This window comes from Eucalyptus grandis, chromosome 3 (genome assembly GCF_016545825.1).
Source record: "Eucalyptus grandis isolate ANBG69807.140 chromosome 3, ASM1654582v1, whole genome shotgun sequence".
In the NCBI taxonomy this organism is placed as follows: domain Eukaryota; kingdom Viridiplantae; phylum Streptophyta; class Magnoliopsida; order Myrtales; family Myrtaceae; genus Eucalyptus; species Eucalyptus grandis.
The window spans coordinates 30,646,423-30,718,511 of NC_052614.1; the positions used below are offsets into that span (position 1 = coordinate 30,646,423).

Consider the following 72,089-nt stretch of genomic DNA (forward strand, 5'->3'; position numbering starts at 1 on the left):
ATGTTTGGGATGTGCCAAACAATGTCTATTTCTATTCTTTTGTTTGCTGGAACAAAAAAAGAACAAAAATCCATTTGATAACGTTTTTGTGGAAGTATTATATGGCACATGGACCATTAAACTAGCTTGCCTACAACATAGGAGTTGGTGACATTTATGTTTGAACATGGGCCCCTACTTAATATATAGGCATGTTGACTTGATACTATTTGTCAAATATTAAGGTTGGCACACATGAAAAATTAGAGTTTGTATGATAACGTGCCAAACAATGTCAATTTCTATTATTTTGTTCTCCATAACATAAAAGGAACAAAAATCCATTTCATAATGTTTTTTGTTTCTGGGTGGGTGTCACACCTCGGATCCTCGAGCACGCGCACATCCCTCGGTGATTGGTAAAATTGCAATGTTCCGAGGACGCGTCACCAACCCAATCGATTATGTACATACGAAAGTGAATTACTAATCCCCTAACCACAACAAACATGGGATAGAAAAGCATGAAACAATTTCATAACAAAACACTTTTATAAACATCTCGGTTTATATACATAACTAGTCTAACTACCTAAAAATATTAGTCCTCAAAAAGGAAATGATCCTACGGTCCATTAGCCGAACATGTTCACCTATCATTTGAACTTCACAGGCTCTTAGGGCGATGGGTCCACCACATCACCATCAATATGGTCAATTGTACCCTCACCAAACGCGATGTCGATTATCGTAGCGAGGACCTCAAAACCCTAGAGGGGACCAACTCTGCTTCCATTGAGCCTGCAGCGAAACTACACCCTAAATCGATGAGGTACCCTCTTAGGTAGGCCCTCACCGACCTAGATGGTGATCACTACAAGCTCATAAACCTAGACCCCGTGGCCTCCGAGAATAGGAAAGTCAGTCACCTTCTCAATAACCCTCCGAGGCTGACTATAGCGAATTGGCAGGGCCGTCATCTAAGGACCTGTAAAGAATGAGCCCACGACAAAGTGAGACAATGTCTCGGCAAGTTCAACCCTGAAACTCTGACTAAGAAGGAAATACACCTAGAGGCAGTCTATGCACATAAGACAGAGAACTTACCTCACCTCAATTCCCTCATGCAATGTCAATACAATTCATATACTCAATCAATCAATCCAATCAATCCATACAATTTATCAATCAATCAATTCAATGCTATCGATACAATCAATACAATCAATCCATCAATCCATACGATTGATACAATCAATACAATCAATCCAGGGGTCTCGATTTTAAGATCAAATCATTATGACACATCTCATACCATACCACAAAATTTCGCCCCATAATATGTTCCTTCAATTTCAATCACACACTTTCCAATTCAATTATTGCTCGCAAAAGCATGATCTACCGACACACATTGGTTTTCTGGCATAGCTAGGGATTATTGCTCGCACAAGCTGATATAGATTGCTGCTTGCACAAGCTAATACCAATTATTACTCACGCAAGTTGACACGGATTATTGCTCACACAAGTTGATACACTGACAGACATCGGGGATGGGTTCGCTTAACCATCACATAATCAACCAATCCTGGCCAAGGACATTGTGCTTTGCACACCAATTCCTCAATTAAAATAATGAACTTGGCCTAATTTCTTCATATTAAAAATACCCAATAATAATAATCGTGTGTGGGTACACGGTCGATTTGAGTCAAAAAATACGATATCTTCCTTTTTAAAAATCTCACTATTTAATATAGCACATAAAGACATTTTTGGCGTTAAAAAACAACGCCCGGGATTTTCTTATTAAATATCAAAATTTTATAAGTTTGGAATAAATAACAAAATTCCAATCACCACTCAATTTGCACAAATTAACACTCAATTGTATAAACTAAGCACACAATTGCAATCAGCACAAAATTCCGATCACCAGCTATCCCGGTGTAATTTATGGAAAATAATAAATAATTAAATAAATTCCAAAAATAATTAAATAAATATCAATAAATCCAATAAATGCAAACTTAGGCCGAAAATGCTAATTTAACCACTTAAATGGGCCTAGGAAATTTCCGAACCTATCTAGATAAATAGCACTAGCTCTTTAGCCCCTAATTAATCTATTCTAACTACTTAACATGCACAATTGAACAATAAAATCACTAATCCAATCTAGCAATCTGGTGAGTTCACGATGACGGCGACGTAGAGGCGAGCGACAACCAAGCTTGCGGCGACACCAACGGAGGTCTAGGCGAGTTGGACGATCGCGTAGGCTCACGGGCGGTGCAACGGGCATGCGACAACGCTAGATGGTGGCTAGGGGCGGTCGATGGTGAAGGGGGGATTCTCTGGTTTCTCTTTGGTTTTCTACACTCAAATTTGGACAACAATGGAGAAAGATGAGCTGGATGAGGAAGAAGAAGCTAGCTGAAGAGAGAGGGGGACCACCAAGCCTAAATATCTCCTTTCTACTCAAGTTCAAGGCACGATTTTAGCGTGACCTAACATATCGGCTAGCTTTTGGGAACTTTTAGTGTAATTGAGCAGTGGTCAATTATTTTCAAACCATATTATACATCTTCAACACATTTGGGACTCTTGATTGCCATGAAAATCTTGAAGTTTCAAATACAGTTACAGGGTACCAAAATGACAGAAAAATTGATCTAATGCCGATTGATGAGAATTTTGTAATTAGGTGGAATCACCCACACTTAATCACATGGTTTTGTCGAATCGACCTATTTCCAGTCTCTAATGAATTTTTAACTATGCCGTAATGACCCTTGCAGATTAGCATGGTCGAGCAGTCGATTCCTAGTCGAATTCTCAAGTCTATTGCGTTAAAATCCTTTAACGGCTTCACCATATAGACTAGTTATCTCATGAGTGATTAGCTTAGATAATAGAACTATAGGCGCGTCAACAAAAAGCCTGAGTTATTCAATTGAAAACAGAACCTGAAAATCAGGATGTTATACTTGGAATATAGTAAAAATGTTGATTCTTTGTTCTTGAAAATCATTCAAAAATCAACCTTTTCTCATTTCTTTTTTTCCTCTTTTCTTTTCTTCTTTTCCTTTTCTTCTTTCTTTAGCCACTCGAGCCTCATGGTGGTTAGGTGAGCTCATTGGCCCTCATTTGCCTGGTTGCCAGCCATGGCTAAGGTCGGGGATTGGTTAGAGGAAGAAGAAGAAGAAAAGGAAAAAAGGAAAGAAAAAAAAAGATAAAACCATACAATTATTAAAAAATTAAAGAAATTATAAGTCACAAAAACATTTTAGGGTCATACCAAATGCATTTCTATTCCGAGAATAAAAATTTTGCATAGTTATCAAATATTTTGACTTCTAAGAAAGTCGTCCAGGGAACGGAATCATATAAAATCAATTCTAAGCATAAATTGTTCCCAGAAATAGAATGGTTACCAAATGCACTCTTAGTATAATGTTTGAGGTCGCAAGCAAGTATGTACCAAATGCATTGTTTAACTTATATTGCATTAATTATCAAATATACCAATGTCCTTGTTGTAATTTATTGATATGGAAGCTGACCAGATCCTAACAATTGAATTTAAGAGCAAGAGAAATCGCTAGAAAAATAAAATGAGAAACAACAAAAGGCATCAAAGACTTGTGTGGTTCGTTCCAAGTGTAGATATTTATCTCCATGCGGAAAGCCAATTGCAAATAACCCAATAATCAATCAAAGAATTACACAACTACAATCGCTCATACATTGGAATATTTCCCTTATTGTAAATAACCCAAAAATGGAAAGTAAAACTCTAAATTGGTACACTCATCAACTGTCATGTGTCATCCAACTCGGCAATTTGGCAACAAAATTTAACTAAAACTAATGAAGGGTAAATTTGCCACAAGTGTATTGAGTTAGGTTTAGTATAGGGTAAATTTATCATAAGTGTACTAATTTGGGATTTTTCATGGTATTAACTCTAGAATTAATGTTGGAGGAAAAACAATATCTAAACCTCATAAAAGTCCAACTTAGACTTTATCTATTCGTATGCTTTAGACCATCATTATGCAACGAATTCAAACTCAAGACATGATTTAATAATGCTGTAACTTTATTCAACATTTGTACTCAAGTTGTTGTCAAGTTATAGTGTTCGTTATCCATGCCAGCTCTCCTAACACCCTAATAGGCATTCACTCAATAGAAATGCCAATTAAACTCCAGCAAAATTTGAGCTTCTCCAAAGGAATGGGCTTTCTCGTCATGTTTCTTGAGTTCTTCGTTGTCACAATTTTCTTCACAACAACATTGCCCTTTATTATGCCATCTTAGACAAAATGGTACACAATATTGATATGTTTTGTTCGCTCATAATAAATCTTATTATAAGTTAGATATATCACACTTTAATTGCCATAATGTACAGTGATGCTTTTCTACTCAAATCCAAGGTCCACGAGCAAATTCTATATCCATATTGCCTTTTTGGCTACAAAGGTCAATCCCATATACTTAAACCCAATTGAAGACAAGGCAACGCCGTTTTGTAAGGATGCTTTCGAAAAATCATTGCACCACCTGCCATTGTAAATGCATAACCTGCTAAAAATTTATTGCTAATATTTGTTGAAATGAATGATTTTGAAAACATCCTAAAAAATGATTGCTTGCATTGCAGATTTATGTAAAATTAATTTTTAATTTCAAATTCAAAATAAATGGAAAAGCAAAAAATTTACACTATGGTCACCCCAGAACATGGGAATGTGTTTGATAATACATGTTTAACATCCACAATACTTAAAAGCTAAAATAGGGGAATTTCTTAAAATCTATATACGACGATGGAGGTATTATAAGGTGTTTGTCTAACAAAATTTACCTCATTTATTTTTTTTAATAATCAAAGCTGTTATGAAAAGATGTGCCAAATACTTCTCTTTTATGTGGTATCTAGAGTATATTTTTTTCCCGTATAAGTAAGTTACATGCTTCATCCCAATTCTTCAATAGAAACGTGGAGATTGATCTCATCACATGCCCATATTCACAACAATTCAACTAAACCAATCTCAACTTTAGGAAAAGCAAGAGTGACAATGGCCAAAGGACTGGACTGCAAAGCAAATAATAGGCTAGCCTTCAACAAGGAAATGCCCTTATTTCAATCCACATTCCACATGATGTGCCAATTAGCCTATGACATCCTAAAATTTCAATTATGTTTTCAATTAGATAAAATGGGTTTTTCATCGACACACCTATAGTGCTATTCTATGAGTTGATCACTCGTAAGATAACTAGATTATCGGGGGAAGCCATTAAGGGATTTTAACGCAATAGACTTGAGAATTCGACCAGAAATCGACTACTCGACTGTGCTCATTTGCAGATATCTTTACGGCACAATAAAGATCGATTAGAGATCAGATATAGGTTGGTTCGACTGAGATGTGTGGCTAAACATGGGTGATTCCACCAAATTGCAAAATTCTCGTCGATCGGCACTAGACTGATTTTTCTATCGTTTTGGTACCCCGTGTCCGTATTTGAAATCTCGAGACTTTCATGACCACCAAAAGTTGCTAATGTGTCGAAGAGATTCATTATGGCTTGAAGAAAATCGACCACGGGTCATTTGCACTAAAAATTTCTAAAAGCTACCCAGTAGGCTAGGTCACGCAAAATCGCGCCAGATTGAAATTAACAGTGAATTTGAATTCGATTTAAAAAATTGAAAGTTCTATCATGTCACGAGTCAATTTAGGAATATCGACTCATCCTTCGAAGATTTTTCTGCAAACTGAGATTTTCGGCTAAAAGTCAAGATATGGCTATTTTCAACAGGAAAATTTAGGGGACTGTTTTTTTTATCGCATTTTTGGGATGCAAGTTGGTTCTATTGGTGAGGAAAATGTCAATTTGGTCGAGGACTCAATGGTGGAATTTTTGTGGGCCAAATTGAATCAATTTAAGAGAGATTTGGAGAGGAATTGAAGGAAATATCTTCAAATTCGTAGCCCTCCATGCCCCACACTTTTGGACCACTTCCAAGGCTTCTAGAGGAAGCTTTGAGGCTGGAAAATGGCTGAGGAAACTAGCTAGCCATGGTGGGTTTTATTCAATGGGGACAAGAGGATAGATAAGAGACCAAGGTGGCCCCCTCAAGCCTTGTTGTTCCCTCCTCCTTCCCCTTGCCATTGACCCCCCCTTTCGAGACCTAAGAACTCCAAAAATTCCAGAGAAACTAAGGTCAACCCCTCCCCTCACCATCGACCAGTTGTGCCCACCTGTTGAAGCTAAAGCGCACTGCCTCGCCATTCATCAGTCGCGCGTTTGCCCGCATATGACAAGCACCCATCTGCCTATGTGTTAGCTCGTCCAGTCGTGTCCCGAGCCGCTCGAGCCGTGTCGAAACTCCTTGGATGCCGTTCAGCCACCACCTACCGCCGTGAAGCCTACCTAGACCCGCATCAGCTCCATCGCCCATCCCTGGCCATTTCCAACTCAACCGACCTTCAAAGAAGCTCCTTGGCCCACTAACCAAAATCGAGACCCAACTAGGGTCTTGAAGCTTGGAGGCCCTTTTCCGAGCCTTTCCCGACCTCGAAAGGTGTCCCCGCTTTGGAGTTTGTCGATCATCTCCACCTTGCCGTCCTAGTGAACTCACCGGTTCACAAATCCAATGAGTTTACTCACTAATCTCCGCTTAGGGAGTTAATTATTCTTAGAGGTTGATTAGTTTAGGTTAAGCTTGGATTATGTGGTTAGTTAGAACGGATTAGTGATTTAATCGTTCAATAGTACATATTAGGTGGTTAGAGTAGTGTGATTAGCAAATAGATAAGTCATAGTATTTATTTTAGTAGATTCGAAATTTTTTCCAAGCCCGTTTCAGTATTTAATTAGGCTTTCCGGCCTAAGTGTGCATTTTTGCTAATTATTGGTATTTATTATTTAATTTTATAATTATTTAATTAATTATTATTTTCCGGAAATTAGACCACGATAAACAAGTGACCGGAATTTCGTGCTGATTACAAAGTGGTATGATTGGTTTATTTATCTTGGATGCTAATTTGTGCAATTTGAGTGTGAATTGTGATTTGGGGTATTTATCTCAAAATTTAATATTTTTTGTATTTAATTAGAAAATTACCAGACGTCAGTTTATAGTGCCAAAAATGTTTTTATCGACTATATAATTAGTGAAATTTTACGAGTTAAAGATATTATACTTTTGGCTGAGGTCTACTGTGTACCCATACACGATTATTTTCATCAAGTATATTTTAATATGGTGAAATTAGGCCAATTTCATTATTTAATTGAGGGATTGGTGTGCTAGGCACAAAGTTCTTGGCCTGGATGGGTTTATCATAGTTCAGCTTGTGTGAGCATTGGATTTTCAGTTTGCGAGAGTAGTATGCTATATGAACCTATAAGTGCTTGATATGTCAACTTGTGAGAGCAATAATCATTTATCAACTTGTGAGAGCAACGATCCATATATCAGGTTGCGGGAGCTACTATCTATCTATATCAACTTGTGCGAGCTACTATCTATCATTTTCAACTTGTGTGAGCATAGTCGGTGTTGACAGTACAAGGTCGATAGTATTGAATTGATAGATAGTATTGATTGGATCGATTGATAGATAACATCATGGGAGTTGAATTGATTGGTTGAGGGTGTGAACTATACTAACGTGCACAAAGGAACAGAGGTCAAGGTAAGTTCTCTGACTTGTGCTTGTGCTTAAGCAGCCCTTGGGGCGCATTTTCTTCCTAGTTGGGACTTAAGGGGTGAACTTGCCGAGATGTCGTCTCACCCCGTTGTGGGATAACTTTTTCAGGTCTTTAGATGGTAGCTTCTCCCAAGCATTTTGGCCAATCGAAGAAGGTAACCGAGCAGACGTTTTATATTCCGCTTCATGGGAGCTCGAGACAATGGGAATATGAACTCGTGAGGTCCATGGTCTAAATTGATGTGGGTCTACCCCATAAGGAACCCCATCAATACAGATCATGGTATCGTCATGAGTGGAATGGGCAGAGAGAGGGTCTCATACCAAAGTCTAAGGTCCTTATGTCGGTGCTGGAGGTTGCTTTTGGAAAAGGTACGGCAGATCCTCCTGGTGGATCAATGGTAGACCCGGATCTTTCGGATCCAGGAACCCCGGAGTATTCAGTCGAAGACTTGACTGATTAGAGGATCTATAGCACCCCCCCTTTTTACAGACCTTGTATATAGTCGGCTAATATTGTATATGACATGGTTTGATATGTATATATAAGTGTGTTGTCATTTGAAAAATCTGTGGCTCTATTTTTCTATCCCATCTCATTGTTGTCTTGGGATTATTATTCACTTCCGCATGCACATTAAAATGAATGGTCAATGATGTGTCTTGGGACGTCGCTATTTAATCGACCACTGAGGGATGGGCATGCACTTGGAGGATTAGGGCGTGACATAGCCCATAAGTGCTTATACCTTGTAGTAGTATTCTCATAACTAAGGCCCTACAACTCTCCAAATCGACGTTTAATAGTAAAGTCACGACAAAACGGAAATCCTCACCTATAGTGGACCAAGTAGATGTAAAGAAATGAATAGTAGAACCATCTGGACCAGGGGTCTAATCTCCATTCATAGACATTAAAGCTTCTTTACTTTCTTCCTGAGTTATGGGCACACTCAAACTTTGCTGCAAATCATCTACTAGCTTACAATTCATTATAGCATTTAGACAAGATAAAAAGATAAGTGTACATTGCTCATCTGAAGTACCCAAGAGACATTTTGAGAAGTCATTAGTAGTAGAACTAACATATATTTGCTCTTCTATTTCCCCTCCCCTTCATCCATGGTGAGAAACTTGAGGGTCCTCATGGATGTTTGTAATTGCTTTATGAAGATAAGTAGTGTCTTAATCCCTCAATTTAGCCTGTTGCACTCTTGATTTCTACCTGTAGAAAGATTCTTCATAGGATTAAAGCTTCCAAAGTTTAGATCTCAAAAGAAATTCCTCTTGCAGTATGGAAGGACATGGATTGCGCGAGTGTATTGTCTAGTGTAGACGCAAGAAATCCACTTTAAGATGATTCATATTTTGAGGAAACTGATGGGAATGTTACGTATTTAAAAGCTTCAAGCCGTCTTTAACATTGGAAAGTATTTGACAAGAAAAAAAAAGTAACACCCCCTATTCTTGATAGAGCAAAGCTCTATTCGCAACTTCTAGAAAGAGAGGATCCTACTTCAATAATTAAAGAACTTACATGGATGTCCAAATCAAGTTTGTTTTTTTTTTTTTTTGGGCAATCGAGGAACTGCCGGAGACCCCTTCGAGGTCACATTGCCCTCCGATGCCCAGTGGCACCCTTGCAACGTCATCGCAAGCCACTATTTAGATGTAAACCTCGAGGGAGACTAGCCCAGCAACCCACCGCCAAGCCCCCAACTTGAATCATGGAATTGCTATGGGAGTTGTGGCAGATGTGAGTCAAACCCTTGACCTACGGGATCAATAGGCCAGTCCTCAACCAGTGCAACCACTTGTGGGTGGGTTCCAAATCAAGTTCTTGAAGCTTGATTAAATCAATAATCTGTTGTTGCTAGTGAAACAAAATTAGCATATGAATTTACTAATTAGCTCATCCATGCATCATTAACAAGAACCATGTCCAACTTCCTTTCTACAAATTCAATAGGTAACATGCTCGATTCTGACCCTGTAAGGATCGACAGGGTCCTAAAGGGATTGATCATGGGCCATTGGCCATGGATCGATCAGTTTGATCGGTAAGGAATCGTGAATCAATCATGGATCGATCAACTGGTCACGAATCGATCGAAGTGTTGGCCTTGAATTTTCTACTGACCATACCGATGAGATAGCATAACTAGCTCATAAGATAACTTTTTTATCACGAGAATTGGTCATGGGATGATTTTGGATCGGCGGATGGTCACGGGTTGATCCGATTGGTCGTAGTTTCTAGTCGTGGGTGATTCTACCCGGTTATGCACTGATACATGGACGATTCGAATTAATCAAATGTGACTGTCTTCTAACAAAAAAAAAAGCATCATTTTCTATTTAATTCTTAGTGATCGGAACGAAATCTCAAATTGGTGATGTTCGATCATGGATTGGTAATGCGTCGATAATGAATCCTACTAGTGAATCGGGTGTTGACCGGAATGAACCTAGGTATAGAACCAGCTATTCTATCATTAATTCTAAGGTCCATGAGTGCCTTGGCTTAGTGCTAAGCCATGGATAGCTTAGGATTGGTCTTGAACAAATCAAAGGACAACCAACCCTATTAGACGACCGTCTGTCCAAATAAATGATTTGGGCAAATATGGGGCATGATGGTCGAACCTCAGGTGTACGTCATTCGATTTTTCGAGGTGTACATAATGATCCCTTCTTCGGCCCTAACACCAACTTGGGTGATGGAATTCTCTAGACCATCTTATTATTGAAGAAAAAGACAAAAGTATGGAAAATTATAGAAACCCTTCATTAAATGAAGGGGTGAGTTATTCTTTGACTAATCAAGAGTCATGATGATGGCCAAAATATCTTTGAAAATTCGAGAAAAAGGCAGCATACAAGTGGACCAATTAGAGAGTTGGCAACTATGGTACAATTATTGTCAAACTTCATTAAATGTCCATTAAATGTGGCATATAGGTGGACCAATGGAAGAGCGAAAAGTGGGCCATGATCGATGATGCCTAGGAGCTTAGATTGCCAAGTAAGGCCTTTAGCTATGCCAACACATTTTTTGGTGCAATCATGAGGCAAAATAGGTTTGCCAACTAAGGTCTTTAGGCGGGACACGTGGAAAAATTAGAGTGTACCATTTAGCTTGGTAATGATGGCTTGAGATTTGCCTTAGAGAAGAAGTTGATGACTTGTAAGCTTAGATGTCCTCTAGAATCTTAGGTTATGATGAGCCTAAAAGATTGCCTTGGTGAGCAAGATAAAGGCCAACCAATCAAGAGAGGACATTAGGCATCAAAAGGGCTTATGTGTCCCTCAGGACCATAGGCACATAATGAACTTAAATTGAGCCTTGGAGCGCAAGTCAATAAGTGGTCCAATAAGAAGATGACATGTCACGCCCCGAAGTTTCGAGCGCTCGCACATCCCTTGGTGATCAATAATTTTTGCGATGTCCCAGGATACATCGCCGACACATTCATTTTATTGCACATGTGGAAATGAATAAACAAAACCCCTAACAGCAAACAGAATGGGATAGGAAAGTAGGATAATCACATCAAACCAAAACACTTTATAAACGAGCTGAGTTTATATACAAAGGTCTACAAAAGATCGGCTTTCACAAATGAACTGTCCTACGACTTACTAGCCGAACACGTTCACCGATCCTTCGGACTCCACAAGCTTTGAGGGCACCAGGTCATCCACAGTACCATCAGGAGGGGATCTCAAAACCCTAGAGGGGACCTATTCTGTATCCATTGAATCCATGGAGGAACCATGCCTTAAATCGATGACGTACCATCTCGAGTAGGCCCTCATTGACCTAGACGGTGGTCATGACTAACTCATAAACCCAATGACTACTAGGGATAGGGACGTCTATACCCTACTCAATAATAGCCCGCGGCTGCCCAAAACGTTATGAAGGAATCGTCATCTAAGGACCTGAAAAGATTAAGCCCACGATGGGGTGAGACAATATCTTAGCAAGTTCAGCCACATAGCCACACAATCACAGAGACTTACCTTGTCTCAGATTCTTCCTGCATGTCAGTACAATTCATATCACAGAGTATTCAGACTTAGTCAATTGGAACACCACAATTCATCTCTCAAATAGCCACATGGGTCCCAATTATAGGGTCAAATCGTTATGATACGTCACATTCCGTGCGACACAATTTTTTTAATAATCCGGCGCATCAATTTCACTCAACATGCATTCTAATTGTTAATCACAACCATACACGGGCACGACCTACTCAACATTCGGCGGTCTTCTAGTGTAACCAAGCATCATCTCGCCCCATCGAGCATGGCAACGTCACTATGTCAACGACATTCCATAAGGGAGCATCAGTCTAGCCTCTACTGCGACTGGTATCCATTGCTAGAGCATACCATATGGGAGCAACGTCCACCCGACTCACATTAGGGACGGGTTCTAATAACCATTCATGCACCCATCAAATTCCTAGACAAGACATCGTGCCTTTCACTCAAATGTCCAAATTATTATAATGTACTTGGCCAATTTTCTTCTTATTAAAAACACACGGTAAAAATAATCGTATGTGAGTACACGATCGATTTGAACCAGAAAACTAATATCCTCCCTTTATAAATTCTCACAGTTTGATATAGTCTTTAAAACCATTTTCAGTGTCAAAAACCCAACACTAGGTAATTTCTAAATAATGACCAAAATTCCCAAATTTTGAATTAAATACTCAAAATTATCATCACCACTCAATTTAACACTCAATTGCATAAACTAAGCACACCATTGTAATCAGCACGAAACTTCAGTTAGCGGCCATCCCAATATAATTTCCTAAAAATAATAAATAATTACAAAAATTACAAAAATAATTAAATAATGCATATTAAATGCAATAAATACTAACTTAGGCCAAACACTAATCTAACCACCTAAACAAAGGCCTAGAAAATTTTCGAACCTATCTAGATAAATAGCACAACATCTTTAGCTCCTAATCAATCCGTTCTAACCACCTAACATGCACAATTAAATAATTAAACCACTAATCTACACTAACTAACCACCTAATTTCTAATTAGACTAAACTAATTATTCACTAAGCATCATTAACACCATAAGTATAGTTTAGCAAGTAAACTCACCGATTTAGCAATCCGATGAGTTCACGGCGATGGCAACGCAAATGTGGGCGATAACCAAGCCCATGAAGACACCAACTAAGGTTAGGAAGAGACCTAAAACGGGCCTTGAAGACCTCAACTTTTGCTGAAGCTTCGATTGTGCTCAAGGCTGAAGGAGACGACTCGGCTTGGCTATGGCGGCAATGAATGAACCAAGAGAGCAGTAGCAGCTATAACGGACGACAAGGGAGGCGGATGGTGGCCAGGGGAGCTATGACGTTGGCTTAAGGGCATTGGAACAACTATTGGGCTCGTAGGGAATGGCGCATGAAGGCATCGCACAAGCGGACGCTCGAGTGGCGGGCGAGACTCGCAGGCTTGTGGCTACTGCCCGGACGGACGTGCACGGTGGTGAGGGCAATTGACGGGCGGCGAGGGGGCTCCGACAGCTGCTGTTGGCTTTCGGCTGGCTTTCTCTAGAATTTTGAGCTCACAAACACTCAACAATGGAGAAAGATAGAGCAAGGGAGAAGAAGATGGCTGCTGCAACTTGGAGGGGTCAACCAAAATATCTAAACACTTGAGTTTGGTGCCCCACCATGCATGGCCATCCTCCTCAGCCAAATTGTAGCACCAAAGCTTCCTCAACAAGCCTCCAAGTGGTCCAAATGTTGCGCCTCCAAGGACGTACGAATTTTCCACTTCAATTCTCTTCCAGTTGAGCTCAATTTGGAGTCCAAAAATTCAGCCAAGGCACCATCGTCCATCTCACCTCATCAATTAAACCAACTTGAATCCCAAAAATGAGATAAAAACGGCCTTCTAATTTTCTCGGTTCAAAATAGCCTTACTTTGCATTTTCGCCAAAAATCCCGGTTTGCAGAAAAGTTTTCGAAGGATGAGTCGACGTTCCTAAAATAAATTGTGACATGATAGCACTCTCAATTTCTGAAATCGGGTTCAAATTCATGATATATTTCAACTGGACGCGATTTTAGCTTGACCTAACCTACTTGGTAGCTTTTAGGATTTTTTAGTGCAATTGACTTGTGGTCGATTATTTTTTAGCCACATTGTACATCTTTGACACATTAGCGTCTCTCGGTTGTTGTGAAAATCTCGAGATTTCAAATACGGGCACAGAGTTAAAAAAAAAAAGACAGAAAAATTGGTCTAGTGTCATTCGACGAGAATTTTGCAATTAGGTAAAACTACCCACATACTAATCACATACTCTATCAAACTGACCTATCTCCGGTCTTTGATCAATTTTGACGATGCCATAATGACCCTTGCAAATTAGCACAATCGAGCAGTCGATCCCTAGTCAAGTTCTTGAGTTTATTGGGTTTAGATTCCTTAACGGGTTCACCTGATAGGCTAGTTATCTCATGAGTGGCCAACTCAAAGAAAAGAACTATTAGCGCATTGATGAAAAGCCCAATTTATTCAATTGAAAACAAAACCTGAAAATCAGGATGTCACATAACAAGTATTCTCTTAGGATCCTAGGCGTGTTACCTTGCAAATTTGGCTTGCCACCTTGATGTCATAGCCATGCCACTTCAAGAAATGTGATTGAGCAGCTTGGATAAGTAATGTTGGTGCCGTGTAGTATAAATAGGAGGATCCCTCCACATTTTTCACCATGCCAGTCACTTTCTCCTTTCCTCATTTGTTTCCTTTCTCTCAGCCTTGCATCCTTAATCCATCAAGCTATATAAGTTGGTCGTCGAGATTTGCCAAGGTAAGTAAGATCCCTCTGTCTCATATAGGACGGTAATCTCCATTGTCAAGTCTAGTTAGGTGCTCACCCGTCAAGCCGTGGGTAGGATGTTGGATCTTTTGTATGGTTTTTCTCATGTTTGTGCTTAAACGTGTGCTTGAATTGTTCACGCCTGGAATGGGGCCAAGGTTTGTTCAAGTTGAGTTCATCGCAAGGCAAGGTCGCATTAGGCCATAAAGCCTTGGTTTTAGCATAAATAGGATGCTGGGTCAAACTTGGATTTCCAAAGGTCTTCAACACTTATCTGCGTAATTTTTCTAGTGTTTCTGAGCGGTCTTTAATCCGTCCATGATAACTGCAACTGCATCCACTGACTGTTGGACAAACTCTGGGCCTATGATCTTTCGTTCTCTAAACTCATCCCAACAAACTGGCATTATGCATGCTCTGCCATATAACGCTTCAAAATGTGCCACTGGTAGCTGTTTATGTAGGCGAATTGGATAAGGTGAAACTGTTCCTCCCAACTTCCTTTGAAATCTAGCACACACGCTCTCAACATGTCCTCGAGAGTCTAAATCATCTTTTTAGACTAGTCATCTGTCTGCGGATGGTAAGCCATACTAAATTGTAGCTTCATTCCAAGGCGATTTGCAAACTTTTCCAAAAGGTTGCTGTGAACCTCAGGTCTCTATCAGATGTAATTGTTACCAGCACTCCATGTAAACAAATAATCTGATGCACGTATAATTATGCATATCTGTCCAATGCAAGGTTTTTTTGTATGGCGATAAAGTGAGCCAACTTCGTTAGTCTGTCGACCACTATCCAAATAGAATCATTACCCCTCTGACTCCTTGGTAAGTCCATTAGAATATCCATTGTGATGTGTTCCCATTTCCACTCGGGAATCTCAAAAGGTTGCAGAAGTCCTCCCGGCTCACAATGTTGTGTCTTCACTTGCTAACACGTCAAATACTTGGAGACATGCTTAGCGATATCTGCCTTCATACCGGTCCACCAATGGTGTTGACATAAATTCTCATACTTCTTTGTACTGCCTGGATAAATGTTGTAACTGCTATGATAAGCTTCTGATAAAATCTCCTCCTCAAGCTTTACATCGTTAAGTACACATAATCGTCCTCAGAACCTTAAAGTTTAGTCCTCAGAAACCTCAAAATCAGCCTTTCTCTTTTCGGTATCCTCTTGCGGGATTTTCTGAATATATGGGTCTGTCAACTAAAGCGTCTTGATTCTGATCTGTACTTCTGGCTCAATTCTAAGGGTGGCCTACCTTAAATTTGAAAATTGAATCTCGAGCTCTCTCAAGTAAAATCCACTCCTTAACCATCATTTATGCAACTGAAGACTTCCGACTTAATGCATCTGTGATCTTGTTAGCTCCTCCAGGGTGAAACAAGATATCACAATCATGGTCATTCAGAAGTTTCATCCAGTGACGTTGTCTCATATTCAACTCATTTTGAGAGAATAGATACTTGAGACTTTGATGATCTATAAAGATCTAGAACCTTTCTTCGCACAAATAATGTCTCCAAATATTCAGAGCGAAGATGATTGCTACAAGTTCCAAGTCATGCGTCAAATAATTCTCATGAGGTCTCAACTAACGAGACACATATGCAACGACCCTGCCATGCTGCATCAACACGCAACCCAATCCTCTAAACGACGCATCACTATAGATCTCATACCCTCTAGGACTAGATGGTATGGTCAACATTGTGCAGTAGTCAGCTTCTGCTTAAGCTCTTAGAAACTACACTTGCACTTATCTGTCCACACAAACTTTTCTTCCTTCTTCAGTAGTCGAGTCAACGGTGAGACTAAAACTAAAAATCCTTCCACAAACCTTCAGTAATACCCTGCTAAACCCAAGAAGCTTCTAATCTCTATCACCATCGTCAGTCTTGGCAATTGATAACTACTTCAATTTTGGTCGGATCCAAGGAGATTCCTTTGCCTGAAATCACGTGAACTAGGAAAGCAACACGAGTCAACCAAAACTCACACTTGTTGAACTTGGCATATAGTTCATGTTTCCTTGGTGTCTGAAGCACCATTCTCAAATGCCTTTTGTGCTCCTCAAGACTTCTCAAATACACTAGGATATCGTTGATGAACACGATCACAAACTGATCTAGATACTCTTTGAAAACTTGGTTCAACAGATCCATAAAAGTAGCTACGGCGTTTGTCAAACCAAACAACATTACAGTGAACTCATAATGGCCGTATCGAGTATGAAACGCTGACTTTGGTATATCCTCCTTTCTAATTCTCAGTTAATGATATCTTGTCCTCAGGTCGATCTTAGAGAAGATCGACGCTCCTTGCAGCTGGTCAAATAAGTCGTCGATCCTCAACAGTAGATACTTATTATTGATCGTCATCTATTTGAGTTGACGAAAGTTGATGCACAGGCGCAACGAACCATCTTTCTTCTTCACGAACATAATTAGTGCTCCACAAGGTGATGCACTAGGACATATAAATCCCTTATCCAACAACTTCTACATCTGCACTTCAGTTCTTTCAACTTAGACAACGCCATCTGGTAAGGAGCCTTAGAGATTGGCTCTATCCTGGGGGTTAACTCAATCATGAACTTAATCTCCCTTTCTGGCAGTAGACCTGACAATTCTTTCATAAACACGTCTAGAAACTCTTGAACCACTGCGATGTCTTCGATCTTCAGTTCCTCAACTATTGTATCCACTACAGTTGCTAAGTAACCCCAACAATCCCTGTATAAAAAATGGGTTGCCTCAAGCAACAAGATTAAGGTAATCGATGATCATCTTCGACTCCCAATAAACTCAAAACTTTCACATACTAACGAGTTAAACTGACTCGCTTCATGATAGCAGTCCATCTTAGCTCGTTGTTTGGTGAGCTAGTCCATGCCAGTTATTATGTCAAAATCATACATGGCTAGGACTATCAAATCTATCCTCCCCTCTCACTCACAAATCACCAACTTGCAACCAAGACAACCCATTATAGCTAACACCTTATCCTTTAACGGTGTAGATATGATAATCAATGACTCCAACAACTTAGGAATCAATTCTACCAGCTTAACAAATTACTCAGCTATAAATGAATGAGTTGCACTAAGGTCAAATAAAGCATAAGCAGTGTGGTCATTCAGGGAAATAGTACTTGTAACCACATCAGGCGAGTCCTCAGCCTGTCCTCTAATGATAGGGTACATCCTTCCTTGAGCTAGAGGTCTGTTTAGTCCACCTTGTGGCGCATTCTGTGGCACGAATCCTTGATTCTGACCCATCGGTGGTGGTGGCGGTGGCAATAATTGTTGCGGTCCTACCGGTCTTCTAGGACAATTATTAACTATGTGACCCTGCTAGCCACACTCATAACAAGCACCCCGCTTAGAATGGCACAGGGCTGATCCATGTCGTCTTCTGCAGAAATGACACATGCCATTCTATCTTGCCACTAACTTTTCTATCTCACCCTTCCTGTTGGGCAGAATAGGATACCTTCCTCTAGTCATAAGTTTCTTCCCAAACCTATTTCCATCCTTGCTTGACCCGAACCTTAATCTAGATGCGGCGGCTTGTTCGTTCTAGTCTCTCTTTATCAACTGGGCCCATTCATACAAGTCGTTGTAGTCCTTCAAATAAAATAGCACTAGCAGACTCTTCAATTATGATATGAGCCCATCTCTGAACCGCCTAGGTCGGTCTATCGAATTCTCAACCAGTCTCGGGGCATACTGCGATAGTTCAGCGAACTTCGTTTTATACTGATCTGCTGTCATTGTACCTTAGTGAAGGCGTTGGAATTCCGCCATCTATAGTTCCCTAGCACTATCAGAAAAGTACTTGTTGTTGAACACTTCAAGGAAGGCATTCCACTTAGTAACCACACCTTCTAGGAATTCTATTTCTCTAATGGCCCTCCACCAAGTACTTGCGCTACCCTGTAGCTGGTATACTGCAAGGACAACTTTCTCCTCCTCTGTGCACATCAGCAGTGCAAATGCCTTTTCCAAGTCTTGGATTCAGAGTGTTGTAGCTTCGGGGTCTCTTGTGCCAATGAACCTTGGCAGGTTCCACTTCAAAAACTGCTCGACAAGCTTACTCATAAGCCTCTCTCTCTCTCAACAACCACATTCCCAGGTGGAACTTCGGCAGGTGTGGCAGTAGGTGCAGCAATAGCTACGACAGTAGCAGCAGCATCAGCGATGGCATTGGCAGTAGTAGTGGCGGTTGAAGTGGTGGCAGCAGCAGCTTGATTCTAGGCCTGCTGCCCTATCACATTTTCAAGCGTCTCTAGTGCCTATACGATCCCGTCTATCCTAAGATCGCCAGGGGCTGCTACCTCAGCAACGACTTGAGCTAGTGCTCTACCACAACCACCTCAAGTACCGACCCTAGTCGGTGTCTTACCTTGAGTCACTGGTCTAATGGTTCTCTTTCTAGGAGTCCTCTACTCCTAATCACTCTTAATGCAAATTCTTTACAAAAACTTGCTTTCCAATTCCACACAGAATTAGAAGCTAAGCGATTACACCAAACAAGCTATCAAACAGCTATCACTCAAATGCATTCACATAAAATAAAGGCTGTTCCTACTAACTATCCCATAAACTCTCGCACCAACCAGCTCTGATACCACTCTGAGTGGGGATGTCACGCCCTGGAGTTCTGAGCGCGTGCACATCCCTTGGTGGTCAATAAATTTTGCAATGTCCTAGGACAAGTCGTTGATCCATTCATTTTATTGCACATATGGAAGCGAATAAACGAAACCCCTGACAACAAACAACATGGGATAGGAAAACAGGATAATCACATCAAACCAAAACACTTTATCAACGAGCTGAGTTTATATATAAAGGTCTACAAAAGATCAACATTTATAAAGGAACTGTCTTACGACTTACTAGTTGGACACATTCACCAATCCTTCAGACTCCATAGGCTCCGGGGGCATCGGGTCGTCCATAGCACCATCAGGAGGGTCAGTTGTGCCCTTGCCACAAACGGCGTCAACAACCACAGTGAGGATCTCAAAACCCTAGAGGGGACCCACTCTATATCCATCGAGTCCATGGCAAACCACACCTTAAATCGATGAGATACCCTCTCAGGTAGGCCCTCAGTGACCCAGACGATGGTCACAACTAACACATAGACCCAATGACTACTAAGGACAGGGACGTCTATACCCTGTGTGGCACCCCCGACTCACTTGAGGTTGCCACAGGTGATCTCTCTTAAGTACTCGATCTCATATAACTTCACTTGACCGATACCCTTCTTATTAGGGGTTTGTTTTTTTTTTTTGAAAAGCGGTCCCAGCGTAAGTTATTAGTGGAAGCATACGCAAGTCTCACCATCTCTCCCTCCAATAACCATAATGCAATATACACCAACTACGCACCATAAGAAAAGATAATGCCGATTCACTCTTATTTATATTTTCATGATGGATATCAAGGTCGATACAACAAAAAGCTAAGATTTTAACTATACTCGGCTACCATCCCAAAAAGACTCAATTCTACATTGATCATGTACCACCCTCCATATACGAGCGTCGGCCATCTCCAAAAAGTGTCAGCTCCCAATAGCTACACGTGCCATCATACCCAAACCGATGCATTGGGCTGTGGCGACGGTAACATCCCTAACATAACTCCATGGTGTCGGACATGGACAGATATAAACTCTTGGATGACCAGGCCCCTAACTAGGCCTACATCATACATCACTAGCACACAAACCCGTATGAACACCAAACCAGGGATGGTGACACAATTTATGCTCCATACACTCGACCTCTACGTCAAATGGAAGGCCGTAAAAGGTATTGCGTGTAACCATAGGAAGTTGCATCTTTCTAATCTGAAATGTTGGTCCCCAAAGGGGTGAGTACAACCACCTAGCAGGTAAAAGATCCATTAAACCACTCAATGCATCAAACAGAACAATCATGACATCATAGAGTACATATAGTTCATACATGTTGAACATGTCTTACCTTTCAGCCATGCACATCTCATCAAAATAGCTGTGTATATAAGTCACCATGTCATGTGCATATACCACTAATGCACTTGTACATATAACATCATACAATCATGCATACATGTCACCATATCATGTGCACATACCACCATGCAATTATACATGTTACATCATATAGCCATGCATACATGTCACCACAATATGCATGATTCAATTTCAGCTCTTGTTTTTCAATTGGATTGCCACATTTTTCTTTCCCGAGACCAGTAATTGCATCCCACATTTTTATCGCTCGCACCCAACCTAGCATCGCGAGGAACCTCCAGCACACACCTCCAGGCATCTGGCACCCACACTTCAAGCATCTCGAAACTCCCGAGGACAGCCGGCACACATCTCCGGGCATCCGACACACCCACTCCGGGCATCCCCACACTCCCGGGGCATTGTCGGCTCACACCTCCGACGGCATCCTCATTTATCACAATTCATGTTCACAATTGTGTCTCAATATTAACATGGCACATGATGTGATGGCAACAAAGTCAATTTCAGCTTTTGATTTTATATGTAATGTCATATATCATCACATATGCAGCAAGATCAATTACTATTATTTTAGAAAACATAATGCATTCTTTTTAATTTACATTTCCTAAAATTTAGTAATTGTCTCCAATAATGTCTAAGAATTTAGTACATCATAGACAAACTCTAGGGGAATTTATCTCATGAAGAACACAACACCACCAGAATTTCATACAAAACAGGATAGTCCATACATCACAGCTTTCGAAATTTGCACAATCCAGCTAGCACAGTTTTAGAAAACATTTTCATTAAATACCCAAATGACATTCAAAAATTATGAAATTCGAACATGTGATAGACAAGACATAAATATAGATACTTCATGAAGAACACTACACCAAAAGATCTCCATATAGTTCAATACAGGCTACACATCACAGCACTACTAATTCTGTCCGTTCCAATTGCACAGTTTTTGAAACATTTTTGGTTAAATAGGCAAATGAACTTCAAAAATTACGAAATTTGAATATGCTGTATGCAAGACATAAAAAAATATATTTTATGCAGAACACTTTTCCAAAAGAATCTCATACAAAACGGTATAGACCACGCATTGCAACATTACCAAATCCGAATACATCAGATTGCACAGTTTTAGAAACATTTTCGATTAAATACCCAAATGACATAAAAAAATTATGAAATTTGACTATATGATAGCCAAGACCGTAAGGTAAATAATTTATGCAGACATTGAAGTCAGATTCGTCCTAGGTAATGAAATATAGGCGGTTAAAACTTCTGTTCCTAGTACCGAAATTTCCAGATCCAGTCTTTCCAAAGAATAATGATTTCACCCACTTATACTTGTTTTTTTTGTCCCAAATTTGATTATTTTATACTCCAAGAAGTCCTTTACAACTTTCATTTGGAGGTCGAAGCCAAAATTCAACTAGAACATCACATGCAGGTCACTAGAACATCCAAGGTCGAGCTGTTTTTCTCAAGAACAGTACACTAGACTAGAGCACCACTCTTATAACTTCAATCTTTCGCATTCTATACATTTGAAATTGTCACCATTCAATCACACACACTAAACACAGCATGCAAGAGTATATCAAGAGATCCCACTTGCCTGTAGACCGAGCGAATGCGAACACAACGGCGAGACACGGCGGCGACGGAGGACGGTGGACTGCCCTTCTCCTTCCTCCCACACACACCGCCTCCTTCCTTCTTCCCTTCTTCCCTTCTTCCTTTCTTCCTTCTCTTTCTCTCCTCTCTCTCTCTCTGACGAACTCCCCTCTCTCTCTCTCTCTTTCTCGCTTAAACCAGCCACTTTCCCCTCTAATTTTCCTTCCCTCCATCATTAGGCATCATTATTTTTGCATGGATGAGAAGGAGACGACCCAGGTGTTTGAGAAACTCTTCAAGTTCACCGGCAACAACCTCAAGAACATCATCGAGAGCCCCTCCCATGAGGAGCCCGACCCTAACCCGGGCCGCTACTGCTTCCGGCTCTGCAAGAACCGGATCTACTATGTCAGCGAGTCACTGGTCAAGCGCACCACCAACATCGGCCGGCACAACCTGGCATCCCTAGGAACCTGCATTGGCAAGTTCACCAAGGGCGGGAGCTTCCACTTGACAATCCAGGCGCTGAGCATTTTGGCCGCCAATGCGAAGCACAAGGTCTGGCTCAAGCCCACCTCGGAGATGTCATTCCTCTATGGGAATCACGTGTTGAAGGGTGGATTGGGGAGGATCACTGAAAACATCAATCCAGGTGACGTGTCAATTTCAGCTCAAATTCTGCAATTTTAAGTGTTGTTTGGTGAATGTTATGTTTCTGCTTGAGGTGTTGTAGGATGGGGTCTGGGTTTTGGAATATGAAAGCTGTGTGAAGTGGCGGACACAGAAACTTAGATTGAAAGGAATATCATTGGGGGCGAAATAAAGGAACTTTATTTGAAGTTTCATGGGCTATTGTATAAATTGAACTTAGGATTGTCACTTTGTGGTAATCGGGTATTAGTCAATGTTTAAATTGGAGATGTACTGTCTTCCTGGTCTTTTTTTGGGGATGAATGATCTATCTAAATAGATTCAAAATTGAGCTTGATTCACTGTCATTTACTGGTAAGATGTGGCCGTGATGGAGATGAAGGAGGGAACTCCGCTTTGACTATAGTTGCAATCCCTAATTGCGTTTTGCAGTCATCCTTCTCTTTTCTTTCCATGGCCCTCTCCTCTTGGCTTTGTCTCATTGTCTGTCTCCATCCTTTCATTCCCTCCAAATTATCTCCTACTCCCACTCTTCCTTTTTTCTTACCATCAGCCATTCTTCATATAACATTTTCTTGCTATGATTATTTTTAGTTTAATTTGTGAATGGTTGTATGCCTTATGTTTACTTATTTTGAGTAAGCACCCTTAATTGAGTGAGTGACAGGTGAAGATTGAGATTTTCTTTTTGTAGAAATTAAGAATCTAGCCTGTTTAAATGATTTAACTCGGTCTTCCTGCTCTTGATTTTGGTTAATCAAATGTCTTGCTTCTTAGGTAAAAGGTTAGATCAATCAATACACAATAGTGCAATCATATCATGATGTCGAAGATGAATAGCTGTTTATTTTAATAGAATCACGACTTGGTTGTTTTTGCCTTCTATTTAGATTTGTCAAAACTTGATTAATTAGGGACAAGATTTTAGTCCACCCCCAGACCAATAAGCAAGAAGTACCATGTTCAATTTGTCTTCCTCATCTTCGTACTTGTGTGGGGAAAAATGGTTCATTTGAAAGAAATCTGATGATTGAAGACGAATGTTATGACAGGTGATGGAGTGGTGGTCTTTTCAATGTCTGACGTTCCTTTGGGATTTGGGATTTCACAAAGGTCAACACAGGATTGTAGGAAGTTGGATCCAAATGGGCTTGTCGTGCTTCATCAGGCTGATATTGGGGAGTACTTGAGGATGGAGGATGAACTTTGAATGAGGGTTTTCTTATACATTGGGTTGTTAGGTATTGTTCAGATTTTTGGAAGTGCATTGAATGATCATGATCTTGAGATACAAAAGAATTGTATTATGCAGTAATTTTTTTTTCTCCTCTCCAATTTCATGGAATGGCTATTTCCTTGGTTGTTTGCCATGTTGATTTCTCTGATATGCTTAAAAGAAACATATTAATCTGATCATGTGGAATGATTTTAAGGTTGCTACAGATATTATTTTGTCATGGACATTGTTTAGGATGCCGAGATCTGCAGGTCTGGTAAATCTTGTTTATCGCATCATTATGCCCGGAAATTAGCCAACTCCTGTTTTCAGCTTTTTAAGTTGAATCTCATACTTTTGGGCTGTTCAAACTTGCGGCTCTTGGTGGACTTGGCGACAGTGTTCTTACTTGTGTGTGCTTGACATGATCCTTTTTTTGTTTTGTACTTTCAATAGTATAAATACACATAAATACACAGTTCTTTAAAGGAAAGTGTAACGGTTTTTTGGTTGCATTGCCGTGCAAGGTTCATGGTTGGTCTAAGTGGACATATGAACTTGACTCAGCTGGTTTCACTTAGTATGTGGTGCTTTAGAAGCCTAGTCTTCTGCTTCTTTTGTTGACCATGTAAAGAAAAGGGAAATCCTAAGTAATTCTATTATTGGGTCAAGTGGCTCAAAATTATTATCCTTCTGCTGCTTCACGGCAGCAGAATACTCTGCTGAATAAAATTTGAAATTCACAGGGCTATTCTTTCTCATTCCGCTTTTCTTTCTCGATCTTTTTCACGCTAGTAACTTGTCTAGCACTTCTTTTTTTCCACTTTTTCCTGAGAACTTTCGGACCTGCCTGGGGTTTTCTCATCAGATGGTTAGCTATGGAACTCATATTTATGACATTCGATTGATTTAGGTATCATTGATTTTGTTGAAGTTCAAGTTTTATGCTCATTTTGTATCTCCAGGCATGAAAAGGATAAGGACTTTTTTTGGCTGAAGCCGCTAAGAATGCATAATTAAGGGTAATTTCTTTGTCTAATGTTTTATAAGTATATTATTAAAAAGAAAAGCAAGGTGATATGTTTTTTCACTGCAGATGCCTGGTCATGATAGAGTTATCGATATTGTAGGTCCATCCATGTTCAAAGACAAACAGTGGCAAGGAATATTCAAGATTCCCCAAGCCAAGCTTCGTTTCATATCTCAGAACCAACCTCCATGCACTCAAGAATCTGTAGATAGTGGTGGACCATGAAGTTGGCAACTGGAAAATGCTAGTGGATATTCAGTGCATGCTGTTAGATGAGGATGTTGTGTTGTAGACTGGAAAATGTTAGTTTTAATGTTGTTTCTAAGTGGATTTGTCTATATACTATGTGTTGAGTTATGCCTGCTGTATTGGGATGTTTGTCTTTTCCATCAAATAACGTGGATCAGCTTGTCTAATGCTATTGAGTTTGCTTTCAGTTAATGCTATTTAGTCTGCTTTTGATTAATTGGAACTTCAACTGATGCAGCATCCATTCACTGCATCAGTCATCAGCAGAACTGACTTAAGCCGTTCCAGTGGATGAATGTACTTTGAACCAATGTATTTTGGCTATCTTTGGTTTGAACTATTTTTTCTTTACATTTTTTCTTTGGTTGTGAGGTATTTTTGTAACAGGTTTCTTGTGGTTTTACATGTTTCTTGCTGGACTGCTATGCTTGGTTTCTTGTAGCTTTTATAACATGTTCATACAGGTTCATGTAAGAATACTTGCTGGTTTATAACAGGTTCATTGGTGTTATAGTTGGTTCAATGCTATTATAACAGATCTAGTGTTTGGTTAAGTGCCGTCATTCTTGGATTAGGTCCAGTGTTTGGTTAAGTGCTATCATTCTTGGATTAGTTCTGTTAAGTGGTTCAGTTCTGTCATTAGAATGCTTGCTCGTTTAAGGGGTTTAGTGTTGTCACCTGATTGCAGTTGCATCTAGCTCTGTGCTTGTGTCTTAGTTCCCGGGCCTTGACTTTTATGCACCGACAAGCCGGTTGATTGGATCATCAAGAAAATTGACAATGCGCAAAGTTTCCGACAACATCGAGCTCCTCTTGTGACCGTTAGATCTGCACACTATATAGAGGGGAAGTCTGTCTGAGCTTCCCTCGAGGACTCTCCGACGTCCAAAGTCAATTTTTTTTTTTCAAGGAAAATGATAAAAGGAAGAGAAAACTCGGGTGATTCCAGATTTAATATATATATATATATGTTAAGAGAATCGGCTTGTGGGTTCTGCATAGTCGATGATATTTATCTCCTACCTAAACGTAAAAACTTTAAAGACCAAACTCATATCTTACCCTAAACAGTAAACAGTATCATATCCGGTACCATATATTTATTACGAACTTGGTCTTCCTTACTTAATGAGTCATGAGGGCAACCACCGATGACTCTGACTTTGGGACAAGTAAGGTTGCTTATGGCCCAAAAGCATGCTAGTAGGTGTTTGGTACGGTTTCCGCTTTTAGCATTTGGAATCAAATGGTCCATCTAACGATTAAACCAAGATATGCAACCATTGAAAATCAACTTAGACATCGCGCGACTATTTCACCTAACTCTTTGGCTCGGATCACCCTTTAATGACGACGTGTCTGACTAAGATCACTCATGATCGATGACAAATTTTTGGCTGGGAAAATTATCAAATCAATCCCGAACCCATTATAGTTCTAAAACTTCGCACAAAATTTCAATGTAGTCCTCGTTGTACATTGTTGATGTGGCAATGTACCACGTAGGTCGGCATATCTCACCATCCTCTTAGTGATTTTCAACAAGAATTTATTGGGAAGATTATAAATTGAAAATTTGGGGTAAAGATTTAAGATTAAATTGATAAAATTAAAAAGTTTAAGATTGATAATTGGCATTAGTATGATAGACTTAGGATTGATCGAATAATTTTCCCACTTTTGGGCTTTACACGTGTATAACATTCTAATAGATGTAATGGGATTGGGGACGTAGTGGGTCAGAGTGAAAAATTCATTAGGGTGCACAAGGAAGAATTATCTACAATTCACTTATTCTTTTGGCCCGCCAGGTATATCTTCTTCTATTCCTAATCTGGTTGAAGCTTTCCAACTTATAAATGTTCTTTACGATTGAGACAGCCTTTTCATTTTAATGTCATAGATGTTGTATATATCCGAGAAGCAATACTAGAAGGTTATTATTACACATATTAAGAAATATTTGGTTCGTACCATTACCAATTAACGCTATTTGTGACCTAATTGTTGAGGATTGAGGAGCTCGTTATCACGGCTCTATCAAGATGTTGTGGGGGTCCAATAGGTGCATAATACTAGCGCAAGAACTAGATTACTATTTTCTTATTGAAAGTATATCCTAGAATATCGGCTAGGCTTTCAATAATGACGGGCAATAATGATATAATATTTGCCGACTCCTAACCATCTAAAAGCACTATATATTAGCCTTGGGAGAGAAGAGAGTTTACATGAGCGAGGATCCATTTTATATTGATTTTTCAAAATACGAAATCATATTATAAATCGAACCTAACGTCTTTTCACATTGAATGAATGGTAAGCGCAAATTTCAACAACAGGAAAAGTGGTATTTTCAAATGTGCCAACCTAACAATGATGTAATTCTATGAATCTCTCATAAATCCTAAACTTAAATAAAATGTTTCTTATCCTTAATAATTCAAATTTATTTTCTTGGATAAGTCACATCATGGACTGGAAATAAATGCAAGAAAAGACCACATTTGCACATCAATGAAGCATCACAATTTTAAGTTTGACATGCATTAATCCATATCAGTACATAACAACATCAAATCACTTCAATCCTACAAAAAGAAAAAAAATAACAAAGTAGAAAGCAACGTCTGCACGTCATTAAAAAAATTTGTGCTGTTGGTACTGCTAGTCTTATTGATCTCATATTTTTCAAAAAGGAAAAAAAATCTCGTCCTCCACCACTATGTTGAGATCGCTGCATCCTCCTCTTTACCTATGGTAGGATAAAAAAATTAAATCAATTATTCAAAATAAAGTGAAGTGCAAATAATAATAGTTTTAAGACAAAGTCAAGAACATATGGATACTTGCATCTTCAACTTTCCCATATATGACAACGAGCTTAAGATGTTGCCAAAAATTGCAGTTTGATTATGGCAGTCATTGCGTATGTCATGTATACCATATTTCATTTGGATGTACGTCAGTGTGTAATTTCTTTTATGGTCATTAATGCAAAATTTAACCATGTCCACCCAATAGAATCTTCTCTGCTTTCTGCTTTGTTGCAGGTTAGCTTTAATTGATCATGTTCTTCACAAGAGCCTAGAGATGATTCAGCGGGAGTTGTCGTCACCATTGGGTTGGGTTGGGTTGGGTTGGGGTGGTTCAATGTAGCTGAAGAAGGCACGATTTCCTTGCTACAGGGTTAGATTAAGCAAGCATACTCAATACTTTCTTATGAAGATTGACGCGAAGAACAATGCAATTAGATAAGTCAACAATAAGTCTGTAATGACAGATAACTTAATTTCCAGAGCATCCTACGTTTGAAGCTAATTCGGAATGTTAACAAACAGAGTGAGGCCACAACAATCGCACAACGATCGCAATTTGATCCAAACACAGCAATCTACATCTTTGTCTTCCTATAAATCCCACATTGCCATAAAACACTCAAAAGTCATTCATTGAAAACCCAAACTCAGTAAGTGCCCACTCTATTGCATTGTTGATCGACGAGCCATCTAAATCAAATCTCAAAGAAACTACTCTTTCTCACCTATTCTTTGCAGATGATACTATCTTTTTCTTAGATGGGACTGTCCTAGAATGCCAGAATCTATCCAATATTCTAAATCAATACTGTCTTGCTACTGGTCAGGTCATTAATAGAAATAAATCAGGGCTTTTTCTTAGTAAAGACTGTTCGAGTAGTCTAAAGGAAAATCTGGCACAACAACTTAGGATACCTGTGCTTCAAAAGACTGACAAGTACCTTGGAATCCCGTCTGACTGGGGTTGTTCCAAGCGAGATATGTTCGCCTGGATTCTAGGGAGAGTGAATTCCAAGTTAGATGGTTGGAAAGAACAACTCATGTCGAAAGGTGGGAAAGAGATTTTAATAAAAAGTGTTGTTCAAGCTATTCCCCAATATGCAATGTCCATATTTAAGATTCCTGTGTCTTTATGCCGGTCAATTGAACAGAAGATTGCGAGATTTTGGTGGCAAAATGGTAGTCGAAAGCAGGGCATTAATTGGAAGAGTTGGGATTTACTCAAGGAACGAAAGGATCAAGGGGGTCTTGGTTTTAGGGATCTTATTGCATCTAATAGAGTATTGCTAGGCAAACAGGCATGGCGACTACTTCAAAATCCTTTATCTTTATGCAGTCAGCTATTTAAAAGCCTATATTTCCACGCACAAGACTTTACAAGTGCTACGAAAGGCACCCGCCCCTCAATGGGGTTGGCAGAGCTTGCTAATGGGGAGAGATTCTATTCTACCTAAACTACAATGGTCAGTAGGGGATGGGTCTCAAATCCGAATCAGAGAGGATTGTTGGTTGCCTCGAGGAATTTTAGGAGGACCTGTGGCCAGAGAGGAGCCATGAATGGTGGCTGAGCTACTGTTATCAGATCAAAACAGATGGAATGAAGGTCTGCTGCATCGGTTCTTCAGTGAAGACATCATCAAGGACGTACTCAGCATCCCACTGCAACCAACTTATATAAAAGATAAGCTTATTTGGATAGAGAATAGCAATGGCCAATTTACTGTGAAGAGTGCCTACCATACCATCAAACAAGCAAACATACATTATCAGGACAGCAGACCATCCTCTTCCTTCCAACTACCTTCAATCCTATGGAAGAAAATATTGAAACTCCCAACTTCCACCTAAAATTAGGTTCTTCCTTTGGTCCATCAGTCAAAATGCTCTCCCCTCTAAGGCCAATCTCTTTCACAGACACATTAGTGCAGACCCAATATGTAGTGTATGTGTAAATCAAACACCGGAAACACTGGAGCATCTTTTCCTTCTTTGTCCGTGGACTTCGACCGTATGGTCTCACCCTCGGGTTCACATACATATTCTACCTACTCAAATCAATCGTATTGAAGCTTGGCTTGCTGATAGATTCGTAGACAATCAAAACTCACCAGGTATGGAGGTTGTTGCTGTTATCCTCTGGCAAGTCTAGAAAGCATGGAACCGCTTTATCTTTCATCGTCAGAAACCAGATCCCCTCTTTGTTGTGGAAGCGGCCCGGACCACCTCCAGCTTGGCGAAGCATCTGCGGTCAACCACGACAGGCTCCATCCCAACTTGAACGGATCCAGGGTCTCTGTGGCGGCCCCCCGATCCTAGTATGCTGAAGATCAACATAGATGGAGCCTTCGGAATTGGTAGTATCTCAGGGTCAACCGCCTATATCTGTTGTGATCATACCGGTTATATGCAAGAAGGTTTTACCTGTGAAGCCACAGCATCCTCCGCCTTGCAGATCGAAGTACAAGCTTTGAATGTAGCCTTGCGCCATCTTCTGCGGATCGGGAAGTCAAATGACCCCCTCATCATCGAGATAGATTGTCTCCAAGTGGTCGATGCGGTGGCAGGCCCTCAGAAGATGCCATGGGAAGGCAGATCGCTACTTGCAGAAACGGCCGCCTTACTCCCCTGTTTCTCTCGTCTCCACCTTAGGTTTAGCTGAAGGGAGACAAATGCACCAGCGGACTAGGCTGCCAAGGCCCATTCACACGGGTCCCTGTCTTTGTCTGCTGTTTTTCCCCCTTCCCCCACTTTGTTTAACTTGCTACTCTTGGACGCGTTACGAGCAGGGGGTTTTTCAACTGTTACTTGAATGAAATGTCTAGTTCTGATAAAAAAAAAAAAAAAAAAAGTTCAAACCAACCCTTCGTAGTCAAACTTTCCACATTCAGCTCTCCCTTTGAACAATCAGCCCCAGTGATAATTTGACGCCATACAAAAAACCATATGAAATTTAAAGCCTCTATCTTTCTATTCATGCCACTTTGCCCCTACTGATCTATTTCAAAAGTGCCTAAATAGTTAGGGGCCAATCTCAGGCCAACTGATGACCATCATCAAAGTGCCTGACAAAAGTGCCTATATAGTTAGAGACAAATCTCAGGCCAATTGATGAGCATCACCAAAGTGCCTGACAAAATTACAAGCCAAAGACATTTGTGAGCAAAAAGATAAAAACAAAGGTATGCTAATGGTAATCTGCATAGTGAATAGCCACTCTTACACGTGAAGCTATTTGTTGAAGCCACGCTCATGCATCTACCTGTTACATCCTCTTCAATTGTTTGAGCAACAAATTCTAACGAGTTTTGTTTGAAATGTGTAGTCTGACTACTGGCACATGGGTTACGGATATAAACAGCTTATGCTTTTGTTATTATTGTGGGTATTCTAGTCGCCCAATGGCTGCTAAACCTGTTGAGTTCAGACCAAGAGCTCTTCATCGAAGACCATAACAAGTGATTTGAGACCAATCTCCTCAAAGTGATTGACGAAATTACAAGCCAAAAAAAAAAAAAAAAAAAAAATTGCAGACATTTGTGAGCAAGAAGATGAGAAAAGAATCTTGATATTCTCTCAGACAGAACTTATATTGCGCAGCTAACAACCATAGTGTTTCGAGCTGTGGAAACATCAAACCCAAATGTTAGCTCAAAGTTCTCTTCTACAGATGCACTCATGTGCCTCCATTGATAGTGAATCAAAACACTGTAAATCGCAAACTAGCACTGAAGAAGAAAATGAGGGCGAGAGAGAAAGCAAGAGCAGAGAGGGTGAGATTTAGAGTAGAGGATTGTCTCTGATTCAACTGGGAGAAACATCTAGTGAGAGAGAAAAAAACTAACCTTGAACCCTAATCAGATACCAATTGTGGATTTCAATTTTTAGATTCTATTGTTTCCCAGAATTGTTTAGATAAAAATGCCCTTGTCTGGCAGCCAAAACAATCGCGTGTCAATGAAGATTTGGCCGGCCGAGCCCAGGCCTTTTTTGAGTTTGACTAGGCCAGATTAGACCCTTATTTAAAATAAAGTCAACTTTCATCTTATTTTTGAGAAAATGACTCAAATTTTTCTAAAAGTAAATTATCTTTGTAAGAACTAATTGGCCGGCCAAGTAGGACAGCGGTGCACCCCTTCCACAGCGCCCTTCGATCATCTCTCTCAGCGCTCTCGTGTCCAGCTTTCTTTTTTCAATGTTTTTTTTTCTTTAATTTGGGCTATTTTCTTCTTCTTTTTTAAAGTTTGGCCTTTCTGATGTGGCGCACAATTATCGCCACATAATTAAATACATTAAATTTGCATTTTCCATCACTAAAATTGAATATGGCTAGTGGGGGTATTAATTGCACTTTTTAATAGCTTTTAGGATTTAATTATACTTTCCTATAAATTTAGCACTTTTAATCTTATCTCCTTCTAACTTTGATAACATACAAGTGCCATGTGGTCTAACCATACAATGTCTCTTTTATTGTAGTACAATATGTATCTCTCCTACACATAATTAGTCTTAAAAACAAAAGCTACCCAATGTCCAACTTGATTTATGGATGACCAGAGTCAAATTCTTATGCAAGTAACAAATTGACTGCAATAGTAGGAATCAAATTTGAAATTTAACTATTTCAAACTTGGTTCTCTTTATTTGATGTTCGAGTGTAAACTCACATGTATCTCCTAGACAAGAAATTCTTTTCAAAATTTGCAAATCCGAGTGGTGAATTATGTGTAATGCTTCTAGAATATACTTGGATTAGGGAGAAGGACACTAGAATGACTAAAAATTATATATGGCGCTCACTCTAGTGTCAAAACTTTTTGCCAACTCACTTAAATGTCAAGTCGGAGAAAAATGGTCACTTAAGTGCCTCCGGTGAGAAATTCTGATTAAATTGATTACATGGCATTAAAATTAAAATTTTCATATGACTTGACACATTTTAAAAAAGAATCCAATCCACATAGACATCCAAAATGACGTCACACAATGATAATTTTTTAATTGACATTAACATTGAAGTGATCACTTTTTACAATGTCTGACATTGAAGTTATCTTTTTTTAATAACAACCGGCACTTAAGTAATCACTTTTAACAATAATTGACATTCTAGCGATCCATATGTACAATTTTTGACACTCAAGTAATCACTCGTCAACTTGTCTACGGGATGTTGTGTAGGAGTTATATGCTAATTGGGCACACCGGCGAGTCATGTAGGATTGAGAAATTAATAAAATATGGCCACATCGGATTTTCGGTGGCCCAAATCAGAATTGGGATTTAAGTGGTTGTTCTTTTATAAAGCGGCACTTAAGTGATTCAAAAAACTTTTGATACTAAAGTTAGCGACGTACACAATTTTGACACTTCTAGTATTCTTCTCCCACTAAGATCATGTGCAACTTGGTCCACATTCAACAATACTAAACTCTTCCATGATCCATACTTCATTTTATTTGGATGAAGAGTTACGTGCTTCTAGAGACAAATATCCATGATTTACATACACACCTAAAACATATCAAAGGTCCCGTTGGAAGTATTAATAAGATCTCCATTAAAATGTCAACTAGCAACCTTGCCATAGTTGTCACATAGTTTTTTTAAGATGCTTGGCAAAATCTCTTTAACACTTCACAAATTGCTTATGATTTCTATGTAAATGGAAGTCAACTTCTTTGGACTTTAAGAAGACTTCTTTTTTCCTTGTTGATTTGTATATTTCATAAAAAAAGTTCTTTGTAATGTCGGCTTACCTTGCTCTTATTCCAAAGATTAAGAAACCAAAAGAAATAAGCCAATTTAGGCCTATAAGCCTTTACAACTTCAGCTATAAAATAATTTCAAAAGTGATGGCTAAGAGGCTAAAACCACGGCTCCATGAATTGATTGCAATAGGACAAAGTGCCTTTGTCCAGGGTCATCAGATTCAAGACAACATCTTTATAGTCTAGGAAGTATTACATCAATTGAGGGTAAGGAAGAGAAAGAAGAAGTTCCAGGCCATACTTAAATTTGACATGCAAAAGGCGTACGACAGGGTAAAATGAGACTTCTTAAGAGCATGTATGCTAAAAATGGGTTTTTGTGAGCGATGGGTTGATTTAATCATGCAATGTGTCTCTATTGTATCGTTCAGTGTGAAAGTAAACAGAGAACCCATACAATATTTTCAACCCTCACATGGAATCAAACAAGGCAATCCACTATCCCCTTATCTATTCATAATTATGGCAATTGTTCTATCATGGATGCTGCATAAAGCCATAGTGGATGGAATCCTTAGAGGAATTGTCACGCCTCATTGGGCGTGCACCCATCCCGGCTTGATTGATTAAATAACGACGTCCCAAGATGCATCGTTGACCCTTTCATTTTAATACGCATGCGGAAGTGGATATAAAATCCCCAAACAATAAAATAATGGGATAGGAAAGTAGGATCAACTTTTCACAAAATACATTTTTATAAACATACAAGTCTATACACAAAGGTTTACAAAAGGGATCGGCTCTCTACAAAAGAGAATTGTCCTAAGACTAGCTAGCCGGACAAGATTGCCGATTCTTCGGGCTTCACCTCTTAAACTCCGGGGCTTCCGGTCATTTATCAACACCATCTAAGGACCTGAAAATGGTTATACAATAACCGGTGAGACAATGTCTTAGCGATTTCTACCCTCCTAAGATTCGATTAGGAAGAATGCTTAAGCACAAACAAGCATTAGATGGCTTACCTTGGTCTCAGTTACCTTCCTACAAGTCGATACCATTTAATATTTCATTTAATCATATCAACAATCAAATCACTCAATGAGATTAAATCATCGACCAATCGACTTAGTCGATTCCATGTCATCGGATCGTCACCTGATCAAAACAATACTATCTATGAGCCTAATCAAAATCTAAGACTGTTCACTCTAGGTGATATATAGATAGTAGCTTGCCCCAAAGACTAATAAATACTATACTGTTCATTTTCTAAGATGACATAACATGTCACTGAGCTAGTATTGCATACCGTTTCTTCTCCAAGATGACATATAGAGTCACCGAGCCAGCATTGCATATCATTCATTATCTAAGATAACATATAGAGTCATTGAGTTGGTATTATATATCGTTCTATCTCCAAGATGACATATAGAATCACCGAGTCGATATTGTATAACGTTCTTTCGAGCTCTTATAATGTACTATTCCAATCGTACAATCAATTTACCATTTTTTTTATCATACTCGATAAAAATACACGTGTGTGGGTATATGGTCGGCCTTAGCCAAAATACAAAGTTTTCACTTTTGAACCTCCCACTATTTTCAGCAATCCCAAAATCGATTTTTGGCGATGTAGATCGATGCCTGGTAATTTTCCAATTAATTACCAAAATTATCCAATTTAGGAATAAAATCCTAAAGTCACAATCATGCAAAATTAGTACAAATTAAAGCTCAAATAAATAAATAGATTGCACCACAATAACTAGCATAAAATTTCGATCGTTGACTATCCCAGTTTAATTTTCGAAAAATAAATAAATAAATAAATAATTATGAAAACTAATAAATAAATGCCAATAAATCCAACTTAGGCTCGTAATGCCTAATTGGACATCGAAACGGACCCAAAAATTTCTAAGACTCATTAAATAAATACTAGAGTCTATTTACTTGCTAATTGCACTAATTAACCACCTAACATGCATTGGCAATTAATTAAATTCATTAATCTAATCTTATCTAATCACCTAATCCATCTTAACCTAAACTAAACAACCCCTAAGCATGATTAACCTACTAAGCGAGGATTAGTGAGTTAAACTCATTTGTTCGGCAATCCGGTTGGTGCAAAATGACGGGGACACAACGGGGCTCGATTCTCTCCAGGGCGAGCCTAGTTTTCGGGTTCGGAACAACCCCAAAATGGGCATCGAAGGCTGCTGGAAACCCATTGGTTTCTGCTCTGTTCTTGGTTGAAACATAGGGCAACAAGGGTTGGTTAAAGTGGGGATGGACTGAGGAAGGTGGAAGAGACCAAACCGGGTTCAAGTGGGGACTCACGGTGGTCAGAGGCAGGCCAAACAGCTCCGGCTAAGCTCCACATGACACGGGACAACAGTTGGGACATTGGAACAGGCGAGAGGGAGGCGGAGTAGTGTCAAGCTGGCGCGGGGCAGCGGCGGTGTGCGAGATGACGAACGGCGACGGCGAGCAGTCCGGCGGTGGCGTGGCTGCTCCGGATGGTCTCCTTGGTTGTTGGTTCTGAAAATGGCACAATAAGGAAGGGAGGGGAGGCTGTCGACCGGATGAGGGGAAGAGGGAGAGGATGAGGGAACAAATGGGGTTCACTTGGCTTAATTTCTCCTTAAATGTTCCCTTGACCTTATCCAACTTGTCCACCAAGCTTGGCTATCTTCCATGGCCTAAAATCAGCCACCAAGGCTCCAATTACAACCCTTGAAATGGTCCAAAAAGCCTAGGTAAGGGGGAGCTACGAATTTGCTTGACTTCTCCCTCAATTGGTGTGACATCCCAAATTTCACCGACCTTCATTAGTGTAATTAGATCATTAGGAACTTAGATTAATTAGATTGGGCTAGAAAGTGAGCCTGATGGATCGTGAGAAATGTGTGGGCTTGAGAAATAAGTGGGCCACACGAATTGGACTTGAGAAGTCTAAGGAGAGATTATGGGCTTGGACTTGGCTTGAAGCGGGCCAAGGTTTGGAATTATTAGATTTGTAGATTTAGGTTAGTAGGCCAGATTGTTATAGATTAGGCTTGTTGGGCCAGGGACGAATATTTAGGCCCGAATGATTTTATTTTATAGATTATAGTTATGATAATTTGATTAGTGATTGTAATGTTAATATCAATTTCTAACATTAGCATTTCTTGTGATGAATTCTTTATAGACTAACATTGACTAGTCGATATGTTATGTCATGACTTTGTATAATTATAAAAGGATTGAAATCAAGTAGAAACAAAAGGAAATTAATTGAAAAAAATTAGAAACTAATGAATCGACTGATGACATGGATTAGAAACAAATATAATTTGAGACAACAAACTTGGAGGCCACGACATCTCTCTCTCTCTCGTTTCTCCTTGTACTCGATAGCCACGGTTTTCTATTCCCTAGAAATCGAAACTAGCAACTTCAAGAAACATAATCATTAGTAAGATCTCATCATTACTCTAGCCTAGGGATTAGCCTTGTAGATCTATTTCCTCTTAAGTTTCGTAACCCTCTCTCTCTCTATTTAAAAACCGAGAAACCCATCTTCATCTTCTTCTTTTTATTTTTCTCTTGGTCGAGCGGTGAAACCAGAAGCAAACTAGCAACCTTCTTCTTCTTGCATGCGATATTTTGGTGTTGATCTTGAAGCATCTTTGTGTTGTTTAGTAGCCGAACAAGGTAAGGAAAGATATAATTCTAAATTGAAAGTTATCCATTGTTTGTCAAGAAAGCTTGCGGATCTAACCAAACAGTGAAGGATTTGAATTGTAGTTGCTGTTTTGTGATTAATCTAAGCTTAGTAAGTGTTAGATTGAAGGTAGAAGCCATTGCATGTTGCTTTTGAGTCTTGCATGTTTCGAAAACTTGATGAGAGTTGGCTGTTTTGATTGAGCAAAGTGAAGAGATGTTTGCCGAGTGAAGAAATGAGGTGAATGTTGTGATGTGTGAGTTGAAGTATGGATATATGCTTTGAGCCGAGCTGCAAAAGGATTCTTTGTTGAGAAAACTTGCTGAAGTTACTCTTAGATGCTGTGATTAAGTAATGAAGTGTTGTAGAAGAGACTTGTGGAAAAATAAATGGTTTGGTCGGGTTAGGAGTGAAGGAATCGTGTATACCTATTCTGTTCTAGGAGAATACGGTTAGGGAGTCTTCTGTTTTGTATTATTTTCTTTATGTATATTGATGAAAATAAGAAAGGAACCATTCTACATGATAAAACATCCATTAGATTGAATTAGAAACCTAGCTATGAGTATATGAATATAAAAACGTAGAGATAGAAGTGAATTTAGTAAAACCAGTAAACTGTTCTCGTGAGAAACGGTTTGACCTTTATTAATTATACGAATTTTATGTATTTACCTAGTTATAATTGGACTTTGAATCCTTAATTAAAATTGTAGAACACATCTTGAGGAATAACGTGTCAAAATTTGAGATTAAATGGATAAGAGTTGGCTAGTGAAACAATTTTTTTTGTAGATAAAGAATCTGGACGTCGATACAGGGTGCTAGTAAGGATTATGGCAATTGTTACCATTAATACAGTGAGAATTAGACTTAAGTTTATTCATAGAAAATGTCAATCTATGTCTTAAATATAACATACTAAAATTTAGTAGTATTTCGACAAGAATTAATATACCTTCTGTGTCCGAAACCGAAACTATACATTTAGCTAGTAAACTGTCTGGACCCGAGAACATATACTAGATGTTGTGTCTTTTATATTAGACTTGTATGACACACATAGAGTCTTGTAACCTCCTAATAGATGTTAGTTATATAAGAGTAAGTCTCATATCTTATTTGAGATATAAGTGCATATAGTATCATGCGTGTGCAATGAGTGCGGTGCATAGTGCTTGATTATGGGGTAAATATCTGTTCGGCATGGAATAGGACATGTCATAATGGGTTTTATCTTATCATTTGGACACGCACGTGTGTTAGGTTCATGAGAGTCAGATATATAGTTAGATACTTTGGAGTCTTTTTCTTTTGCATACGATAAATGCATTAATCAAAGGTGTGCTGGTGCGAAACGTGTGCTTAAGAGAGTGAATGAACCCATCGGTAGAGAGATAGTGGTGATGCCCTCGGAAGTTTGGGATGCCCTTGCTGAGTGGTCTTGGATGCCTCGGTAGAGAGATACCGAGATGCCTCGGAGTGAGATGCCCTTGTGTGTGATCAAGGATGCCTTAGTTGTGTGATACTGAGATGCCTTGGAGTGAGATGCCTCTTGCTGAGTGGTCTTGGGAGGACCTCGGTTGTGTGATACCGGGATTCCTCGGAGTGAGATGCCCATAATAGAAATATTGTGGAAGTTTGAATGAGGTAACTTTCGGAATTGACTCGATCAGGCCAGTAGAGTTTCGGTTAGTGATTGATCGAGGGTGGATCATATGCTCACTAAATATAATTCTACTTGGTGAGTGAGTCCATTTACTGTTGTTGCATTACATCTTGATATGAGATTGAGCTTGAGAAAGGTAAGCATAGAAATGGATGCTCATAAGGTGATTATATACATAATATGTTAATATCCAATTGTTTATGCTTGTGATATACTTCCTTTAGCATCCTAAATTGTTTGATGATTCTCTTGTAATCTTGATGGCTGTGGATTGTTTAAGTTAGAGTTTTATCATTCTTTACTAGGCAAGGTTGTTTGCTCATACCTTACATTTTCAGATTGATAGCATGGATGTACCGCCAGTAGCTCGATACAGGGCGGTAGTGCGTCTTGATGTTTCTCTTCATGACGTGTATGATCTCGACATTGACATGACTTTCTCCAAATATGAGGCTACTTTATGGATGGATGACGGTAGAGCTGACTTGATACCGATGACGTTCATTGTATGGTTTATCAACCATGAAGGGGAGATATTTGGCCCTTTACCCTTTGGTGCAAGAGGACCTGGAGCGGGGATGGACAACGCCTAGACGCCTTGGATCATGTAGAAGCTAACTGTCTTTTGTTTTCTTTTGTTAGATGTGGGCTTGTGTGGGAACTCGTGGAGTAGATACCCTCACCCTTTATCCTTTGCTTTTGTTACGCCTTACTTTTGTTATGTATATGTTGTATATATGGACGATGAACATGGAAAGAGTCCAAGTTGATAAATTTTGTAAGCCCTGCTGATGATAAAAAGAAATGAAGCTTCTTGTGATCTTGTTTATGTGCATGAATGATTTGGCCAATACTTAAATTGAAAGTGGAGTGAATTGCAGGATAACCTCATAATATAAACTTGAGATTTTAAATAATCCATGTTATACATGCTAACATTCAATGGTAAACACTATAGATTATATTAAAGGAGATTACTAGTTAGGCAAGATTATAATGATAATCATAATTCCGCTTGCGCTTAGTACGAGATGCCCAAGGACGACACAATTGGACTTAATTGCTTTTTTGTTCAATCCAATTTGGCTCTCATAAAGTCAATCGACACATTTCCGATCAAATTTGTATTTTTCCTCACCAATTGATCACATTAGCTTTACAAGTTTGCAATAAAAAACGATCCCCGACATTTTCTAAAAAAAACGACCTTATGACAACTTTTTCCAAAAAAGTCTCGGTTTGCAAAAAAATATTCTAAGACTGAGTCGACGCTCTTAGAATGACTTGTGACATGATAGAACTTTCAATTCTAAAATCGAACTCAAATTCATGGTTAATTTCAATCTGATGCATTTTTAGCGTAACCTAAACTATCAAGTAGCTTTTAGAAATTTTTTAGTGTAAATGACCTGTGGTCAATTTTCTTCAAGCCACAATGAACCCACTTGATACATTGGCAACTCTCGGTTATCGTGAAAATCTTGAGGATTCAAATACGGACACAAGGTACCAAAACGATAGAAAAATTAGTCTAGTGCCGGCCGATGAGAATTTTCCAATTTATTGGTGTTACTCACGATTAGTCACACATTTCAATCGAACCGACCTATCTTCGATCCCTGATCGATTTTTAAATGTGCCATAATGGCCTTTAAAGATGAACATGGTTGAGTAGCTGATTCCTGGTCGAATTCTTAAGTCTATTACGTTAAAATTCCTTAATGGCTTCCCCAGATAGTCTAGTTATCTTGAGAGTGATCATCAGCTCTGTGAACAGCCCTATAGGCGCATCGATGAAATGTCCGATTTATTCAATAGAAAATAGGATTGAAAATCTGGGATGTCATAACTCTTCCCTTTTTATAAAAATTTCATCATCGAAATTTAAACCATTACAAACCATTACAAATGTTAAGCAAAAATGTGGGGGTACAACTATCTCATCGACTCTTTAGTCTCCCATATTGCTCTTTTAGTACCATGGTGTTACTAGACCACTTTGACCAATGGGATGGTCTTTGTACGTAGAACTTGCTCTTTCCAATCCATTATATGAACCGGGCTTTCAACGTATGACACACGGTCATCCACGTCTAATTCTTTAAAATTAAGCACATGGGTTGGGTCAGGTTCATACTTTCTCAACATCGACACGTGAAAGATGTTGTGCACTTGTGTCAATCTTGGCGGCAACCCAAGACGATACGCAAATTCCACCAGGTGTAGTTGATCTTTCCAACTTCCTTTGAAGTCTAGTACACAAGCTCTCAACATGTCCTCGATGGTCTGAATTGTCCTCTCAGACTGGCCATCCATCTGAGGATGATATGTCATACTGTACTGCAAGCACTCTGTAAGCTCTTCCAAAAGGTGACGACAAATCTTGGGTCTCTATCTGAAGTTATCGTAATCGGCACTCCATGCAAATGAACTACCTAACGCACGTACAGATCTGCGTGTCTATCCAAACTAAGGTCCTTTCAAACTGCAATGAAGTGAGCCGACTTTCTCAGTCTGTTGACTACTACCCAAATCGAATCATTACCTCTCTGACTCCTTAGTAATCCGGTCACGAAATCTATCGTGATATGCTCCCATTTCTATTCTGGGATTTTGAGAGGTTACATAAGTCCTCCCGGCTTACAATACTGAGCTTTAACCTACTAACATGTCAAACACTTGGCAACATGCTTGGCGATGTCCGCCGTCATACTTGACCACCAATAGTGTTGACACAGATTTTGATACATCTTGGTACTACTAGGATGAATGCTATAACTGCTACGATGTGCTTCTAATAGAATATCCTCTCTAAGCTCCACATCATCAAGTACAACCAAACGTCCTCGGAATCTTAGCATTCTTTCATCAGAAATCTTAAAGTCAGCATTCCTTTTCTCAATGTCCTCTTGAATGATCTTTTGTACATCTAGGTCTATTGGTTAGAGTAATTTGATTCTAATCTAGACATCCGGTTCAATTCTGAGGGTGGCCATAAGACTTGAAAGGTGGCCTACCTCAAACTTGAATATCAAATTTCTACCTCTCTTGATTATGTTCCACTCCTTAATCAATATATGAGCAACTGAAGACTTTCAACTCAAGGCATTGGCGATCTTGTTCGCCTTTCCCGGGTGATATAGGATATTACAGTCGTAGTCCTTCAGCAATTTCATTTATCGGCGTTGTCTCATGTTCAACTCCTTATGAGAGAACAAGTACTTGAGACTTTGATGGTCTGTGAAGATCTGGAATTTTCTTCGCACAAATAGTGTCTCCAAATCTTCAAGGCAAAGATAATCGCCATGAGCTCTAAGTCATGCATCGGATAGTTTTGCTCATGAGGCCTCAATTGATGGTAAGCGAATGCAACAACCCCGCCATTTTGCATTAGCATGCAACCTAATCCTCTGAATGACGCATCACTATAGACTCGTATCCTCCAGGACCAGGTGGAATGGTCAACATAGATGCGGTAGTTAGCTTCTGCTTAAGCTCTTGGAAACTATACTCGCATTTGTCCGTCCACACAAATTTCTCTTCTTTCTTCAAGAGTTTAGTCAATAGTGATGCTAAAGATGAAAACCCTTCTACAAACCATCTGTAGTTACTTGCCAAACCCATAAAACTTCTAATCTTTGTCACTATAGTCGGTCTTGGCTAGTTGATCACGGCTTCAATCTTGCTCAGGTCCATAGAAATTCCTTCACTTGAAATTACGTGACCTAAGAAAGCAACATGAGTCATCCAAAACTTGCACTTGCTAAACTTAGCGTACAACTAATGGACTCTCAGTGTCTGCAGCACTAATCTTAGATGACCCTCATGCTCTTCCTCACTTCTTGAATACACTAAAATATCATCGATGAACACGATCACAAACTGATCTAGATATTCCTTGAATATTCGATTCATCAAATCCATAAAGGCAGCATGAGCATTTGTCAACCCAAATGGCATCACTGTAAACACAAAATGACCATACCGAGTATGAAATGCTGACTTAAGAATGTCCTCCTTCCTGATCTTCAGCTGATGATATCTTGTCCTCAAGTCGATCTTCGAAAATATCAACGCTCCTTGCAACTGATCAAACAAGTCATCGATCCTCGGGAGTGGATGCTTGTTCTTGATCATTACTTGATTGAGTTGCCGATAGTCGATGCATAAGCACAATGAACCATCTGTCTTCTTTACGAACAGAATCGGTGCTCCCCAAGGCAATGCACTAGGACGAATGAATCCCTTATCCAAAAGCTCTTGCATCTGCACCTTCAATTCCTTCAACTTAGATAACACTATCTGGTAAGAAGCCTTAGAGATTGGCTTTGTCCTAGGTGCCAAACTCAATCACAAACTCAATTTCTCTCTCTGGTGGCAATCTTGGCAATTCATTTGGAAAGACATTTGGAAACTCTTGCACCATAGCAAAGTCTTCCATCTTCAACTCCTCAATTATCGTATCCACAACAGTTGCCAAGTAACCTTGGCAACCTCGTTTAACAAACGAGTTGCCTCAGGCGACGAGATCAAGACAATCGAGGGTCCTCCTCAATTCATGACAAACTCGAAGCTCTCACCCTCTAACGGGTAAAACTGAATCGACTTGCGATAAGTCCATTTTAGCTCGTTACTTGGTGAGTCTAGTCCATGCCAATAATTAAATCAAAGTCGTACATGGCTAGGACTAATAAGTCTATTTTCCTTACTTGCTCACCAATCGCTAACTTGCAACTAGAACAACCCAAAGCAGCAATAACTTTATCCTTTAATGGTGTAGATATACTAATTGCCGACTCCAATAATACAAGACTAACTCTTATCAACTTAACATACTGCTCGGCAATAAAGGAATGGGTTGCTCCTAGATCGAATAAAGCATAAGTAGGATGGTCATTTAGCGAAACCATACCTGTGATCACATCAGGCGCAGCCTCTGCCTGACCTTGTGTGATGGCATACACCATGCCCTGAACTGGTGGTCTCAACTGTCCTCCCTATGGCACATTCTGAGGTGCATACCCTCTAATTTGACCCATATATGGCGGTGATGGCAATTGCAATTGTCCTATTGGTCACCTAGGACAATCTCTAGCCATGTGACCCTGCTGGTCACATTCAAAACAGGCACCCATCCTTCAAGGACACTAATTCGCACCATGTCGCCTTCCACAAGTGCACACAAATCATTCCTACTTGGCCTAGACTTGCCAACTCCACCCTTCCTGTTGGGCGGGATTTGGAATCTACCTCCAGTCATGGGCCTCTTTCCTTGACGGACCGCATCTTTATTGGAATTAAACCTTGACCTAGATGAGGCAGCTCTCTCATTCTGATCTCTCTTGATCATCTAGGTCCCTTTCATAAAGGTCATTGTAATTTCTCAATTCAGTGAAATTAATGTACTCCTCAAATTTGGCCTAAATCCGTCCTTGAATCTTCTCACTCAGCTCATTGGATTCTCTACTAGTTCATGAGCATAATGCGATAGTTCATCGAACTTCACTTCATATTGGTTTATAGTCATAGAGCCTTGGCGAAGGTGCTGAAACTCTGCCATCTTCATCTCTCTGGCAATCTCTGAAAAGTATTTACCATTGAAAGCCTCAAGGAAGGCGCTCCATTCCAGGACGACACCTAATGGAACGCCCTCCTTCCGGAAATACCGCTCTTTGGGTGGTTCTTCACCAGGTATTTACAACTCCCTCCAACCGGTAGGTTGCAAGAACAACTTTCTCGGTCTCATTGCACATCAGTAGTGAAAAAGTCTTCTCAAGTCCTTGAATCCACAAAGCAGCAGCTTTGGGGTTTCCTACCCCAGTAAACTTAGGTGGATTCAATTTCAAGAACTGTTCCACCGACTTATGAATCGGTCTCTCAGCGACCATAATTCTTGGCGGAACCTCGGCAAGTGTGGCGGTAGGTGCGGTTGTAGCAACAACATTGGTAGCAACAGTAGTAGCGGTTGCAATGGTGGTGGCAAAGCCGGCTGCTTGGTTCTAGGCCTACTGCCCCATCATCTCTCACATGGCATCCAAAGCTTGGGTGATCCCAATGGTTCTTTGATCACCTAGGGCTGCTACCCAACACCAATAAGACGTGGTTCTATGCCACTCGCGCTAGCTTATGCTGGCGCTCGACCTCGGCCTCCTCGGGTACCGACCTTGGTCGGCATTCTACCCCAAGTCATGGCCCTAACGGTCCTCTTGGTAGGAGTTCGCTGCTCCTGATCACTCATGGCTCAACTTTATCTACTAAAGCTTGCTTCCAATTCCATACCGAATTAGAAATAAAGTGATCTAAACCACAAGCAATTTTACCAAACAATTATCACAAACATGCACTAGCATGAATTTAAATGTCATTTCTACTACTATTCCATGAACCATCGCACCTTATCACTCCGATCCCTAACTATTGCTTTGATACCACTTAAACGGGGATGTCACGCCCCGATCCTTGGGCACGCGCCCATCTTGGCTTGGTCAATTAAATAGCGACGTCCCAGGAAACAGATATAAAATCATTAGACAATAAAAAAAAATGGGATAGGAAAGTAGGACCAATTTTTCACAAAATACATTTTTATTAACACATAGGTCTATACTCAAAGGTTTACAAAAGGGATCGGCTCCCTACAAAAGAGAATTTTCCTACGACTAGCTAGTTGGACAAGTTCACCGATTCTTCGGGCTTCACTGATTCTTCGGGCTTCACCACTTAAACTCCGGGGCTTCCAATCCTTTATCAACACCATCTAAAGGACCTAAAAATGGTTATACAATAACTAGTGAGACAATGTCTCAACGAGTTCTACCTTCCTAAGACTCGATTAGGAAAAAAATACGGCATAAGGGTTGCCTAAGCACAAACAGGCGTTAGAGGGTTTACCTTGGCCTCAGTTTCCTTTCTACAAGTTGATACCATTTAATATTTCATTGAATCATATCAATAATCAAATCACCTAATGAGATCGAATCATTGACCAATTGACTTAGTCGATTCCATGTCATCGGATTGTCACTTGGTCAAAACAATACTATCTATGAGCCTGATCAAAATCCAAGACTGCTCACCCTAGGTGATATATAGATAATAGCTTGCCCCAAATGCTAATAAATAGCATACCGTTCATTCTCTAAGATGACATAACGAGTCACCGAGCTAGTATTGCATATTGTTCCTTCTCTAAGATGACATATAGAGTCATCGAGCCTGTATAATAGGCCATTCTTTCTCCAAGATGACATAAAGAGTCACCGAGCCAACATTGCATACCATTCACTCTCTAATATAACATATAGAGTCATCGAGTTGGTATCGTATATTGTCTTATCTTCAAGATGACATATAGAGTCACCGAGCCATTATAGTATACTATTCCGATTGTACAATCAATTTACCATTTTTTTATCATACCCAATAAAAATACATGTGTGCGGGTACACGGCTGGCCTTAGCCAAAATACAAGGTTTTCACTTTTAAACCTTCCACTATTTTTAGTAGTCCTAAAATAGATTTTTTGCGCTGTAGACCGATGCCCAATAATTTTTCAATTAATTACCAAAATTATCCAATTTAGGAATAAAATCCTAAAGTCACAATTAGGCAAAATTAGCACAAATTAAAGCTCAAATAAATAAATAGATTGCACCACAATAACTAGCATAAAATTCCGGTTGTCGCCTATTCTAGCCTAATTTTCAGAAAATAAATAAATAATTAAATAATTATGAAAAATAATAAATAAATGTCAATAAATCCAACTTAGGCCCATAATGCCTAATTGGATGCTGAAATGGACTCAAATTTTTTTTTTAGACTCGTTAAATAAATGTTAGTGTCTATTTACTTGTTAATTGCAATAACTAACTACCTAATATGCATTAACAATTAATTAAATTCACTAATCTAATGTAATCTAACCACCTAATCCATCTTAACCTAAACTAAACAACCCCTAAGTGTGATTAACCTACTAAGCGAGGATTAGTGAGTTAAACTCACTTGTTCGGTGATCCGGTCGGTGCAAAACAATGGGAACGCAACTGGGCTCGATTCTCTCTAAGGCGGGCATAGCTTTCAGGGTTCAAAATGACCCCAAAATGAGCCTCGAAGGCTGCTGGAAACCCACTGGTTTCTTCTTTGTTCTTGGTTGAAACAGAGGGCAACAAGGGCTGGTTAAAGCGGGGATGGACCGAGGAAGGTGGAAGAGGCCAAATCTAGTTCAAGTGGGGACTCATGGTGGTCGGACGTGGGCCAAATAGCTCCGGATGAGCTCCACATGGCATGGGACAGCAGCTGGGATGTCGGAACAAGCGAGAGGGAGGTGGAGCAGCGTTGTGCTAGTGCGGGGCAATAGTGGTGTGCGAGACGGTGAATGGCGACGGCGAGCAGTCTGGTGGTGGCGTGGCTGCTCCGGCTGGTCTCATTGGCTACTAGTTTCGAAAATGACACAATAAGGAAGGGAGGGGAGGCTATCGATTGGATGAGGGGAAGAGGGAGAGGATGAGGGAACAAAGGGAGTCCGCTTGGCTTAATTTCTCCTCAAATGTTCCCTTGACCTTATCCAACTTGTCCACCAAGCTTGGCTGTCTTCCATGGCCTAAAATCAGCCACAAAGGCTCCAATTACAACCCTTGAAATGGTCCAAAAAGCCTAGGTAAGAGGGAGCTACGAATTTGCTTGACTTCTCCCTCAATTGGACTTAATTGATTCTTGATTCAATCCAATTTGGCCCTCATAAATTCAATCGACACCTTTCCGATCAAATTGGTATTTTCCTCACCAATTGATCCCATTTGCTTTCCAAGTTTGCAATAAAAAACGATCATCGACATTTTCTGGAAAAAAAATGGCCATAGGACAACTTTTTCCCAAAAAGTCTCGATTTGTAGAAAAATCTTCTAAGACTGAGTCGACGCTCTTAGAATGACTCATGACATGAAAGATTTTTTTTTTTTTGGTAAAAATGATATGACAGAATTTTCAATTTCTGAAATCGGACTCAAATTCGCGATTAATTTCAATCTGGCGCGTTTTTAGCGTGACCTAGGCTACCGGATAGCTTTTAGAAAATTTTAATGCAAATGACCCATGGTCGATTTTCTTCGAGCCACAGTGAACCCACTCAACATGTTGGCGGCTCGTGAAAATCTCAAGGATTCAAATACGGACACAGGGTACCAAAATGATAGAAAAATTAATTTAATGCCAACTGACGAGAATTTTCCAATGGTGTCACCCACGATTAGCCACACATTGGAGTCGAACTGACCTATTTCTAATCCCTGATCGATTTTTAACTGTGCTGTAATGGCCTCTAAAGATAAGCATGGTCGAGTAGCTGATTCCTGGTCGAATTCTCAAGTCTATTGTGTTAAAATTCCTTAATGGCTTCCCCAGATAGTCTAGTTATCTTAAGAGTGATAAGTTCTGAGAACAACCCTATAGGCGTGTTGATGGAATGCTTGATTTATTCAATAGAAGATAGGATTGAAAATCTTGGATGTCACATGAATCACTCTTAACAGGTATTGCCCTACACCGTCACACCTTTTATTTGCTAATGATGTTATATGTTTCATGGATAGAATAGTCATGGAATGCCAAAGTTTGGCGGATATCTTAAACCAATACTATTATGTAATGGGTCAAGCCATCAATTTGAACAAATCGGATGTTTTTTTGCAAAGATTGTCCCCTGAACTTGAAGAGGAATATGGCTCGAGAATTACGTGTTCCAATCATAGAAAACACAGGGAAATACCTTGGCATACCATTTAATTGGGATTAGTCAAATTTGCATGGATATTAACAAGAGTAAACATAAAGATGGAGGGATGGAAAGAAAAAACCCTGTCTAAAGTAGGTAAAGAAATCTTGATCAAGAGCATAGTGCAAGCTATTCCTCAATATGGCATGTCGATATTCAAGATACCAAATTCTATTTGTAATACCATTGAAAAAAGAGTAAATGCATTGGAAGAGATGGGAAGTGATGAAAACTAGGAAAGAGGAAGGAGGTCTAGGTTTCAAAGACTTGCAGATCTTTAATACAGCTATATTATGAAAACAAGCTTGGAGACTATCTCAAAATCCTTCAGCTCTTTGGAGTTGGCTTTTTAAAGGCATATATTTTATGGATAGAGATTTTTGGAAAGCCAAAAAAGGACATCACCCGTCTTGGGGTTGGCAAAGTATCCTAGTTGGAAGAGAAACCATTGAACTAGATGTTAAGTGGATGGTGGGAGATGGAAAGTCCATAAAGATCCATGAGGACAAATGGCTAACTTCGAGACTGATTGGGGTCTTGCAAATAGGGACAATCCATACAAAGTAGCAGGTCTTATTAACGAATGAACAAGGAAATGGAAAGAACTAACTTTGCAAAAGATGTTTGCAGAGGATGTTGTAAAAGAAATACTAGCTATTCCCATCAGTCATAACCCCATAGCTAATGTTCTATGTAGGACAGCAAACAAAATTGGAGATTACACAGTTACAAGCAGCTACAGCAATTAGCATTCTAAGTCTAACAAGTTAGATCCATCCAAGGCAACAACCTCATAGTAGCCTCGTAAAAAATTATGGACAAAAATATGGAATCTCGAGTTCCCCCTAAAGTGCAAATATTTCTAAGGAGTATATGCCAAGATGTCCTCCCTACACGAGATTTTTTTTTTTTAAAAAAAAAGAGGCGTGTTACATGACTTGCTTTGCCCACTTTGCTCAAAACACCTAGAGACAATTGAACACATCCTTCTGATCCGTGGTTGGACAAGGAAAATATGGTCAGATCAAACTCTCAAAACTCACAACAATTCTCTAAATATCACGAGAACAGACAAATGGTTGCTGGAAAATTTGGAAGCCAAGCTTGAGCCACATGAAACAAAGGTAGTAGTGGCCACACTCTAGCTCATTTGGAAGGCGCGAAAAATGCCATGTTTCGGGGCCAACAATTGGACCCTCTAGCCATTCTAGAAGAAGCAAAAGCACAAATCAGCAGCCATCTTCGGTGGAACCCTCATGATGGTAACTCAAAACCCAAAACAAGAAGAGAAGGGATTAAGTGGAAACCTCTACCTGGCAACAATCTGAAGTTGAATGTCGACACTTCGTGGGTAGGGAGCAACAAACTGTGCTCTATAGTTGGGATCATGTAGAACTCAAGTAGGATGGTGGAAGGTGGCTTCACAACCAACACCTGAGTAGATTCACCCCTTGAAGCCGAAGCCCTAACATTTGTAAAAGGTTTGCAATTTCTGCAACAAATCCAAGGAGAGCATGTGAGGCAAGTATAGAAGATACCTTTACATTATGTGTGTGAAAGTGACAATTCAGTGATTGTGGCAAGTATATTAGGCTGTGAATAAGCCCCATGGGTTATGAGGAACATAATCAGAGAAAGAAAATGTATTTTAAATCCAATTTAGCCAAGCCAAGCCGGCCCATTGTTTAAGGGAAGAAAACCAAGCCACCGACTAGGTAACAAAATTGGGTTACCTAGAAAGAACAATTATGTGGGATGCATGATGTGTTTTCTTGTGAATTAGTGAATGCAATTAATCTACCAATGCACAAAGAGATACATAACATTGATGAACACTCAAAATGATTAGAAAAGAAATTTATTTTACTTGGGATTAAAACTCACATTGCAATCAAGTCATCAATTGGAAAGCAAATGTCTTGTCCCGAGCGCGTGGCACCCCACACTTATATTCCTATGGCCGTTCGATTGTGATGTCCCAGGATGCGTCGCCAACCTAATTCACAATAACGATAAAACACACAAGCGGAAATGTAAACAAATCTCCATTACATCATTCAATAGGGATAGTTAAAAACAAATGTACTTATATATATGCATCATAAGTCAAAGTCACATACATGTCAAGTTCAAAAGTTAAACAAAATCTTTGCTACATCCAATACGCTTGACCGCACTACTACAACCTCCATGAAAAAGAGGCCCGGGGTACACCTACACCTCTAATATTATGAGGGCAGTTCAAAAGTGCCAACACCCTACTACTACTACCTAAGCCTCTATGGCTTCTAGGTTCCATGGCTCCAGCTCGGTGATCGACTTGGGGTCGAGCTCAAGGTTGAACACTTCCCCATTGGGAATGTCCTCATCCTTAGCATCCTAGCTTATGCCTCCCCCAAAACCTTTGACACCTAGTAGACCATTAAAGTGACAAATGGGACCATGGCTCTCATTGCCCACCCAAAAGCACCGGGCCATGAATTGATGAGGTACAAGGTTAGGTAGGCCCTAGTTGACCCAGATGGTCATGACGTAACGCGTGTAGTGCACGTTGGCTCCTTTTGCTACTAAATACTCTGTCACCTTATGATTGGAGGCCAAATTGTATCTGATTGAACAACTCAGCCATTCTTAGGGCTTGTAAATATTCAATAAACAAATATGAGATAAACTCAATGAGTGAAATCCTTAGATCTCGCGTAAGGAAGCCATTCACCTCTAAAGCACCCTAAATAAACAATTATCTATTAGTGGCAAAACATGGCAATGCTCCACTCACTTTACCTTCACCATTCACATAATAGCCAATCTAGGCCATCCATATAGATGCATAGACAATTCCATAACAATAATCCATGCTCCTAAGCCAAACATACGAATGCATATTATGGTTCAAATCATGCGCTTATGCCATGCAATAATTTGGACTTGAACACATACGAAACTCATGCACTCCCCATACAAATATGTCTAGATTATTACAGCCACTCAAGACCCAAGGCCAACCCGAAGGTTCGTAGTCATTTGGTGTAACCGGGCATCATCTTGCCCTATCGAGCATGGCATTGTCCCATGTAAAATGCATTAGGGCAGGTCATTCTTGTAAGGAAATTTATTCTGAAATCCATCTGCAAATGACATCCCGTTAACTTGGGGGCATCCGAACTTAATCGGGTATCGTCCCGCATAAAAAGCATTAGGATGGGTTTACACTCTGCATAGTACGCAATGAGGGTCTTAGGTGATCACACGGGTATACCATCACACAATTCATTTCTTATCTTTTTCATTTAACCAATGTGATGCCCATGCAATATCCTTCGTTGTATGCCATCATGTCACCCACGTGCATTACATTATGTCATACATATATGCACCATTTACTTCATAAACCCATGGCATATAAACTACTTAACAAAATAGGATAAAGTCATCATGATATTTAAAAATCATTCTTCCACATGTCATCATCTCCACAAGCCATCAAATCCATCACATAATCCATCTTTTTATTTATATAACAAATCACCCTATCAAAATGTACTCTAATAATATGCCATGTCACAATGTCACATACAACACATAATACATAACTCACATAACACATATAACTCATAATCCCTATAACATGCTCAACGTATGATTCGTACCCCATATAAGTCTATAACACATAATAACACTTCATCATATTATGGTTTAATAAAATCACATATCAATTTCACTTATCATAGCCCAATAATTTATCACCCTAAACATGATAACCTATTACCAAAACCCGATAACCTATCGCTTTGAAACTCGATAACCTATCTAAGCCCAATAACAACTTATCACACAACATCCATTAATCACATCAATAGATCATCATGTAACCACTAACAAGTCCTAAACTACTCACTAAGTGCAATGATAACCCTAATCAAGGGCTAGAAAGCCACTCACAAATAATTTGAGCTTTGAAACGTGTTAGGGAAATGAATAACAAGACCAAACAACAGCTAGTCTTACGTCCATAGTGCATGGGAAGCCGGATAGTAGTTGAACGGTGGTTTAGCGGTGGCACGGCAGTGGTTCAGCGGTGGCACGGCAGTGATTTGGTGGTGGTTCGGCATCGGTATGGTTTTCGGGTTTTGTGAGGCACCAAACCGAAGAGGAAAAGAGTGAGAGGGAGCAAGGGTGAGGGTTACACAGCACCAAACAGCTCTCAAGGAGGCTAGTCAGTTGGCTTTGAGTGGTAGTTCGGTGGCACGAAGGGCGGCTCGGCATTGGGGGTTTGATGAACGGTTGTGGGTGAGGTAAAAACAAGAGGAAACAAATGAAGAACAAGCTTGCAAAGAGAGTGATGGAAGTGTGGGCATTCGGTGGTGGTGAGGGAAGAGAGATAGAGAGCTTGAAACCAGACAAGTGATGAAATGAGGGAGAATGAGGGTGAGAGAGAGAGAACCAAGAGATTGGAGAGAGAGAGAAGTCTTGTCCATTCAATGCATTGCACTCAAAGTCTTCCAAATCCCTCCAATCTAGGGTTCAATTAATGAGGAAGTGACATCTTAAAGAGAGAACAAGGTGAAAGTGAGGTGGAGAGGGTGGCCGGCGGTTTAAGGGAGAAGGAGGAGAGAGACAAAGAGAAATATTGCTCATAAATGCACATCAACTCCACATCTTCTTGGACTCACATCAATCAATCAAGGAAAACTTGTCCAAGAAGTAAAAATTTGTGCATTAATGAGGGAATTTCACACTTGAGTACAAAGGTTTAGGTCTAGACTAGCTAGGTGGACTAGTTTGGCTTCAAACTCCTCTCCTTTGCCACCTAAATGCAAGAGGCCCCCTTCCTTAGCCAATTTCCAATCTTGCCATTTTGTCTTTAGTTCAATGGAAGGGCATTTCAGTCTATTCACTAAGATCTTGCACTATTCATGCACTATTCATGTCATTACATTCATTTAATGCCAAAATCTTGCCAAAAGAGAGCTTGATGGGCTTGAAGGGCCCAAAGGCCTCCTTTGGCTGCCCACCCCTTGGGCATATGGGCCTTGGGCCGCCCACTTGGGCTTGGACCCATTAGGTCTCTGCTTGTGGCTCGTTTCCAATTTTCCACATTTGTACATCCTTGCCATTGAAAAACCAAGTTTTTGCGCCAAAGTGACCTTTTTTGATACCCTAGTGATTTATTGATATTCAAGACGATCTCGTCCGATGATTGCTTGCCGAAACAATTCCATTTTGAAAAATCGGGTCGAAACAAGAATGTTACAACTCTTCCCTCAAAGAAATTTTGTCCTCGAAATTTGTAGGATCAACTACTTCTTCAAACAAATGGGGGTATTGGCTTTGCATAATGTCCTCACTTTCCCAGGTCACTCCTTCAGCTTTGTGATGCTGCTAGATGACTTTCACCAAGAGGATGACCTTGTTGCACAACATTTGTTCTTTTTGTCCACAACTTGCACTAGCTATTTGACGTATGTCACTCTATCGTCTACCTCGATCTCCTCATAACTTAGTACGTGTGTCGGGTCTAGTTCATACTTTCTCAACATGAAACATGGAACACGTTATGAACCTAGACAAGATTTGGTGGTAGTGCCAAACATAGTCTAAAGTCCCAATTCTTTCCAAAATTTCAAAGGGTCCTATGAATCTGGGGCTTAGCTTCCCTTTCTTGCCAAAATGGGATGTATATCTCATTGGTGACACTTTGAGGAGCACGTGATCACTAACTTGATACTCCAGAGGTTTCCATTGTTTATCCGCATAACTCTTTTGGCAACTTTGGGCTGTCTTTAACCTTCCTCAAATGATCTGGACTCCCTCCACAATTTGTTGCACTAGTTCGGGTTTAGTAATTTTTCTTTATCCAACCTTATCCCAATAGATGGGCATTCTTCAAGCACATCCGTACAATGCCTTGAACGGTGCCATTTCGATGCTTTGTTGATAATTGTTGTTGGACGCAAACTCGATGAGATGCAGTTGGTCTTCCTATCCTCATTTGAAATTTATGACACAAGCTCGCAACATATCCTCGAGAGTTTGGATTGTTCTCTCAGATTGTCCATCACTCTATGGATGATAAGCTGTGCTGAACTATAGTTTTGTTCTTATGGACATCTATAAAATTTTCCAAAATGCAATAGTGAACTTGGAATCTCAATTAGAGGTGATCGTCACTGGAACCCCATGCAACCAAATTATTTGCCTCATGTACACTAGACATACCTATTTATGGCATAATCTTTTTGTATAGTAATGAAGTGAGTTGACTTGGTCAAACAATCAACCACAACCCAAATGGAATCATTACCTCTCTAACTCATTATCGATCCCATCACAAAGTCCATTGTGATATGCTCCCACTTCCATTTTAGGATCTCCAATGGTCGCAACAATCCACCAAGTTTATAGTGTTGGGCTTTTACTTGTTGGCATGTCAAACACTTTGCCATGTATTTTGCGATGTCAGCCTTCATGCCATTCCACCAATAATACTACCGACAATTCCTATTCATCTTCATATTGCTTGGGTGGATGCTAGAGCTGCTTCAGTGGGCATCCACTAGAATCTCTTCTCTAAGTTCCACATTGTTAGGCACACATAGCTTATCCTCGAAACCTCAAGATCCCATCATTTGTCACTTGGAAATCCTAGTTTGTACTTCGGGTTCCACATTGTTAGGCACACATAGTCGTCCTCGGAACCAATAATACTACCGACGGTTCCTGTTCATCTTCTTAGGGTTTCCTTCCACAAGCTTTTGAATTTCCTGATTCATTGATTGCAAGGTTTTAATCCTGGTTTGTACTTTGGGTTCAATTTAAAGAGTAGCCATAAGACTAGAAAGATGGCCTACCTCAAACTCGAAATTTGAATCTCGTACACCTTCGAGAAGTATCCACTCTTGAACCATCATTTGCGCAATTGATGACTTTTGATCAAGTGCTTCCGCCACCTTGTTGGCCTTCCTAGGATGTTATAGGATGTCATAGTCGTAGTCCTTGAGAAGTTCTATCCAATGCCTCTATCTCCTATTCAATTCCTTTTCCAAGAATAGGTATTTCAGACTTTGATGGTCGGTGTAGATCAGGAACTTTTCCCCACACAAGTATTGTCTCCAAATCTTCAAAGCGAAGATAATTGCCGCCAACTCCAAGTTGCATGTCAAATAATTCTACTCATGCGGCCTCAATTGCCTATATGCATAGGCTACAAGCCTTCCATGTTGCATGAAGACATAACCCAATCCTTCAAACGAAGCGTCGCATAGATTTTATATCCTCTAAGACCGGATGATATTGTCAACATTAGGGTAGTCGTCAACTTGTGCTTAAGCTCTTGAAAACTCTTTTCGCACTTGTTTGTCCATTCAAACTTCACTTCTTTCCTTGGTAGTTGCGTCAGTGGCATAGCTATTCCAGAGAATCTTTCCACAAATTGCCACTAATAGTCAACCAATCCCAGAAAACTCCGAACTTCAATCATTGTTGTAGGCCTTGGCTAGTTCATAACCGCTTCGATCTTGGTTGGATCCATCGAAATTCCATCGCCCAATATCACATGAACCAAAAATGTTACTCGATTAAGCCAAAACTCGCACCTACTAAACTTGCCATAAAGTGCATGTTCTCAAAGGGTCAGTAATACCTTCAATTGTTGCACATGCTCTTCTAGGCTCCTCAAGTACACTAGTATATCATTGATGAAGACTATGACGAATTGAGCTAGACATTCCTTAAAATATTCAGTTCATTAGGTCCATGAAAGCAACTAGGGCATTAGTTAACCGAACTAGCATCATCGTAAACTCGTAATGGCCATATTACGTCCGAAATGCGATCTTTGGGATGTCCTTCCTAATCCTTATATGATGATAGCCTATTCTCAGGTCTATCTTTGAGAACACCAATGCCCCTTGAAGTTGATCAAACGGGTTGTCTATCCTTGGCAATGGGTACTTGTTCTTGATCGTCACCTAATTGAGTTATCAATAATCGATGCACAATCACAATGATCCATCTTTCTTTTCAAAAACAGGATAGGTGCTCCACATGGCGATGCGCTAAGGTGAATAAAATTCCTTATCCAGTAATTCCTACATTTGCACTTTTAGCTCCTTCAACTCGGATAGCAACATCTGATACAATTCCTTTGAGATTGGCTTTGTCCCAAAGGCCAACTCGATTACAAACTCAATCTCTCACTTTGGAGGCAATCTTGGTAATTTTTTATGGAAAAACATGCACAAATTCTCATTCCATAATAATATCCTCTAACTTTGACTCCTCTATAGTTAAATCCTCATCTATTGCTAGATAGCCTTGGCAGCCTTCCTCAAGCAATTGTTCTACCTCAAGCGAAGAAATTAAGGGTGTAGACGACCTACCCTTGTGTCTTATAAACTCAAAACCAAAGCTACCAACCAAATTGAATTGTATAGCTTTACTAAAATAGTAAACCGTGGCTCGTGCTGCTTATCAAGACAATCCATTCCAATTATAACATCAAAATCATGCATAGCCAAGAAAGCCAAATCTATCAACTTCTTTTGCCTATTAATAACTATCTCACACCCCTAATAGCCAAAAATAGATATCACCTTATCGTTCATAGGGGTGGAGATGCTAAGGACAGTTTCAATGGTTTCAATTCTAACCCGGCTAACTTAACGAACTAATCAACTACAAACAAATGTGTCACCTTCATATCAAACAAAGCACACGCAACATGTTGGTGTAAGAAGACCATACTTGTAATTCAACCTTGGAATCCTTGGCCTCTTCTCTAGTCACCGCATACATCTTACCCTAGGCTGGGGGTCTATTCGAATTGTCTTGCGGCGCGGCTCTTAATTGCTATCCTGTGAATAGGGGTTGCGGCTACGTTCTAGCTAGTTATCGCAAACAGTTCTTGACATGGTGTCCCTCTAAGCAAATCCAAAGCACGCTCTTGTCTAGGTGTGGCACAGTGCAGATCCATGGAACTTGTCACAGAATCGGTAACTATGGCTTAGGTTCTGTGCCGGCTTCCTAATGTTGTTCTTCTTACTGGGAGGGATAGGGTGCTTTCCTCCTGCCATCGACTTCTTCCTAAATTGATGGTTATCCGTATTAGCAGCAAACCGTGATCCATATGCAGCTGCTTGCTCGGCCATATCCCTCTCAATTAGTGAGCCTTTTCATAGGGCTCATCATAGTCCTTCAGGTTTAGAGGCACTAACTAGCTATGGATTTTGGGCGTCAGCCCATCTCGAACCTCCTAGCTCGAACCATAGGATCCTCAACCATTCTTAGAGCATACTTTGACAACTCCACGAACTTGGCCTCTTATTGGTCCACTGATAGGTAGTTTTGGCAAAGTCGTAGAAACTCATATATCTTCTACTCTTGGGCACACTTAGAAAAGTATTTTCCATTGAATGCTTCCACAAACACATCCCAAGTTATTATCGTTGCTTTGCAGCTTGTAGACCGCTAGGGTTACATTTTCTTCCTTGGTACACCTTAACAAGGTGAAGGCCATCTCCAACTTCTTAATCCATAAAGCTTTAACCTTAGAATCATCCTTCCCTGAGAGCTAGGGTGGCTTCAACTTAATTATCTGCTCCACCAACCTTTGGTTTTCGTTTCCAGCTAATGGGTCATCATGGTGAGTAGCGGCGATGGTAGCTTGCTACCAAGCCCGCTGCCTAGTCAAGTTCCTTATGGTCTCTAGGGCTCGCAGAATCCCATCAAACCTGAGATCCTCACGCGCCTTGCCTCGCCATTAGCTAGCTCAAGAGTTGACCTTCCTCATAACATCCTCGATTTTGGGCTAAACTCCTTTCATAGCTGATTCTACAACCCCACTAGTACAGTTAGGAATTTAGAATCACAATTTAGTAAAGTATCGGCAATCACATGCGTATCGTAAGCATTCCTAGCTAACTATCCTAAAGTCTCAACATGCCTTATCACTCCAGATAATGACCAAAGCGGGATGTCATGCCTCGACCCACTCCGAGTGCATAGCACCCCTCGCTTCCATTCCTATAGTCATTCGATTGCAATGGCCCAAGAGGCATCGCTGACCCAATTCACAATGATGATAAAATGCATAGGCGGAAACATAAACAAATCACCATTCCATCATTCAACAAGGATAGTTAAAAACAAACATACTAATATATATCCATCATAAGTCAAAGTCACGTACACGTCAAGTTCAAAAGTTAAACAAAAGCTTCACCACATCTGATGCACCCGACCGCGTTACTACAACCTTCATAAAAAGTGGGCTCGAGGTACACCTACACCTCTAATACACTACGAGAGCGATTCAAAAGTGCTAACACCCCACTACTACCTAAGCCCCTATGGCCTCTAGGATGCATGGCTTCAGCTCGATGATCAACATGGGGTTGAGCTCAGGGTCAGACACTTCCCATTAGGAATGTCCCCATCCTAAGCATCCCAACTGATGCCTCCCCCTAAACTTGCAACACTCGATGGACCATTGAAGCTGTGGATGGGACTGTGGCTCTCATTACCCACCCAAAAGTACCAAGCCATGAATCGGTGAGGCACAAGGTTAGGTAGGCCCTTATTGAACCAAATGGTCGTGACATAATGCGTGTAGTGTGCGTCGACCCCTCCCAGTATAGAATACTCTATCAACTCCTGACTATGCTTAACTAGGAGGCCAAATCATATATGACGAACGTTCAGCCATTCTAGGGTCTATAAACATTTAACAAACAAATATAAGATAAACTCAATGAGTGAACTTCCTAGACCTCATGTAGGGAAGCCATTCACCTCTAAAGTGCCCTAAACAAGCAATTATCTATCTATGGCAAAACATGGCAATGCCCCTCTCGCTTTACCCTCACCATTCACATAATCACAAATCTATTATTCAAGGCCATCCATATAGATGCATAGACAATTCCATAACATATTGAGCCAAACATACGAATGCATTATGGTTCAAATCATGCGCTCATGCCATGCAATAATCCGGACTTGAACACATACGAATCTCATGCACTCCCCATACAAATATGTCCAAATTATTATGGCCACTCAGGACCCAAGGCCAACTTAAAGGTTCACTGTCATCTTGTGTAACTAGACATTGTCTTGCCCTATTGAGCGTGGCATTGTCCCGTGTAAAACATATCAAGGCAATCATTCTTATAATGAGCTTCATTCCAAAATCCATTCACGAATGGTATTCTTTTGACTTGGAGGCATCCGAACTTAATCGGGCATTATTCTGTAAAAACGCATCAGGACGGGTTCACACCCCAAGTAATATGCATCAAGGTCTTAGATGATTACATGGACATGCCATCACACAATTCATTTCTTATCTTTCTCATTTAACCAATGTGATGCCCATGCGATATGCAACATCTTTCACCATATGTCATCATGTCACCCATGCGCATTACATTATGTCATACATATATGCACCATTTACTTCATAAACCCATGTCATATAAAACTTAACAAAATAGGATTAGGTCATCATGTATTTAAAAATCATTTTCCACATGTCATCATCTCCCACAATACATTCACATCATTTATTATGTTTCAACAAATCCATCACATAATCCATCTTTTATTTATATAACATATCGCCACACCATAACATACTCTAATAATATGCCATATCACAACGTCACATACAACACGTAATATGTAACTCACATAACACATATAACTCATGATCCCTATATCATACTTAACGCAGGATTCATCCCCATTTAAGTCTATAACACATAATAACACTTCATCATATTATGACATAATAAAACCACATATCAATTTCACTTATCATAACCTAATAACTTATCTTCCTAAACATGATAACCTATCACCAAAATCCTATAACCTATCGCTTTGAAACTCGATAACCTATCTAAGCCCAATAACAATTTATCACACAACATCCACTTATTTCAACCCTTATTTTGGCCTTGACTAATAGGCCAAAAGCTTGGTATGTCAAAGGCGAGACTTGACCATGAGTCAACTTGAAGGCTAGTCATGAGTCAATTGGCCATTTAAGGATTAGTAACCCAATGTCCAGTCATAGAGTATTTGACCATGGAAAGGTTATTTGATCATAAGGTTTGGTTGTGGGATGATCATGTACAATCATGGATTGATGAATAGTCATGGCTCTATTCCATCTAGTCATCATATCGGTCATGGGTGATTCTACCCGGTCATTATGCCGGTCATGGATGATCATGAATTGATTCCATGCGACCATGAGTTGATACGAATTGATCAATTCCACACGATTACATGACAACTGATAATCAACCATGGATTGAATAAACTCAACATGGTTCAATTTCGGACTAACTGAGACTTGTGGTGAAGAACCTTGGACTAGTCATAGGATCAGCTACAAGATTAGTCAATTGGCCCAAGGATTGACCACAGGACTGGCCGAGTAGAACTGACCCACGGGCTAGCCCACAAACCGACTAGAGGACCGACCAACCAGGCTAGGACCTAGCCAATAAACCTAGCTGCGACCTCTTTTCTCAATAAAAGGGATTTCAAACTTGATTTGGCCAATCAAGCTGGGTTGCATCTAGCTTTGTTTGGGCATGGCTTACGCATGAACCTTGGGCCAAATAAGGTTGTCAGTCACGATCAAACTCGATTAATCCCTGCCTAATGACAAGGCCTTCAAAACTTAGATATTTTCCTAAAGTGCATTTAATTCCTTTGGCTTGTAGTTAATTAATGTATATTGACTAAGGGTGGACACTTGGCATGAAAGGCTCTTACCTTGGAAGACAAGTTTGAAACTTGGACTTTGGCTCATTAATGAGGAGACACCTAGGCCTTGAATTAGCCAAATCTTCTTAGAATTGAGTATGAACAAGTGTGGGCAAGTGTGATCTCAATAAATGAAGATAATTGATGTAGAGGCTTATGTGTTCCTATATCCTAGCCTAGTTATAATCTTAAACTAAGTAGAAGATCTTGGAGGCCAAGAAATGGACTACACGTCCATTGAAAGAAAGAGCAAGCAAGTCAAGCCTTTTAGACAAGATAAAAGCACATTAATTACATTTGACTTCTAGTTATTCAATGTTCATCTCCAAGCTAACCTAGGACCTAGTTGGAAACTTAGGAGATAAGGATCCCCAACAATTAATGCTTCTTGACCAAGTGGGACGCCTCCTTTTTCCAATTAAGATTGCCACATTTGATTTTCAAAATTACTAGACCTCCATTATTTTTTAATTTTACACAATTTTTTTTTGTGCCAATTTAAAGAAACTTCCTTAATTTCATATTTTTATGAGGTGAAATGGTAGGAAATAAGGTGTGACATTCTGAAATTTCAGTCCTATTTTCAATAGAATAAATTGGCCCTTTCATCGATGCGCTTATAGTGCTATTCTCTGAGCTAATCGCTCATGAGATAACTAGACTATCTAAGGAAACTATTAAAAGATTTTAATGCAATAGACTTGAGAATTTGATTAGGAATCGACTACTCGACCGTGCTTGTCTACAGAGATCATTACGGCACGGTAAAGATCGATTATAGATTAAAGATAGGTCAATTCGACTGAGATGTGTAGCTAAACATAGGTGATTCCACCAAATTGCAAAATTCTCGTTGATCGGTACTAGACTGATTTTTCTATCGTTTTAGTACCCTATGTCCGTATTTGAAGTCTTGAGATTTTCATGACAACCGAGGGTTGGTAATGTGTCGAAGAGGTACAATGTGGCTCGAAGAAAATCGACTACGGGTCAATTGCACCATAAATTTCCAAAGGTCACGCTAAAATCACACCAGATTGAAATTAACCGCGAATTTGAATTTGATTTCAAAAATTGAAAGTTTTATCATATCACGAGTTATTTTAGGAACGTTGACTCATTCTCCGAAGATTTTTCTGCAAACATAAATTTTTGGCAAAGATTTAGTCCGGAAAATTCAGGGGACCGTTTTTTATCATGTTTTTGGGATGCAAATTGGTTCTATTGGTGAGGAAAAATGTCAATTTGATTGTGGACACCTTGGTTGGATTTTTGGTCGACAAATTGAGCTCAGTTGGGTGGGAATCGAAGGGAATTTAAGGGAATTGTTGTGTATTTGTACGAAATTTGTAGCCCTTGGTCCCTCAACATTTTGGACCTATTCCAAGACTTCCCAAGGAAGCTTTGGCTGCTACAAGTGTGTTGAGGAAGCCAGCAAACCTGTGGGACCTCTTCTAGAGGACAATAGGATAGAGTTAAAGCAAGGTGGCCCCCTCCATGAGTTGCTTTCTCCTTCCTTCTTCCCTTTGGTTAACTCCTCCATTTTTCTAGACTAGTGAAGCTCCAAAAGACTAGAGAAAAACCACAGCCTCCTTCCCTTGCCCGTCACATGCTCGTCCGACCTCCGCCAGCTCTATCGCGCCACCCTCACGCCTTGCACGTCTACATGATATCCCATGTCCCGTGCGCCATCTAGTAGTTGTTTGTCGTTCACTAGGCCATCATAGGAGCCTCCACCACCGCCATACATTGCTATCCAGCCACTACCTATCCCCGTGAAGCCTTGCTTAGACCGCTGCAGCCTTCGCCGGCCCTATCTCGCCGAACCAACAGCTCAGCTCTCTCCTTCGGCCCTACCATAGAACCGAAGCCTTTGGGTTAGCCTTGTACTGTTTGGCTGACTTTGGACCCTTTCCCGGCCTCGCTTGGTGCCTCGGCTTTGGAGTTTATGGCTCACCTTCGTGTCCCCATTGAAGTGAACTCATTGGAAACACTAATCCAGTGAGTTTACTCACTAATCTCTGCTTAGATAATTAATTATGCTTAAGGGTTGACTAGTTTAGGTTAAGTATGGATTATGTGGTTAGTTATAATGGATTAGCAATTTAATCGTTCGATATTGCATGTTGGGTGATTAGAGCAGTGCAATTAGCAAGTAAATAGGTCGTAGTATTTATCTAGTTAGGTCCGGAATTTTCCGGGCCCATTTAGGTATTTAATTAGGCTTTTCCGGCCTAAGTTGCATTTGTTGGTATTTATTAATTAATTTTGGTAATTATTTAATTAATTATTATTTTCCGAAAATTAGATCGAGATAGTCAATGACTAGAATTTTGTGTTGATTGCAATGGTGTGATTTGTTTAATTAATTGAGTGCTCTTTTGTGTAATTTGAGTGTGAATTGTAATTTTGGGGTATTTATCCCAAAATTTAATAACTTCGGTATTTAATTAGAAAAAATCAGGCGTCGGTTTACAATGTAAAAAATTTTTGATGGATTATTGGAATTAGTGGATTTTAAAAAAGGAAAATATTATATTTTGGCTAAGGTCGATTGTGTATTCATAAACAATTATTTTCATTGGGTATGGTAAAAGTGGTGAAATTGTCGAATGATCAGGATGGTATATCAACTTGATTATCAGCCACACATGATTATTAGCTTGCGGGCCTTGATATGTCAGTTTTGGGTGAGTAGTATACCGGTATACTATATCAGCCTGCAAGCTTTAATATATTAACTTTGGATGAGTAGTATACCTTAGTAGCTTTTTGTGAGCATTGTGAGTATACTATATCAGCCTGCGGGTTTTGATATATCAGCTTTAGGTGAGCGTATACTCTGTTATCAGCTTTTGGTGAGCTATATTATTTATCAACTTTGGGTGAGCCATACTATCTATCTTCAGCTTAGGGTGAGTAGCTCTTGATGTGATCAAACTAGATAGATAGTATTGATTGAGTTGACCATGAGAAGGTCTTGATGGCATCAATCGACTGGATTGATTGATCAATGACTCGATCTGATTTGATGACTTGATTTGATTGAGTTGAATTGAGTAGTTGAATTGTACTAACTTGTAGGAAGGAATGAAGGCAAAGGTAAGTCCTCTGACTTGTGCTTGTGCTTAGACAACCCTCATGGCGTATTTTCTTCCTAGTCAGGACTTAGGGGGTGAACTTGCTAAGACGTCATCTCACCCCGTTGTGGGATAACATTTTCATGTTCTTAGATGGCAGCTCCTTTCGAGTATTTTGGCTAACTGAAGAAGTTCACCGAGTAGAGATGTTATATTCCACTTCAAGGGAACCCGAGAGGATGGGTCTATGAACTCATGAGGTCCGCGGTTTAGGTTGATGCGGGTCTAGCCCATAAGGTACCCCATCAATATAGATCATGGTATCATTGTGAGCGGAATGGACAAAATGAGAGTCCCATACTAGAGTTTGAGGTCCCTATATTGGTGTTGGAGGTTGCTTTTGGAAAAGACACGGCAGATCCTCCTGGTGGTTCAGTGGTAGACCCGGATCTTTCGGATTCAAGGACCCCGGAGTATTTAGTTGAAGACTCAAATGAATAGAGGATCTGTAGCACTCTAAACCCCCATTTTGCAAACCTTGTATATATTGGCTAGTATTGTATATGAAATAGTTTGATGTGTGTATATAAGTGTGTTGTGGTTTGAAAGATTTGTGGCTCTGCTTTTCTATTCCATCTTGTTGTTGTTTGGGGATTTATTATTTGCTTCCGCATGCGCATTAAAATGAATGGGTTAGCGACACATCCTAGGACATCACTATTTAGTCAACCGCGGAGGGATGGGCACTCGGAGGATCAAGGCATGATAGAAGGCCCAATCATTCACCGCCTGGAAACCTATCCCGTGTAGTGAAAACGGTGACTATGTTGCCTTCTTGAATTTTTATAAAATCTTCCTTTCTAATTTGGACATGCTTTCTTCACAAAAGTTTTTAATGACATCTATATCTACAACATATTAAAATTTCAAATAGTTTTGTGAAGATTTAGTTTCAAAATGAGTCTCTCTCTCTCAAACTGTTGAATCTGCTTGACTGATGAATATTTGGGTTGTGTTCAATATTTTTCCTCTTTGCACACCACGAATTTGACTTTACTTTCTTCATAACAAATTTTATTTAAGGTCTTCTCTACAAAATATTAAAATATCATAATTTTTTTATTCCGTTTGATAAGGTAAAGACACTAATTTCGGAAATTGTTCAAAACTGTTTTTCTCACTTATGAGCTGTGTGTCATGCCCAAGCTTGGAGTCAAGTCCTTAAATGGCATGTTGAGGTGTCCCAAGCTACAAATCTAAAGCCCTATCATACGTTGAGACTTGGTGACCAAATTACCTTGCATTTAATGCTTCTTGACTTAGAGAGGAAGTCTTGACTTTTAAGGTTTGGAGAACAAGTTAGGATTGCCTATAAATAGAGGAGGGGCATCCTTCCCTCATTCACACAACACACCACCTCATCTTCCTCCTTCACTCTCTCAACCTCACCCTCACCGTGTGGTCGTGCCCTTCTTGCCCATTTGCTCACTTGCATGTTGCTCAATTACCTAGACCATCCCTTGAAGTGTGGTAAGTAGAACTTACTAATATTTGACTAGGATGTTGTGTTACGCTATTCCGAGCATGTGACAAGTCCTTAACTAAAGTTGATTGGCTTGTTGTTGCTTGAGGTTGGGTTGTGACTTTGTCCCTTGATTGAGTTCGGTTCTTGTTTGTTGAGCTTGGCTCATGCTTTGGCTTGAATTGCTTTGAAAGAAGTCCAATTTGCATACTTGTTCAATATGCTTCGGTTATGCTTTGACTCAAACCAATTTGAGAAATATTTTTGTGAAAGCTTGCTATTTCCTTACAAAACTACTTCCAACCATTTTTTCACAAATGCATGTTCTAGTTCACACCCCGAGCTTCCAAAAAGGGTTTTGTTGGCCTTGACATATGTAGGATCATGACGGATCAGTCCTCTCTTAATCTTGGTGCGATATCGAGGAATATCATTCCCGAGCCAATTTTGGTACTAGATCGGTGAACATGTTACCTTTTTTTATTACTAATGGAATTTCCTTCATGACAGGTCAATCTTTTCATGGTCTCAGCACGGTATTGAGGTGTATCACTCTCGAGCCAAGTTTGGTACTCAATCAATGAACATGTTAAGACGGGCTTATCCTATCATGGTCTTGATGCGATATTGAGATATATCGTTCCCAAGCCGAGTTGAGTACTAGATCAGTGCTCAAACATGTCGGATCAAGTCGCGATCCTTGATTTGTGCTTGGCATGCTTAACATCTCCGTTTTGATAAGTCATTTTACACAATTATGCATGGCATGCCTTCAGGCCCTTGATCTAAAAGTGAAGATAAAAATTGGATTGTGATGCTTTATGCATGGACACATGATGGACTAATTTATGTCGTCACCAATGGATTTGGCAACGATGCCCCCTCGCCAATGGGATGCCCCATGCCAACGAGATGCCTTGTCAGAAGGATGGGATGTTGTAATAATTCTAGCTGTCACCCTTGGATTAGGGAACATTGCCTTATGGATTTCAAATGCTCAATGGATTCCGAAAGAGTCAATGAATTTCGGCTATTAATAAATTAACCTCGTGTGCATGAGTTCCTCACGTTATCAAAGGGATTTTGATTATGTTTACATATTATTGAGTGAGGCGTGAGTTCCTCATACTATGGAATGGATCTTGTTTATGCTTGTATAATATTGAATGAGGCGTGAGTTCCTCATGTTGTGGGTTGAATATTGATTTATGCTTGCATACTATTGCTTGAGGATTCCTCATGTTTCATCCAAGACAAAGCTTGTGTTTTGCTATTGATCTATCAATGATTAATGTTTTGGATGAGTTATATGGTTGTTGATAGGTGAGACATCCTCCTACCTAGAAATTAGTGGGTCTTACTTATTGAGTCCATGACTCACCCCGTTGTTTTTTAGAATTGTAGACATTAAGGTCTCCCACTAGTGCTGGAGTTGTAGTCCTGTTAGAGGAGCTAAGGTTTACTTGGTCTTTGGAGCGTAGAAAATGTAGTGGTTGTAAATATAATGGCCCGTAACAAAGGGGCATGTAAATATAATTGATGTAATTGTATATTTACAAGTGGTTGTTTTCTTAGCTATTTATTATTGTTTGGGTGTTGTTTGTAACACTTTTGCATGTGCTTAATGAAAAGATAAAAAGAATGGGACAGCAATATGCCTAGGATGTTGTGAAAATAACCCTTGTTGCTCATGACCCTAGAGACGGAGTTGGGATCGTAACAGTCATGGTCCAAGAGATTCAACAACGAGAAAGGATTGACCAACAACAGTTTAATGCCCCAAATACTAAAGATCAACATCAACTTAGTCAAGCTAGAGCAATTGTCAAAGGCATTGTTGCTGATGTGCATTTGACAGATGATACACGACCAAAGGTAGACTCTTGGATGAGAGCTAACTTATGAGAATGTTGAAATAATTCAAAATACTGAAGTTCCTACCTAACTTGAGAATATCCTTGAGGTTAATCCAAGTACCGAACTCCTCTGAACATCAAAATGAAATATCCCTATTATAGACACAATTTTAGGGGAGGACAAAAGGTGCTCAGATTGAGGAGGAGCATGAGAAGGATATGGATATTGATGTTGCTATTGAGGTTGGATTAGAATCTATTCCTCAAACACATAAGATCAGAACAATTCTATTATTTAGCAAACCTAATGGAAATCATGGAGAAATAGAATACTCTAGAAGACAGTTTAAAACGCTCTTGTTTGAAACTTAGATGGAGAAACTTGCTAAGGAAGTGGAAGGGAAACTAAAGACAGTTGAGGATAGAGTGGCCAATTTGAACTTTTATCATCTTGTTCATGTTCCTTTAGCTTTGGTTGAACCTACTACAACAAGCTCTCCTCTTCCAAATCCTACACAAACATCCTCCTTGAAGTGAACTTTTCAAAATGCTTTTTAAGTTGATTTCTTTTGAGTATGGATTGTAATACATGTTATTTTGAGTGTGATTTGGTTTGGAATTTGCACTAATACTCTAGCTTGGATTGATTCTCTAACTTTATTATGGTTTGCATTATGGATTATATTTGCAAATTCAATTGTCTATGATGCTAACAAAAAAAGGGAGGTTGCATAAGCAGAACCTACAGGATTTATCATCAAACCTTATACATAAATGCCTTTACATTTTATATGTTCCTTATATGCAAGGGGAGTAATACTAGAACTGGAACCTATACAAGAGTAATTAAATTTTTTAAACTCTTATTTTATATTTCTTTCTACAAAGCATAAATTCTTACATAATTCTATTTGCTTTGATTTGCTTTTTCTATGTGCTAATCTCTTAATTTTTTCGCAAACCTTTTTATAGATTTTATATTGCGCTTTATCTAAAATCATGGTTTCAAGAGAGCATCTTTTCCACTAAAATCTTATCAAAATTCTCTATTAATTGTACTTGGAAAGTTATCATAATTAAAAAGGGGGAGATTGTTGAGAAAACTTCCCATTATATTTTGAAGATTAACAAAACCTTTCTTAAGTGTTTTATGAGGAACTTGTTAAGATTTCTAGGTGATATTCTTGAAGCAAATTTGTTCGGACCTTATTTATCAGACTCAGACTTATTCATTTATACAAGAAATTTTGGTTCTTTACATCAAAGATATTGTTATGATGTGAAAATCAAGAACATCAATCTAATTCACAAAGATTATCAAGATAATACACAACATTAGACGTTATGAGAAGTTTCAAGATTTTCATTATTAGTTTGGATTTTGTGAAGTGCAACGACTAGTAACCTTGGCTTGGATTTCTTTCTAAAGCTATATTGATTGTCCATCCATTTAGAAAGGATCAATATCAACATAATCCTCTTATATCAAGGATTCATGATCCATGTGACAATCTTCTGGAGACGAGACGCTCTTTTCAAATGAGGAACTCTACTTATGACAACCCAACTGCATTGTATAGGCAACAGAACTAGGGGAGACTAATCTTGCAATCCTATAAGCAATCAAATCTTCTCATATCATTCAGGTCTAACGAGTTGAGTGGATGGATGTCCTCAAGATTTTTGTCCAACGATCAACTTGGATATAGAGGAGTATAAATGGAGATCGTGGTGCTAAAGGAAGTATAAGATCCGAAATCTAAAATTCAAAGTTCAAAGAGAGCTTTGATATTACACACTTGTCTTTATGAGCTTAATTTGTAATCTTTGAGAGGTTGTTGAGTGTGAGATTAGATGATACAATCGAACCTACTTGAGTAGAGAGTACTCAGACTTTATAACCTCCAATTGATTTTCTAGTAAAATCTAGCCAATAGGTTGTCAGTGTAGGAATGAAGGTAGGCTTATCATAAGCAAAACTATTATGACTATTGTGTGTAATTTTTACTCTCCCTTAAACTCTCTCATTTATTTTGTTTGATAGTTTACTGTACATGGTAAACTCTAATCACTGTACAATTCATCTTCAGTCACTGGTCACTTGCAATATTGAATTCAATTGTTTTAAATTTTGCTTAATCACCTTTTCAACCCTCTAGGTGATAGCTCTAGCCCGAATATTGATCACCCCAAATTGGTATCACAATGGGCAAAATTCATGACTTTTCATGGTAGACAGCTGAAATTTTTGCACACTAGTAAAATTTTGAGGGTTTTAATAACACAAAAAAGTTTGAAGTATTGATGTTATAGTGGGCAAACTTCCATGGATTTTAGCGGATTTTCTGAAAATAATAAAACGTTAAAAACTTAATTAATCAACAACGAAATTGTTAATGACCGATTCTACTCTATCTCTCCACTAATATGTTCTATAATAATGCCGGCTTTTTGAAAAAAAATGTCACATACTATATTTTGCAGGCCTGCCTAATTACATCACTTGATTCCAATGTGATCAGTCATGCTTAAGCAGCTTCTTCTTCTTTTCTTTTTATACAAATCCAAGGAAGAGGGTGTCAACGGAAGGAAAAATTGAGTTACCTTGTGTTTCGTATTTTTTTTTCTGGTCAAAGTTTTACGTAATTTAATAAAACAAGAAATTGAGCTTCCTTTTATTAAATTATGTAAGGAAAATTCAGCTACCTTGCTCAAGACAATTGAGCTTCCTTTGTAGAAAAGACCAGACTGAATCTTCTTTTTATTTCACGTCAACGGGATTGCACCTTAATCAAGATGTAATCAGGCCGGCGTGTACATGTTACTGGGGGGATAGAGTAAACAATCAAGTTGCAAGTTCCTGGTTTTATTGCTAGTTACGTGCCTGCGCTGAAAGGTCAACGCAAACCCATAACTGCTAGTTTAGTACGGGTGCAACGTATGGGAAGGGCATCGATCACATGATAGTTGGGTATCAAAAAGCTTATGAAAGGATATGCTTGGGAACAATTACTAAAATAATCCTGAATCTATAGGAATTTTTTCAATTTGGTGTTAAATATTTTTTGTCAATTCAATCATAAACCTTTTGCATTTGTGCTAATTCAACACATCTAGCTAATTTTGGTCAACTAGTGCTAACGTGAATGTCAGTTGGTAGTGACCGTTTGGCCGATGCTAACATGACAATTTTTAAATATTTTTTCCTTTTTTTTGCTCTCTTATTTTTATTTATTTATTTATTTATTTTTCTAGCTTTCATTCTTCCTCTTGGTGAGCTTGCGATCATCTAACCGGCCAAAGGCTAGGGCCAGTGAGGTCGATCTCCTCAACCATTGGTGAGGCTTGCCCTTGCCCAACAACGGCGAGGGCAAGCTCAACCTTGCTTGCAGCCCTAGTGAGACATGACCTAGCTAGATCTAGGCGAGGGTGAGCTTGACCTTGCCAATGATGGCGAGGCTCGCCTCTTATTTCTATTTATTTATTTAGTTTTGCTTTCATTCTTCCTCTAGCCAGCCAAAGGCTAGGGCCAGCGAGGTCAATCTCCTCAACCATTGGTCCCCTAGCCTCTAGCTGGTTCATCAACTGGCTAGGAAAAGAAGGAAATGGGAAAAAAAAGAAAAAAAAAAGAAAGAGAGAAAAAGGAAAAAAAAGTATTAAAAATTGACATGCCAGCGTTGACCGGCATCCATGTAGCGCCAATCAACACAACATTGATTGGATGACTGAATTGGC

At 39.6% G+C, this 72,089-nt stretch overlaps 1 protein-coding gene and 1 long non-coding RNA gene across 4 annotated transcripts; one reads left to right on the plus strand and one right to left on the minus strand.

Moving 5' to 3' along the window:
• The first annotated feature begins 22,511 nt into the window (after positions 1-22,511).
• On the plus strand, positions 22,512-25,584 carry LOC120291336 (60S ribosome subunit biogenesis protein NIP7 homolog). 2 transcript variants are annotated; one of them, XR_005549337.1, is made up of 4 exons: positions 22,512-22,923; positions 23,975-24,163; positions 25,104-25,160; positions 25,269-25,584. XR_005549337.1 is itself a non-coding variant. In XM_039308571.1 (2 exons), the coding sequence occupies exons 1-2, from the start codon at positions 22,527-22,529 to the stop codon at positions 24,130-24,132; spliced, it is 555 nt and encodes a 184-aa protein (XP_039164505.1). In that variant the 5' UTR covers positions 22,512-22,526; the 3' UTR covers positions 24,133-24,292. The 2 variants fall into 2 exon arrangements, 1 of the variants encoding a protein (XP_039164505.1); XM_039308571.1 differs by lacking the exons at positions 25,104-25,160; positions 25,269-25,584 and having other exon boundaries at positions 23,975-24,292.
• Positions 25,585-27,932: 2,348 nt separating this feature from the next.
• Positions 27,933-30,876, minus strand: LOC120292244. 2 transcript variants are annotated; one of them, XR_005550035.1, is made up of 3 exons: positions 30,658-30,876; positions 30,345-30,556; positions 27,933-28,172 (listed from the first exon to the last, which is right to left on the minus strand). It is a non-coding gene; the product is annotated as an uncharacterized LOC120292244 (long non-coding RNA). The 2 variants fall into 2 exon arrangements; XR_005550036.1 differs by having other exon boundaries at positions 30,345-30,579.
• Between the last annotated feature and the right edge of the window lie 41,213 nt (positions 30,877-72,089).

Bases quoted from the DNA above. Each gene is read 5' to 3' on its own strand.
- LOC120291336 (XM_039308571.1), top strand. From the start codon at position 22,527: ATGGATGAGAAGGAGACGACCCAGGTGTTTGAGAAACTCTTCAAGTTC. The intron at 22,924-23,974 runs GTGACGTGTCAA...ATGTTATGACAG, and splicing joins CACTGAAAACATCAATCCAG to GTGATGGAGTGGTGGTCTTT.